This window comes from Alexandromys fortis, unplaced genomic scaffold, assembly GCF_014885135.2.
Source record: "Alexandromys fortis isolate MF-2015 unplaced genomic scaffold, M_Fortis_MF-2015_v1.1 scaffold_189, whole genome shotgun sequence".
NCBI lineage: Eukaryota > Metazoa > Chordata > Mammalia > Rodentia > Cricetidae > Alexandromys > Alexandromys fortis.
This window is the reverse complement of record NW_026068081.1, coordinates 2,160,199-2,232,287: the sequence shown is the minus strand read 5'-3', so window position 1 is coordinate 2,232,287 and position 72,089 is coordinate 2,160,199. Positions and strand designations below refer to the sequence as shown.

The 72,089-nt window shown below is 44.8% G+C and overlaps 1 protein-coding gene across 1 annotated transcript; it reads right to left on the bottom strand.

Moving 5' to 3' along the window:
- Window positions 1-22,814: 22,814 nt before the first annotated feature.
- On the bottom strand, window positions 22,815-61,355 carry Lonrf3 (LON peptidase N-terminal domain and ring finger 3). The gene is made up of 12 exons (XM_050121923.1): window positions 60,353-61,355; window positions 57,575-57,693; window positions 54,468-54,590; window positions 49,957-50,112; window positions 47,799-48,045; window positions 47,016-47,106; window positions 38,782-38,896; window positions 35,393-35,514; window positions 33,049-33,207; window positions 30,959-31,121; window positions 29,918-30,067; window positions 22,815-27,785 (listed from the first exon to the last, which is right to left on the bottom strand). Exons 1-12 carry the CDS (start codon window positions 61,161-61,163, stop codon window positions 27,630-27,632), a joined length of 2,412 nt encoding a protein of 803 aa, XP_049977880.1. The 5' UTR covers window positions 61,164-61,355; the 3' UTR covers window positions 22,815-27,629.
- Window positions 61,356-72,089: the final 10,734 nt, after the last annotated feature.

Sequence of the window (72,089 nt, the reverse complement as noted above, 5' to 3'; positions counted from 1 at the left end):
TGGAGTGTCTTCTTATAGTCTCACAACATTCTACTCTAAGCCACACTGAGATGGAAGCTGCTTCCTTCAAGCAAACATCGTCACAGGAATACCTATTTTCAGAAACGTGTTATATAAAGGGAACTATGCTCAAATAGCGTTGGGAGGGAAGATGGGCGTGCACAGATGCACTGCCTTATGCTGTGCCTCACACACGAACCTCTGAGTGGAGCAGAAGGGGAAGGCATAAAAGAAGTAGTACAAAGAACTAGAAGAAGGAGTTTGCCAGGGCCTCCATCAGTTTGCAGTGTTTGCGAACCAACCAGCTTGCTAATTCTTCAGAAACTCTTATTGCACTGGTGCCTCTCAGGTCCACACAGGACAAAGAACCAGGCGGGGAAAGAAGGGGAAAAAAGCAAGGCAGGACTATAGCTCAACCATCCCAGCTAGCAGAAATAAGAAAAAAAAAAATCAGGTCAGATAGACAGATAGGCAGACAGGTAGGCAGACACAGAGAGAGGGGGGGGGAGGGAGAGAGAGAGAGAGAGAGAGAGAGAGAGAGAGAGAGAGAGAGAGAGAGAGAGAGAGAGGAGAGAGAGAGAGAGCAATCAGATTTTCCTTCTCTCTCTCCAATGATTAGCAGAAGGGGCTGTCTTTATTTTATCTTAATAGTTTATTTTTATTTGAATACTTATTTTCATTTTGAGACCGGATCTCCCTAGCTTGCCTGACTCTATACAGACCAGGATGGCCTTAAACTCACAGAGAGCTGCATGCTTCTGCTTCCTGAGTGCCAGTATGCTAAGCTTGTGCCACCACACCTTAGCTTTTTTAGTGTTTAAAGGCTCATTATCTAACTCAGACTTCCCGCAAACTCACCATCTTTCTGCCTTAGTGTCCTCAGTACGGGGAGAGCAGGTATGCATCCCCATGCCTGACCAGGCGGGGGTCCTGATTCTCTTGAGTGGATCATTGAAAGAGTCATTGAAGAGACATTGCAAATGACTCTAGCTCAAGTAAATGACCGTGAGGTCTAGCTCAGGACCCTCTATGCTACCAATCAAACAACCCCCTTTGCAGTGCAGCCAACTGGCCCATGCACTGGGCTAATTCACCTTCAAAAGGTCATTTGGAACTACTTAGCAAAATACTGCCTCATGACACCACTGACCTGCAAAGCCTTCTGGGAGTCAAACGAGGGTGCATGCTGAACACGAATTTTGGAGCAAGTTAGTAAGCAGTGTTCCTCCATGGTCTCTGCTTCAGTTCCTGCCCCCGCGTTCCCACCTTCATCTTCCTCTCAAGCTTCCCTTGATGACCGGCTGTGATCTGCAAATGAACCCTTTCCCCAAGTGATTTTGGTCAGGGTGTCTGCCACAGAAACAGGAACATGAACTGGGATAGGGTGTTAGCTCAGAAATATTCCAGAGGCCGGGTAGATGGTGATACATCAGTTTGGTCAGGACAAGAAAATAAAGGGTTGGAGGTTGACATGTCTAGGTGGCGAGAGCAACAAGGAGTCCACTCAGATGGCACACTTGAGAAAGGCCCCTGCAAATGGTCTTCAGGGAAAATGCTGATCTGAGAAGGAGAGAAGCTTTTTTTTTTTTTCCATTCAGGAATGGAAGCAGAGCTATCAGCTAGGCCATGGTGTTGCTAGGAGCTGCTCTGGCAATGGCTGCAACACTAAAGTAGGTCTTGGTGTTCTGTTGAACATAATGCCACGGGATGCCAGCCCTAGACAAGGCAGCTCTGTGACTGTGATGGATCCAGACAAAGGCAGGACCACTCCATAATGTCTGGATTCAGACAGACCGTGAACACGGCCCAAACCACAGCAGTGACCGAAAGAATCCCACTCCCAGCTACCATGAGTTCCTGTTGCTTCTTGTCCACTCTAGTCTCCCCTCCTGCTGGATAGGGGTTTATCAAGATTCTCCATTGCAGAGTGGCTGTGCCTCCTGACACGCCCAACCTAGAGGAAACCACAGCCCCTTCCTCCAAACCACCCAACCAAAGTCCAAATCCCACAACATCCTGGGGCGGAGCTGCCTCATGGTTCATGTTGTTTGTTCTCCCTCCCTGCAGTAAGCAAGAAACTTATTTTGATGGAATACATGTGTGTGGTGCCAGTGTCACCAAGTGGCTGAGGGCTCCAGAGACAATCCTCTTACACAGGGTCATCTGAACCGTTCCCAGAAGCAACAGCTCCTAAAATGACAGAGGCAATCACAGGATAGTGTAGGAACACAAGAACTTCTTTGCACATGTTTTTTTTTTTTTTAAAAAAAAACAGTTATTGTCTGTTAGGAACTGGGGATGAAACAAAGACAGACAGGCACAGAGACAGAGTGCCTGCGCTCCTCCCGAGAGGTTGTCTAGCCTGGGAGTTGAGAGCACAGCTTGTAGAGCCAGCTGCCAGGGTTCTTAATCCAGCTCTGCCACTCACCAGCTGCCAACAGCTCACAGTCCCACCATCCACTGTGCATAGTAATTTCCTATTTTCCTGGTCACCCTCCAGTGAGGGGGATGACTCAGCCACTGCTGTTCCCACACCAACACTTGGGATGCGTCTTTCCGCCTCCCAGCAGACATTCATCCAAGGCTGGGTTTTCTCTGTGATGGTGGCAAAGAGCCCAGGGGAAAAGGTCCAGATTGGAGTCTAGTTAAATATGGAGCTCAGTGTAATTTACTTACGGTCTTAGCGCCTGCAGAAAAGCCACAGCTGACGTGCGTGGAAGGAACTCCCTTCTGGCTGCTTCGTTATTTCCTTTGTCTTCTTTTCTGCTTAACGCTTACTTATTTGTGTAAATGTATGTGGGCACATGCCACAGTGTCTGTGTGGAGGTCAGTGGACAATCTGCACCGTCGGTTCTCTCTTTCCACTGGTTGGGTGCCAGGGATCAAGCTCTGGTCCTCAGTCTTGGCAGCAATCACCCGTGCCCACTTAGCTGTTTTGCCACCCCTTACTTCTGGTCGTCTCTTAAATGCTTAATAAAGACATGGATTTGATGACATCTTCCCTCAGTTGTATTTTGGAACACTCATTTGAGCGCAGAAAACCTTATTGTCGAGAAGTGAATGGCCTGATGGAGAGACAGCAGAATGCTGACCAACCCAGAAGAACCCAAACCCAGAAGAACGCACTAAAGTCCAAGGTCCCCCGAAATGACACCTGCACTCCTAAACGCAGGGGGTGTTCTCACAGGAAGAGTTCCCCATTCATCAGGTGAGACCAGGAAAGCCTCGTGATTCAGAAAGAAGGGTAGAACTAAATAAAATTTAGGTCCAAGATGTTTCCTCTGTCCTAAGGGCACTTCGGAGTGGAGCTTTTCATTCCTTAGAAATGGATTAGGAGTGGTAGATAATTTTGAGACCACTAGAGCTCCACAAGGGTGATTTCCCCAGAACAGTGCTTGAAACTGTCACATTTGACTGCAGGCTCAGCGCCCCCGACAAGAACATTGTCAAGCAGCCAACTACAGTGACTTCAGATATGCATTTTCCTCTGCCGAGAAACGCATAGACTCAACCGCAAGTGTGTGAAGAGCGGCTGACTCATCTGAAGAGTACGTGGGGCATGATTCCTATGCCTCTCCCATCCTTAAACTCCCATTCTGCCCTGAACTTCTCTGAGACCAGAGGTTTTTAATCTATTACTAATTTAGTCTCCAGTCTCTACGAAGCCACTCTTTATTCTGACCTATACACATTCCTTACCGCGCCTAAACATAGGGGCGAATATCGATGAGAGCATTCAGAAACTGGAGGAGTCTCCCAGAAATAGATGTGTAAGTGCTAATGCAATTATCTTGTCGGGACAAAAATAAACAAATGTACATCCTGACATTCTGCTTTGTGCACTCCGCTGTATATAAATATCCCCCTTAGTCTAAACAGTCATCTTCTTGGATCGAATTAGTTAGATCAATTAAATCTGGATGAGTTCTGTGGCGCAGTGGACGACCTTGCTTCATTTACTTGACCTCTCCGAGCTTCCATCTCTTTGTGTCTAAGCAGAGAAAATAAAATCTACTCCCACTTTATCCTTGCCTTGTGGATCAGGGATGGTAATGTGTTTAGTTGCTCCAGTAGAGAGGACGTGATCACGAAGTATATTAGCTGTCATTATTTAAGATAACCCCTAAACAATTTTGTAAATCCCTTATTGCAGAAAAGTCCACTTTCAAGGTGAGAAAAGAAATGTGTTCATGGGATTTCACAATTTCAATAACTTAGGTGACAGAACACGCAGACTTCTTAACTGCCAGGCAGCCCAGTCTGGCCCACACCTGTCATCTTTGATTGGCATGCAGCCCAGCAGAAGTTCTGCAAAAAGCTGGGGGAAAAGGTAGCCCAGACCTGAGTATGTCACCAGTGAGCTCCATGAGACCCACTGAAGCCACACCCTATGCTAGATGACGTTTGCCTGCATCCACTGTGTCAGGAACAATTATGACATTTTTCACTAATCTTGCCTTTGGCTTCGTGAATACAAACCACTACCAAAGCTTTGATTCTAGCTGTGGGAGTTTGTGTGTGTGTGCACATGCATGTGTGTGCGTGTGTGCATGCACGTGGAGGCACATGCTCTGGAGCCTGGCAGCCTTCCCATTTCCTACAGCTACAATCTGGAAAGGAACGACTATGTGGCACAGTGGCCCTTATCAGCTCCCAGAGATACTGAAAACACACTCTGTGCTGAACGCAGTTCTCTGAATCTATTGTGGGAAACTTTGGAACACGACATAGAGGCCTACTGCAGACTTTGCATTCTTGGGAAGTAAAAGAAAAAAATTAAACATAAAGCAAAAGAGAAAATCTTGATGAATGTGCTGTTTCTAGAGAAAAAGAAGATAGCAAATTAGTCTTTATTTTGAAAGCTACAGGATCAAGTATGTCAGGCACCAGGGAGACACTCAGTGTCCAAAGGTCAGGTTCTACTGGTAGTGACAAGCAACTTCATCTTTTTACCTTGGTCAAACAAGTCATTCCATCAACTGTAATAGGGGAATCCCAAGATACTTCCAACCCCTCGAGGAAGGCCAACAGGCTAAAATGTTCATGCATTCGTCATCTAGGGTATACCCACTACCAGAAGGGATCTTGAGAAACCATATGCTGTCTCCTGCAGAGCCTGTATCATCCATGTGCTTCCACAGGGGCTGAGACCTTGGTCTTTACCTTGGAAAACTCAGAAGGTAGTTCAAGGCCTACCTCTTCCTGTAGGGTGATGAGATCCGGGAATAAACCTTCTCATTAACCAAATTCCTGGTAAATGAATTTTTTAAGACCTAAAGTCTAAGTTGGTAATTTATAATGGAGGATAATCTTCCACTGATTCCTATCCAGCAATTATGTCCAGATGTTGAGATTCCACCAAGCAATCAAAGCTCTGGAATACTTTATTAATGATTCATATTCTTTGAGCCTTTACTATATGATAACAAGTAAGATATTCTTTTCTTTGCGCTTGTGAGTGGGTGAACTACATAGGCGTGTTCATGTGTGTGGGCACACATGGGTATGTGTAAAAGTGTGTGTGTGTGTGTGTGTGTGCCAAAGGTTGATGTTACAGGTCTTTCTCAATTGTTTTCCACTTTATGTATTGAGATACGGCCTCTCACTTGGCCCCAGAGCCCACTGAATTGGATGGTCTGTCTAGGAATCTTGTCCCAGGGATGCCTAGTCTCTGCCTACCAAACATTTAATTTACAGGTGAGACATCACATCAACCTGGCATTGTCACAGGTGATGGAGATCTGAAGTCAGACCCTCAAGCTTACACAAGCAAGTGCTTGCCCACTGAACCATCTTGCAGTCTGTGGAAAATTCTCGTACGACTTATTCCATCCAAATGCCCCAGTATTCTTGTGATATGCTATGAAGTACTATTTTATCTCACTTGTAGATGAGGAAATTAAGCCTCAGACAGAAGCAATCTACATATGGTAAGTGGCAAACCCATGACTCTAAATCCATGAAAGGCAATAATAATAGCGATAATGATAATAATAATAATAATAATAGAAATCTCGTTCCTTCCTCAATCAACTAGGAAGAATATGGAAAGGAGTCCCCTGAGCAGAAAGCTGCCTCTTCTACTGCTTGTGACTCAGCTGAAGCTGTGACTCACGGAGCACTGAAGGTCACCCAGCAAGCTAGATTTACCCTGAACTTTAGTATTAGAGCCTGTGAGTGAGCACTGCAGCTTGGTGGCTGTCCCCAACTGACCCCTTTCCTCACCAGTCTCCTAAGGCTGTACATTCTTCAGTCCTTTGCTCCTACCGTCCTTTCTCACATGTGATCAAAGGGGGCAAATAAGGTCCTTCAGTGTGCTGCTTGGAGAATGTGGAGGAAAGAGATGGGTTCGAAGACACCAAGGATTTTACAGAATACGTCCTTTCCAGCATTCAAGAATTGAGCATCATCCTAGATGTGTCGCGTAGCATTTACATAATTTATGAGGGTAGGGACTCTGGTCCCTGTTATAGGGCTGATGTTAAGCAGAAGACAGATGTTCCTCCCATGAGATGCTGAGAAAATAGAACACATCTCTTTCTCTCCTCTACTGTCTGAGCCAGCCTAGAAACCAAGTCTCCTAAGTCAGAGCTTGTCTCCGCAGAAGGTACAAAATAAAATAGTTGCTTTATATCATGCTCTGAAATCCCCATAGTGGGGTTAACGGGGCTGATTAATCTATTTCCATTTGGTTTGGAGAGGTGTTGTTGAAGGAAAGTCGTCAATTCTCTTGTAGGAATAATGAGAATCTCTCGTTGCTCAGTGGGTTATGGGATGGGAAGAATGAAGACCCGAAGGAATGGAGTCCCTAAACTCTATTCTTCCCTTTCTCATCACTGAAGCAGAATAGGCAAGACAAACTTAAGCTTCGGAGGATTTCTTTTGGACTATAGAGTTTGGGGCATCAGTCCATCAAGGCCAGGAAACAGCTGGGGTGGCTCCATGGAAACGGGATTTGGTTTTGGTTTTGTTTCCGTTTTTTTTTTTTTTTGAGGTCTCACTATGTAGCCTTGTCTGATCTAGAACTCATTCTGAGGCCATACTGGCCTCAAACTCACAGAGATCTGCCTCCCAAGTGCTGGGATTGTTTTTAAGATGTGAGCCACCACGTCTAGCACAATGGGAGCTTTTGACCCATCTTGGTAGACCAAGAATCAGAGAACCCTGTACAGCAGTGGGGTGGGACCAGGCTATAACTGTTAAAGACCTATCTATGGTGATCCACCTCCACCCTCCATAACCTCTGCCTCGGGGGTCCCACAGCCTCCTAAACAGCACTACCAGCTAGAGCCCAGATGGTCAAATACATGAGCCCATGGGGACATTCTACATTGTAACACAAGCATGAGATGTTGGCTCAGGTGCCATGCCTCACATGGTTTACATGCATTTTTTTTAATGCTCATACATCACTTACTCCCAAAGTTTAGTTTGCTTTGAAGGCATAAGAATGGACTCCCCTGTTCCCCAACAAAGGGGCCTATGTCCTCTTGCCAAGGTAGCAGATCAGCAGAGGATCACTGAGAGAGGTCTGGGTAGCACCACAGTTTTCTAGCTTCAATATTCCTTTCTGTGTTCTCTTGTTTGGTTCTCTGACTTCTTGAGGCATCCACTGGCCCTCATCCTGGGAACACTGAGGTGAAGGTCCTCTTGACTGTAGGGCACCGTGATGCGGCCATGGACCTTTGTCAGTCCTACTTCTGTCTTCCTGGAGGGGTGGGCTGTGTGTCCTTCTTTTGCCTTGATTATGTAACCATTGGTCAGCCACTTCCCATCATGCTCTTCTCTGTCCTAGTTGTACCTCTCAACTTAATGATTTCATAGGTTACAAGAGGTGTGGCTGCTAGGTTGCTATGGAAACCTTTGCTCTATTGACTCTTTTCTCCCTCTAATGAAAAGTAAAATAAAAAAAAAAAAACTTAAAGCAGCTATTCAACTAAGACTTGAGTACATTTTAAGTGTAATGTTCTTTTTCACTCTGGGGAGTGTTTGAAAGCCTGTACTTCCAATTCAATTTGTTTTCTTGAGCTTTTTGCTGTGTTTTATACTTTTATACTTCCAGCCAAATATTTTTTATTGATTTTTATTGAGCTCTACATTTTTCTCTGCTCCCCTCCCTGCCTCTCCCCTCCCCCCTTCGTACATCACCCAAGGTCCCCATGCTCCCAATTTACTCAGGAGATCTTGTCTTTTTCTACTACCCATGTAGATTAGATCTATGTATGTTTTTCTTAGTGTCCGCATTGTTGTCTAGGTTCTCTGGGGTTGTGATTTGTAGGCTGGTTTTCCTTGCTTTGTGTCTAAAAGCCACTTATGAGTGAGTACAAATAATGATTGTTTTTCTGGATCTGGGTTACCTCACGCAAAATGATGTTTTCTAGCTCCATCCATTTGCCTGCAAATTCCAAGATGACATTTATTTTCTGCTGTGTAGTACTCCATTGTGTAAATGTACTACATCTTCTTTGTCTATTCTTCAGTCTAGGGGCATTTAGGGTTTTTTCCAGGTTCTGGCTATGACAAACAATGCTGTTATGAACATAATTGAGCACATGTCCTTGTGGCACAATTGAGCATCAATACCCAGAAGTGGTATTGCTGAATCTTGAGGTAGGTTGTTTGCTAATTTTCTGAGAATTTGTCAGACTGATATCCAAAGGGGCTGTACCAGTTTACACTCCTATCAGCAATGCAGGAATGTTCCCTTTTCTCTACATCCTCTCCAGCCTAAGCTGTCATCAGTGTTTTTGATCTTGGCCATTCTTACAGGTATAAGATGAAATCTCAGAGTTGTTTTAATTTGCATTTCTCTGATGACTAAGGATGTTGAGCATTTCCATAAGTGTCTTTCAGCCATTTTAGATTCCTCTGTTGGGGGTTCTCTGTTTAGGTCTGTACTCCATTTTTTTTTTTTTTTGGTTTTTCGAGACAGGGTTTCTCTTTGGCTTTGGAGCCTGTCCTGGAACTAGCTCTGTAGACCAGGCTGGTCTCGAACTCAGAGATCTGCCTGCCTCTGCCTCCAGAGTGCTGGGATTAAAGTGTACTCCATTTTTAATGGATTATTTGTTATTTTTATGGCCAGTTTCTTGAGTTTTTGTATATTTTGGAGATAAGACCTCTGTCTGATGTACAGCGAAATATTTTAATTGAGTTCTCCAAAAGGAAAAATAAAAACTTGGCATTCTCTTGTGTTAGTATGTGGCATTACCAAAGGACTTTCTTCATTGTTGTGCCTACATTTTCTAGCCGACAGAAGACACCAGAAACAATTGACAATGCATGCAGAGGAGAGTTGGAAGTTGGCAGGTCTGAAGTTGCATGCTAACAAGAATAGCCACTGGGAATGGTGCATGCCTGTAACCTCAGCCCTCTATAGCTTGAGAGGCCATGCCATCACAAGTCCAATGTCTGCCTGTGCTAAAAGGGAAGACCTTAGCTGAACAAAGACAAAGAAAGAAACAAAACCAAAATGCAAACACACACGCATACGTACATGCATGCAAACAAATCAGCTAAGAGCTAAAGTCCAGGCCCAGGAGAGAAGGACTCAAAAATCCTGCACAATAAGGTTGCTAGGCAACTGAATGTAAGACCCCAAGTAAGTAACCAAGGAACAGCATAAATCTCTTCTGAGATAAGATTGGGCAGCAACCCCAGGTGTGGTAATATTGAGGAGTTGTTTGGGGGGAATATATAGATATTATTATTTCCCTAAGTCTCTGAACATAATCTGTAATTGAAGATAATAAACCTGTCTTGCCAGGTTTAATGGCACAGAAGTATAATGTCAGCAGTTCTGGAAGTTAAGATAAGATCACAAGTTCAAGTCTTGCCTAAGCTACAAAGTCAGTTCAAAGCTCCTCTGGACTATATAATGAGTCCCTGTCTCATAGCAACAAAAAGAAGTCAAAAGAGGGCTAGGCACATAATTTGTGGTAGAAATGCTTCTTTAGCCTGCTGGAGGCCCTAGGTTCAGTCTCCAGCCCCCGCTGACACATATCACTGTGTGTAGCACAGACTTCTATTTCTGTTCCTTTATTAAATACCATCTAAATAGAAATCGTGTATTCTTTGTGTAAACTCAGCCTCAAGATAGTCCCCCGAGCATCCCAGTGCCTGTCTCCTCTTCAACACTCTCTCTACTTCTCACTGGTAACCATGCGCCCTTTTGCTCCTCTCAACATTCTCCCCTTATACTCTAGCGCTTCCACTGTGTCCAGAGCTTTCATTTCAAGTAATAGAGAATCATAGTTTACAAAGAAATAAAGGGGACTTCTTATTTTCTTCTAGTCTTTATGGCTAAACGTGAGACTAAGGTGACTAAGGTGGGTCAAGAGGGACCCATTTTAAGCAGCTTTCGTTCCCAACAGAGCTCACTCCGAGCGCAATCATAGCTTACTTAGTTCTAAGGGCCCCAGGTAAAGCCAAATATGTCACCTTTGCCTTAGATAAAATGTTAGCCAAGGAGGAAGAAAGAAGAGAACAAAAGGAATGTGGGAAGTAAACATTTTGAGAAGTATGAGCCTTCTTCACCGGTCTCCATTACCAGCATCTTTGGTGTGTGCAGCACTGCTCCAAGTAACCTAAGTCACGGGGACCCTGAGGTCATCACTCATCCTGCTCTGGATGCCTTCCCTTATATTTTTAATGTGCTCACTGCTAAGATGTGGATGTCGACCTGCAGCAAAGCAGTTGGGGCTGGACCCTAGCACTAAGGGATTTAGGGAGAAAACGAATCCATTTAATGTTTCTCAGTGGCTCAAGAGTCCCTAGGAGAGCTTGAAACAAATATCAAGTCCATGCAAGAAAAAGGACCAACCCACTACAAAAGCTGCCCGTGTTCACTGTTTCCACTGTCAGCTTGTCTCGATTTCGAACCACCTGGGAGGCAGAGGAACCGCTCTGCGTGTTAAGGTTTCCATCAAGGATTAAGTGAGGGGGTTTAGTGCACTGTGAATATTGGTGGTGGCACTATGCTATGGACTGAGGGGGGCTGGATGGCATAAAGGTCTAAAAGGGGAAAGACATTCCTATTTATTTGCCTTTGGACTCAGCATGATACAAATCGAAGTGCTTTGGCTATGCCTTCCCCAGTCTGATTGATTGAGACCTCTGAAACCGTGAGACAGAATAAGCCCTTCCTCCAGTAAGCTATTTCTGTAAGGCCTTTTGCTGGAAAGGTGAAATCCTAACTGAACCCTACTCCATTCGTGACTGCAGTATCCACCACTGGGCACTACCCACGAGAGCCCACCTCGTCATTACTCTCAGGGTTGAACCACAAGCTTCGTCTTGACACATCTGGGCAGGTGCTGCTGCTGCTGCTGCTGCTTGAGAGGCTCTGCCTTCCACACTTATGCATCTGTGGAAACTTCCCCAAATTTTGAAAGAGGCTTCAAATTCAGGGAAGAATATTATGCTAGCCTTGCCATAACAAAATGCAACAGACTGGGTGGGTTTAAAAACAAAAATTTATGTTCTCACAGTTCTGAAAGAAGTACAAGATCATGACGCCAGAAGATTTGGGTTCTCATTGGGGTCTCTCTCTCTCTCTCTCTCTCTCTCTCTCTCTCTCTCTCTCTCTCTTTCTCTCCTTTGCTGTGTACTTGCGCTGCCCCTTGTCTTCACGGAGGGACATTAGTTGGATTGAATTGAATTAAGACACACCCGAATAGTTTTATTTTAACTTAATATATTCTGAATTTATCTTCAAACTGTCACATTCTAATGTACTAGGGGTTAATGACTTCAACATTGAATCTGAAGATGGTGATGCAATTCAGCCTATAACATGGACGACTGTTTAGTTCCTTGAGATTGCTACCCTGCCTTGGGCACTGCTGGTTTGAAATGGCTTCACTACTTCATTCTCTCCCAGTCTGCACAAGGCAAACTAAGCTATCCACTCTCCTACATCTTAGCCACCCCCAGTCACATTTACCCAGAACATTTTGTGCCTGCATTTAACAAGATTAAAACATGTGGAATTCTTAAACATCTCGATATGATAGCTTTTTAGGTGATCTTCTGGACTTCAAATTGACCCATCAAATGCATCAAATGGTGGTTCTTTCCTGTGTAAGTGTCAACTCAAGACCCAAGGACCAAGTGACTATCTTGCTCCTTAAAACAAGTTTTGGATGCAATGATCCAGAATGTGCTCCCACACTCCACTGCCTTTGAAAAGTTCACTGTGTATATTCACCACTTTTGATCTAGGAAGGCCAAGCTGTATATAGGTGCCATGTTTTAAAGACCAGAAATGCATTTTTCAATATCCTTCTAGGTTACTAAGGAATGTTAACTCAACAGCCCCTATTTTGCAAAATTCTTAAATTTTTTTTGGTTAACTGATATTAATTTTTCCAAATGGATGGGCATTGGTAGAAGTGGCCCTTCTAACAATATATGAAGATGGTTTTGTTTATGTGCCCCCCACATATGTATATGTATATATTTACATATTCATTCTGTCCTTAGCCAACTAGAATATTCTCCCTTTAGCCCTGCAGCCAAGAGACTTGAGAGTAGGGAAGAGAGGTAGTGCTACCCCTGAAGAAAGGGAGCCACTGGAAGACAGAGGCATCAGCTGGATTTGTAACACATGTATTAACGTGAGTTCCTGAGTTGTGGGAGTGTTTTTTAGAGTATCTTATATTTGGAGTGGTTTTACAGAGCAGAAATCTTTGAGGATCATGTCGGTAATGCAAATGTACATTGTGACATCATAGGAAACTTTCAGATTAGAAGTCAAAGCCCGTTCAAGGGCGATGTGGGGAGCCCCAAGCAACAACAGTCAGAAAGTAAGTGGACATGTAACATTTAGAGATTGTCTGTGGGAGAAGGGGCAGAACAGAGGCAAAGTGTGATGCTGTAAACTTCAGGTAAGATATACACAGAGTCTGATGTGTGTGTATGTGTGTCTTTTAAGAGAAAAGGTACGGCCAGGCAGTGGTGGCGCACGCCTTTAATCCCAGCACTCAGGAGGCAGAGGCAGGCAGGTCTCTGTGAGTTCGAGGCCACCCTGGGCTATGAGAGCTAGTTCCGGGACAGGCTCCAAAGATACAGAGAAATTCTGTCTCAGGAAAAAAAAAGAGAGAGAGAGAACAGATACATGTGTTCCACAAATGTGTGGTGCTATCTGCTTAGGTACCAATAGGTCAGGATGATGGAGGAAAGTTTGATCATATACGGAGATGACAAAAAAGCACTTAAGCGGAGACTTCTATCTCCTGGAAGGATTTGGATTGGGGGGGGTCTTGTTTGTTATATTTTGTTTTGTTTTGCAGAGTAGAAATGGGACCCAGGATTTTGCACATGCTAGGTGAGTGCTCTACCTCTGAGATTCAACTTTAACTAGCCCAGGTGGTTTCACTCTTAGTCGGCTCCATTTAGACAAGGCTGGGACCATGACTTATGCAGCAGAAAAAAAGGTCAGGAGAGGTTAATATGAGCTAATATGAAGTTATTGTCCACTGAGTAATGGTGAGTTAGTACATACCCAGGCAAGCTTCTTAGGAAAGACAGATGGCCATGCCTAATTGGTTTAAATAATAGCTATATTGATTTTTGGTTTGGGCTTCAGAAGGTACATTGGTCAAAGGATGCAATTATAATCAGCCTAAAAGCTTAAAAATTAGGCAAAGTTTTGAAATTAAGTGAAATTTTTTAGTCCATTTATTTCTTCCATAAAAATGTCCTTTTGTAGATGAAATCCCGAGTTGGTTTATTAGGTGCAATTACATTATTAAGATTTATGGAGGCTAGAGAAGTGCTGTTCACCTCAAAACTCAAAGGTCACATGTGTTTTGCTTTGGCATGGCTTGCTCAGTGTTTTGATTCTCTTGCTTGTGATATGGCCCAGAAAAAGGAGTGTCATGTCTGCAAGCCATCTCTACAGCAGTGTTAATTCTGTCAGTTGTGTTGAAACACCTAAGAAACACAACTTAGATCCTACAGGGGAAGGACTTTGTCTTCTCAAGCCTCCTTATTTTTTTCTGTTTTCCATTTTCTTTTTTTTTAATTTTAATTTATTTATTTATTGAAGATTTCTGTCTCTTCCCCGCCACTGCCTCCCATTTCCCTCCCCCTCCCCAAGGAAAGTCCCCCTCCCTCGTCAGCCCAAAGAGCAATCAGGGTTCTCTGCCCTGTGGGAAGTCCAAGGACCATCCTCCTCCATCCAGGTCTAGTAAGGTGAGCATCCAAACTGCCTAGGCTCCCACAAAGCCAGTTCGTGCAGTAGGATCAAAAACCCATTGCCATTGTTCTTGAGTTCTCAGTAGTCCATTTTCAATTGACTTCTGTAGGTAACACTTTAATAGTGGACGTCATTAATATATCTTTGTATAGATACTGTTGTGCCTTGCTCATGTTGACTCACTACCATCTCTAGCCTTTCTGCCACATCTACCAGTCCCCTTTGCTCCAGCCACATAGTCTCCTTTTGTGTTAGAGATTGATTCCACATTTCAGGAAAATGTGATACTTATTTCTTCCTTCCTGTCTCAGTGAGACAGTTGCTGTGGGACCGCTGCTGTGATGAAACACCATGACCAAAAGCAACCTGGGGAGAACCAGGTTGCTTTCACTCCCAGTTTCATATGACTGTTCATCATCATATCCCTGAGGGCTGGAGCTCAAGCAGGGCAGGAACCTGGAGGCAAGAACTGATGCAGAGGCCAAGAAGGGCTGCGGCTTACTGACCTACTTTTTCTTATCTAACCCACAATAGGCTGGGGCCCTCTACATCAATCACTAACTAAGAAAATACCCTACAGGTCTGCCTACAGCCTGATCTTATGGAGGCGTTTTCTCAACTGAGGCTCCTTCCTCTGATGACTCTAGCTTGTGTCAAGTTGACATGAAACTAACTAGCCAGTACACCTACCAATACACTCTCTTGTTCACTGCCCCTTTTTATACCTCTTCTTCCCTCCTCATAGTTTTCTTATTCTAGTGTCATATAAGTATATCTCTATACATGCATAAATATTAAATATTAAATTTAGATCATTTTCTCTGTCTGTCCTGTCTTGCATGCTTCAATGTGTCCATAGACATCTCAGTGGCCCAAAAGGGCAGTGACCTTGCCTCTTCCTGTGATTATTACTTAGAACTATACTAAACCTCTAGCATCCAAAAGAAGCCAGGTATTTATAGAATCATTGGATTTAGAGCAAATGAGCTATTTTGAGGACTTAATTTTGCTGAACTTTAAGAATTTAGACATTGTTGATACTTCCAAGAAGCACTATTTGCAATGAGGTACAATTTGGGGGGAGCACCTCACTTCAATAGATGTAGGAATTTTTTTCCAGTGCTCTTCAATGCACCAGTGTCATGTGCTAGGACATATATGTGTATACGTGGAAGGGAAATGAAGGTGGTCAATTGGTGTGACTATAGGTTGGAATGGGACAATTGGTAAGCAAAACTCTGGAGAGTGGTAGAAAGAAGTGTGGAGATGGCAAGGCTTCTTGAGTACTATACACATTCACTTTGAGATGACCATGGTCAAGTCTCTCCTCCGAGCCTCCCTCAATCTTTCCTGGGTATGAAGAAATCAAAATGTAAGAAGGTGGTGTCATGGATTTGGGGAACCCATGAGTTTAAAAGGTACATTTCTCCACTTCCTAGACCTTCATTTTGTCACTGGGAGAACTTTTTAGGGAACCATACTTGGCCCTGGAACTCAAAGGAGCCAGAATGGATCCCAGAGGGGAGGAAGTAGAAACTCACAGCTGTGGGTTTACTCGAGGCTCTGGAGCAACTCCAGATAGGGACTAGCTTTCTTTAAAGATAGCCCAGTCCAGTTCTCTAGAGAGCAAGCTATGCAGCCAGGCTTGGGGCAAGAACTGACTTGGAAAGGGAGCTTGTGCCTTTGGCTTAAGTGTAGTGTGTCTCCTGTGAATAGAGACCGTCAGATTGGACACAGAATAGCAGCACAGTTCAACACAGACAACCATTCCTTCTGGGCCTTAACTGTCCAAGAATTCTGATTTTGCTCGATTTCTCCATGGCTTTGTTAGAACAAACAAGCTTGGACTGAAGTAGATAGTTTTCCCATCATTTTATTTTTATTTTATCATTTCTGAGAGTGGATCTATGTTGCCCTGGCTAGCCTTGAACCCAAGATTCTCATATTTCAGGCCTCCTGAGTAAGTGATATTATAGGTGTGTGCCAACATGCTTGTCTTTTTATTTTATGCCATTTGATGGAGGTGGATCTTGTATCTTATCTTTTGCTTTCATTGGTTAACTAATAAAGAAAACTGCTTGGCCTGATAGGACAGAAAATTAGGTAGGCGGAGTAGACAGAACAGAATGCTGGGAGAAAAAAGCCAAGTCAGGTAGTTGCCATGATTCTCCCACTCCAGACTGTAGGGGTAGCCCCAGCCAATCACCTTGCTTGTAGGGCAGGGTCTCCTCAGGATATTTTTTACTAATAAATAATGCTGATGTGCTCTCCCCCGCCCCTTCTGCTTTCCTGTTCTCTGCTGGAACCTCTGGTTCTGTAAATCTCTTTCCCAATTAAAGCTGTATATATTATTACAATTTCTGTCTGCCTTCATTTAAGCCGCTACACCAGACAGACGCAGGTTAAGATTTTTCCTGGTAAGCCACCTCGTGTGCTACACAGATTATTAGAAATGGGTTAGATCAATATGTAAGAGCTAACCAATAAGTGGCTGGAACTAATGGGCCAGGCAGTGTTGAAAAGAATACAGTTTCCATGTAATTATTTTCAGGGCTAAGCTAGCTGTGTGGGATCCAGGCAGGAACGTAGCCCGCCGCTCCTTCAACAGTGGTGCCCAACGTGGCCAATTAAATCCACTTAAAAACCTGAGAGAGCTTAATTTTAAACACACAAAAAACAGAGTTTAACGCAGCTTTTTGCTGTTTGTGGGTGGCGTGCCACAGAGAAAATTTCCTAACTCAGCAGCCACAACATAAAAAGGCTGTGGTTTTAAACCGCCGCTTCCTGGGCTGTGCCACCATTGCAATCTCTGTCTGGCTCCTGCGGGAGACAGAGTCTTTTTTTATTTTATTTTTTTTTATTATTTATTTATTAAAGATTTCTGTCTTTTCCCTGCCACTGCCTCCCATATTCCTCCCCCTCCCCCAATCAACTCCTCCTCCCTCGTCAGCCCAAAGAGCAATCAGGGTTCCCTGCCCTGCGGGGAGTCCAAGGACCACCTGCCTCCATCCAGGTCTAGTAAGGTGAGCATCCAAACAGCCTAGGCTCCCACAAAGCCAGTACGTGCAGTAGGATCAAAAACCCATTGCCATTGTTCTTGAGTTCTCTACTCTTAAATGGAGCATTTGGAGTAAAGTGCTATGATTTGTTTGATGACAACTAGAATCGCTGCATGCCTAAAAGGAAGTCATTGCGTGCTGTGGCTCAGAGGCACAAGCAGCTCCACCACGCTACTGGTGCAATGTGCAAGGATCAGAGGCACAAGCAGCTCCGCCATGTTGGACCAGGAGGGGCAAGCAGGCAGTACCTGTTTTTGACCTAGGAATGTCACAACTTAGATTCTTAAGTGCTTAACGATTTAAAAGTGCAAAACAAAGTGCTCCTAGATAGTAAAAAAAATTACAGATTCACAATAAAATATATTTCAGACATAAAAGACCTATAAATGAATCACAATGTTGGATAAATATACGTAGGCTTGAGAAAGAGAAGAAAAAATATAGAGAGAATAAAGTTAATGGTTTAAAAAAAGGGTAAAGTCTTTAAAGAGACAGAGTACAGATGGTTATAGATTAAGAGAAATAAAGAAAAATAAGCCACAAAAAATGAAAAATTCACAGAGAGTCTGGATTCTTTGTATTATTGTGTTTTCTTTAAAATTTTTGACTGTAAAGGAGCTAAGTACAGAGAGACATTTCATTATATGGGCTGCCAAGTGAAACCAGAACGGATATCATGAGGGTATGACTTCAGAATTTGGGTCTAAAGATATGATGCTTTGGAAAGGGTCTTCTTTTGTTTTCACAGAGGATGAGACCCTGTGGATTGCGTCTATCCTAATATGGTATGATAGACCACGCCCTCCTGAAAGGTTGCTGTGAACACCCTCAAAAAATTACTTTGCTCAACTGCCAACTAAAATGAACCTAACAGACAGGTTGTCCCATAAAAGACCTAAATAACAGCATCCCCATTAAGCAGGAAGCAGTTTGGAGAAAAAAAAACTGTGCCCATGTTCCCAAATATTGTTTATAAATGTTCTTTTACATTTAAAGGGAGATATGATATAGATATAAATAACTTGCATTGGTGTGGATTTTAAGGTCAATTTTGTTATATGTATATGTATTTCTGATCTTGATTAAGGTATTGTGATTGTATAGTTCATTTTTAAAATGTAACGTATAATTAGGAAATAAAGGTTGTTGATGGATAATCATTGATAATAGTCAAGCTTGTAGTCATGTTAGATTTTCTAGATATATAGAGATATATTTCAGTTAGATAGGCATTCTTCATATCTTTCAAAGACTACAGAATATGACCTTTAATGTTTTAATAACTTAGGGCTTTTCATGACAATGAGACACATCTGCTCCTGGCAGCACCAATCTACTTCAAGAGAAAGATGGGCATCAAAGAGGCTCCTTATGGAGTTTGATAGCCATTTGGGCAAGAAACTGCTCTTGCCTGGACTGGTGCATAAACTGGACACAAAGAACCCGCAGAAAGAGGACTGCTGAACTTGCCTTAAGGATGGATGAGGTCTTTCGGGGTTCCTGATTCATGAAAGTCTGTGAGACATTCTACAGGACACAGCAGAAAGTGACTAAATTGTCTTTAAAATTTCCTGCTTCATAAAAAATGTCTGCTGGATACTATGGGCCTGAAGGCCAAAGATGAATGCCCCAACAGTACAGAGGAACTTTGGGTGACTGCCCAGGCAGTGAGATGCCTCTGTCATTTCTAGAGTTTTGGATTTCTTGCTTGCTTAGGTAATATTATATCCTTCTGGAATCTTTGATGGAGTTGGAAAATAGATAGTTATAGTTTTCCTTAGATATAATAAAAGATAAAGTAGATATAAATATTGTAACTGTAATTCTTACTTGATAACTGTTTTTTATATGTAATTTTACTATGTTAAAGTTAAAGCCTTTCTTTTTTGTTTAAACAGAAAAAGGGAAAATGATGGAAGTGGGTCTTGTATCTTATCTGTTGCTTTCATTGGTTAACTAATAAAGAAAACTGCTTGGCCTGATAGGACAGAAAATTAGGTAGGCGGAATAGACAGAACAGAATGCTGGGAGAAAAAAGCTGAGTCAGGCAGTCTCCATGATTCTCCCACTCCAGACAGACGCAGGTTAAGATCTTTCCTGGTAAGCCACCTTGTATGCTACACAGAATATTAGAAATGGGTTAGATCAATATGTAAGAGCTAGCCAATAAGAGGCTGGAACTAATGGGCCAGGCAGTGTTTAAAAGAATAGTTTCCATGTAATTACTTTGGGTAAAGCTAGACGTCTAGGTGGCCGGGTGCCAGGAACGTAGCCCGCAGCTCCTACAACAGCCATTCTCTACTTCATATTTATTGTTTTAAGAGAAGGGTTCTCATATTTTTCAAAGTGGCCTTGAACTCAAAATCATCCTTTTTGGGCCTTAGTAGTGGGCATTACAGGGGTGTGACAGTGAACCTGGATTATTAATAATTTTTTTCTTTACTGGTAACTGTAATTGAACCCATGGCCCTGTACATACTAAACAAACAACCTGTCACTAAACTATATCCCAGTCTTTCAGTTCAGTTTTTCAGTCTTTCCTTCCTTCCTTCCTTCCTTCCTTCCTTCCTTCCTTCCTTCCTTCCTTTCTTCCCTCCCTCCCTCCCTCTCTTTCTCCCATTCTCTCTCTCTCTTTGTTTATTTGTTTTTAAAGTCTTGAGAATCCCAGGCTTGTCTTGAAATAGTTACATAAGGGAAATGTCCTTAAACTTCTAATCCTCCTGCTACCAGCTCCCAGGCACGCCATGCTGAAGTTATGTAGTTCTGCTGAGCTAGCCTAGGCTTTCTACAAGTTAGGCAAGCACTCTACCAACTGAGCCACATCCCTGGCTTCTGTCCGTTTTTAAACTGTTTCACTCTTGTGTCCCTTTTCCAATGGTAAAATAGAAGTTTCATAAATTCTGTTCTTGCACAACACACCATTCAGCACCGCAGAGAAGATGGGACGCATTGCTGGAGCTCTCTTGCTGGGGCCAGTTTGGTTAATATCACACAATGGCCCAGAGAGTTTTATCAGTTTTCCTATCATTCAGTTGGTGCTGAGCTGAGGCTGGAGCTCAGTGGCACAGCACTCGTTTGGGGCTTGTGGGACTCAGGTTCTATCCTCGGTGCTATAAAACTGCTTCATGATTTGGCTTCACCTTTAAGCTATTCTCCCCCCCCCTCCCTGAGACAGGATTTCTCTGTGTAACAACCCTGGCTGTCCTGAAACTTGCTCTGTAGACCAGATTGGCCTCAAACTCACAGAGATCTGCCTGACTCTGCCTCGTGAGTGCTGGGATTAAAGGTGGACGCTACTACCGCCAGGTTTAAGCTATCTTTTTTTACATTATTGTTTTATTACTTCAAAAAATATCAATCTAAATTCCCACTCCCCTCCTCCAATTCCCTCCACACACCCTCCCATCCTTCCCTAAGCTATTATTTTTTTTAAAAAAAAAATCATTTTTATCCCAGGCTTTTTCAGACCCAGGCCAGCTGGCCTTGGTGAGTTCCCTATAGAACATCCCCATTGTCTCAGTGTGTGGGTGCACCCCTCGCGGTCCTGAGTTCCTTGCTCGTGCTCTCTCTCCTTCTGCTCCTGATTTGGACCTTGAGATTTCTGTCCGGTGCTCCAATGTGGGTCTCTGTCTCTGTCTCCTTTCATCACCTGATGAAGGTTAATATTTAGGAGGATGCCTATATGTTTTTCTTTGGGTTCACCTTCTTATTTAGCTTCTCTAGAATCACGAATTATAGGCTCAATGTCCTTTTAGCTAGTGCATGCGTGTGTGTGTGTGTGTGTGTGCATGCATGTGTACTTGTGTGAGTGCCTGTGTGTGTTTTCCATGTACATTCCAGGGACTGAACTCAGTTCATCAGACTCGGCAGCAAAGTGCCTTTACCCCCTCAGCCATCTCCTCAGCTCCCTTTAAGCTCTTCTTGGTAAACCACTCAATGAAAATTTAAAAAGCTTAAACGTAAAAAAATTTAAAAAGATAAAAAAAAGTTCATCAAACATAATAGCCATTGGATGATAAAGTAACAAAAAGTCTTGCCTTCTTCCATGGCAGCGTTAGTGATGAAACAGCAGGTAGATGATCTGCTTGACTCAACCACGATACAGGAATGTTTTATTTACAAGGAAGCTGGACAGATAATTGGAAAATGCTTAAACCCTTAGCTGAGGGGCTACTGACTATAGAGGAAAAAGATGCCTTTTTCTTTGGACGTGTGGTCCCTGGTATGTTCCGCATGCCCCAGGGGATGGTCCCACACCTCTATACATCCAGGCAGCACTCATTCCACTCAGTGGGTTCGAGAAAACAAGGGGGCCAGGTTTGCAGGTTGAAGGGAAACATGGCAGGGGAGGTCCAGGAGAAGTTAGAAAAGGGGCGGGGTGTATGGGATGGATAGGGTCAAACTACACTGGATTCATCTACGGACTTATTAAAGAGTAAAAGTGATGTTCAAAAGATTCCCTTTGGTAAATGCAAAAGCAGGTATGGCTGGAAAGGGAGAAAGAAAAATGCTTAAAAAATAAGTGGTTAAATATAAGCCAACCTTTCCAGTGCTTTTGTTTTGTATTTAAGACACTCAATTTATAGCCAGTGTTTCAGAACATATTAGTCATGACAATCTGTTCACACCTGCCTCGTTGCCATATATGCAAGTGTTTGCTGCTGGGGCACAGACTTGGTGCCATGAAGAAATGTTTTCATTTGTATTGCTGTGGATTGAACTAAGGACCTGGCTCACGCTAGGCAAGTGAACTACCACGGAGCCACACACCCAGTTCTTTAAAGGGTCTTGTCATCAAAATATGTTACCGCCAATAGGAGGACAGGGTACATGCCTCTTTTCCGGGGCTACGGAAAGCAACCGCTCACTGCTCTCTCTTTTTGATATTTCTGTGGGAATGGGAATGGAAACCAGGGCCTTCTGTATGCTAGGCAAATGTTCTGCCTGAGCTGTATCTCCAATCCTTTCTTATGGTATTCATTTATACATTATTTACTTATTTAGGAAACAAGATTTCATGGAATTGTTCAGGTTGGCCTCAAACTCACTCTGTAACCCACACAGACCTTGGCCTTGCAACCATTCTGCCCCGCCCTCCAATGCAGCTGGGATTACAGGCCTGCACAACTAAGGCCAGTTTTTAGTTTTATTAAAAAAAAATTTTATTGAAAAAAAGAAAAAAAAAGTTTCTGCCTCCTCCCAGCCTCCCATTTCCCTCTCCCTCCTCCCACCCTTCTCCCCCTCCCTCCACTCCTCTCCCCCTCCCTCTCCAGTCCAAAGAGCAGTCAGGGTTCCCTGCCCTGTGGAAAGTCCAAGGACCTCCCCCCTCCGTCCATGTCTAGGAAGGTGATCATCCAAACTGGTTAGGCTCCCACCAAGCCAGAACATGAAGTAGTTGCGACAGGGTCTACATTCCCTAGGTCGGCGATGAACTTGCAATCCCCTTGCCTCAGCTTCCCATGTAACTGGGACTTCGCTCCTGTACCACCAGGCCCATTCGGGCCCATTAATTATTTTTCTAGGAAAGAATACACTTTGACACAGAGACAACAGGAAACTTTTGTTTATTGAACAATTTTCACACAACTGGCTACATCACATTGCGATTACAACATCGATGAGCTGAAACTATGTGCGGGTTTAGAGGAAGGGAACACCTAAAAGGAAACCAGGCATATAGAGGTAGTTGAATAGCGCGTTGGTGGGGAGAAAGCGTTATCTTAATTTCCCTTCAACTCTGTGCAAAAGTCAACTGGTTGCTTAACAAACAAGTGGAAACCAAACACACCCACACACACACACACACTTGCCACTGTTTAAACGGCCTGATGTTTTAATCCCGGCATCACAGAGAACTGCATACAATAATGAGACTCGTTTATCTTACATCGGCCGATGGTGGCACGCTGAGCTATTGGCTCTTCTTTGTATCTCCCGGGTTGTCTTCGTCACTTGAACAACGGACGAATGTCAGCGGACTTTTCAGATAATGCACAAGGTACAGTGTTGCAGTGTAAACTTCTGTTAATCACATTTGTGGCTGCAAACAGTTTTTAAATGCTACAAGGTCGTGAAGCCAAAGCTTGAAAGAGACACCAGGAACAGCGGTTCCAGGCACTTCTCTCCGGAGGTTAACTTAACATGCTTGGGCACAACCACTTCTAAGTGAAAAGTTCTTTGTTTCACCTGTGGATGGGTAAAGTTCAGAGCATCGAGTAGCTAAGCAGTGGAGTGGGTGGCATCTACCATTCTAAAAGGAACTGGATGTGTACACTGTGCATGGCTCCTTTCCCTTCCTGCTCTCTGTACACGAGAAATGCCAGAAAGCAAAGCCTGGCTGCTTTTCAGAGCTGTCTTCCATCCAGAATCAAAATCTCACTCCTTAGGCCCTAGAGTGGGCTTCCCGCCTGCTCACGTCTACTTGGATGAGTAGAAATGGACACACAGTCAACAAGCTTGCAACCCAAGGAATGAATCGACGGTTAAAATTCACAAGGCGGAAATGGAGTTGGCACAGGAAATGCAGGCCCCGGAGGGTTGCAGTCCATCAACAGGACATGACCTGTTGGCTGTAAGAGAACTCTGGGTGCACTGACCCAGGCATGGGAGTTCTGAGGCTTTTGTGGCTAGTCACAGGGGAATCTCTGAACCCGGGTCAGCTCCACAGGCAGAGACGGCAGTGCCACAAGTGCCATAACTCAACTCTGCTATTGAGGCAGCATTGTACTTGAAGCAGCTGACCTTCAGGAAGGCAAGCTTTTGGAATAGTGCTATGTCCCCAAAAGTGAGGAGCAAACACCATGTTCTTCAAATTATCTACGGAAAAGTAGTTTGTTCATTTTTCACTTTCTACATTTTGCTGGTTTATAGCTAGCAGCAGTGGTACGGTACAAAGCAGAAAGGCATAAGGTCTGCTTGCTACCTAGTGTATGTGTGTGTATACGCACACACAAACACACACACACAGATATACACATATACATACACACAAAGTAGATAGTCTATAGGGAAAAAACTGGGTCAGCCATGCTAGAAAGGAGGACTAACCCAAGAAAGTGGCACTGTCTACAAGGGGGGGAATCTTGTCCTTCCAGCCGAGACTTAGAAGCAGAACCAGTCTGCAAGCGCTAAAGATGGTCAAGTTCAACTGATTGTCCCTCTCGTGCACATCGCCAAGAAAGTTAAAGCCTTACTCTGCTGCTTCCCGCCATCACTGAAACAAAAGCTGACTGGAGAACAAACCCAACATGGATTCAGGCTGCTCAGAGGAACATGCTATGCAGCCCAGCCAAGATTTCCATGTGCTCAAATTAGGTATCCTCTTACCAATGAGTACCTCAACTTAACTTCCATTAAGGAGCCAAACTTCCTCTTTCCCTTAGACTAACAAGAGATGTGTTGGGCACTTCTCACTTCGAGCTCGTAAGGTGGTTTATGATTTGGCTGCCATGTCTACTGAATAAAACGTGTAACAAACTGTTCAAAACATTGAAAGATCTGCCATGTGATAGGCAAAGAATCAAGCTTGGCCACTCATTGAATGAACATGCTACATAGGCATATTCTTTAAAATTGCTGAGCCTGTTTCCTTCTCCATATATGTTGCTTAACAACGCTGTCTAAAGGTTATTCCATGTATTCAGGTGAATGAGATCACTCACTTTCGTACCTGGTACATGGTAGGTTCTCAACATACTATTGTAGAGCCTGTTATTTGGGAGAGCATAATGAAATACCATTAGCTATGTGCAAAACCTATAGATGGTGAAATCTAATTATTTATAGCTGAAATTCTCAACACATTTTGAAGAATGGGGAAGGTGTGGTCATGCTCATAGAGCTAAAACTTAAGTCTTCCATTCTATCAGAAATTTTAGATTCCCCAAATACAGGATTGCTTTTTCGGCCTTATTAAGATGGGAGCTATTTTCTTGACATCGAAATTAGTCCCTACCGCTAATACTCGTTTGTTCTCCAGTCCTTTCGTTTTATCTACGTTTCTTCTATTTCTACAGTACTGGAGCTAGAACCCAGTGACCCATGCCGGTAAGGCAAACACAAGCAACTGAGCCACATCCCCAGCCTGGCTTTCCTAGTTTCACCCCCAGTAGGAGTTACTTGCAAACCATCAAGCTGTGGTCCAAGAATCAGTGGTTTGAACTTTCCCCACCGAGGTTAACGTGGCTGTAAATGAGTACAGCCAGTAAAGGCGGGGCTTCACATAACTGTAGACTACTGATGACAGCGTCCGACATGGCTGGTGACAGTTTGTCTCTCTCATCATCAAGGCACTGTGCTAAGTAATTTCTGACATGTCTAATTTAATGTTCCTAAGAAACCTAATTGCTATTAACATCACCACCGTTCCATCGTTTAATACAAAATACAGAATACTATCCAAATCTGCATGCTATCCTTACAATGGGGCTGTGATCATCTTCTCTTTGCCGTTCCAATTTTAGTATCTGTGCGGCTGAAGTGAGCGCCAGTACCATTTCATGTGAGGAAACTGGGGCTCAGTGCCAGTTAAATCAATGCCAAAGTACCACGTGTAGTACGTGGAGAGGCTTTTCATCTTTTTCTCTGCTGTGTTTGCACTGCAGGATAGGAAACAATCATACTAGGACCTCGCCATGGCCATATAGTTGGGTGTCAGGCGGGAGGGGAAAGCGTCTTCATTTCCCGCTTTCGAAACCCTCTAGACTTAACTCAGATGGTGTCCGCTCCTACATTTCCATTCCACACACTTGAATTCTCCGCTCGCCCAGATCATTCCAAACATCAAAGCTGAGCTGATGACGCTCTGACAGTACAGCCTAGGTAAGCAAGTGCAGATAATGACTCATGTGCCTTCTGCTTACAGGAGTCTCTTTGACAGCATCTGGAGACCACCTCTGTCTCACACTCAAACCCCACCGGTGGTTACAGAGGAACCCAGACTGATTCTTGAATCTCTCTCTCTCTGTGAGTCCTGCTAACAGAATGGAGGGGCTACACGTGAATAACACACCATAGCTGTCCAAAAATCACCTGGGAGTAGTTTGCCCAAGAAAGAAATGTGACAATTTCCTTTGCCTGGCTCTAATTTTCTTCTCTGCTTTTAAAACACGTACACACTGTTTTTCAGCTTTCTCTAACACTAAAGGACTCAAACTAGCAGTAAGCAAACTAAACAATGCTATCCCACCCTTTCCCCCTTTTCTCCCCATGAAAATCTTTTTTCCCACTGAAATCTTTGGTCCATTGTTTCCAAGAGGGAAGGCAGTGTTTACATAAAATCGTAGATTCATTCTCTGGTTCTTTTATAGAGATTTAAAAGTGGGCTCAAACCTATCTGATATCTTTACAATTTGAAGATGGAATAGCCCCTCGAGTATTCCAGCAGGTGCGGGTACGGGTCTTGAGGCCATTCGCTCTGAAACACCCGGTAAATATCAATCTTATCCTTAACCGAACTGGGGAGAAATTAACACACTTGTCATCAGATTGCCTGAAACAAATACCTCTAAAAGGTTGTAATAAAAGACACTCCTAATTTATCTCTCTGTTTTGAATAATCCTTTCAGCCTTGTTCTGCATGACACCCACAAAATGTCCACGTTTACTTCACTCTTACACACGCCACAACTTATGCCAAATCAAGTATTTTCTATCACTTAACTCAAACTGAAAGAGTGGAATCTGTGAAGATAAACCACCTCAGAATCCTTCTGAAATTCTTTGAAACTTAGTCCACTAGAATAGACAAGAACTATATAAAAATCCTCTAAGAACTACGATTACTTCAGCAAAACGTAAAGAAAGAACCTCACACATGTTTAGTACTGTTAATCCCCTACATACAGTCAACCACTTCAATAAATAAAGCAATGGACTTCTCAGTAACGTAAACTTAAATAGTTACAAACGTACATGTAGAAAAAGGATACAGTAGTGCAAAAAATAAATTATTAAAACAGAAAGAAGTATGAACATTATTTTACACAATGCTCTATAAAACCTGAACCATTTGAAATGAGACCTCAAGTCAGTGAAAGAATACAGTGACGCCTGCATCCGCTTCCCATTCCAAACACACAGTCACTCAGCTACGACAGACAAACTTTTAGAAAAACTGACACTAAACAGCGACTTTTACTGGCCTCTTCCACACCTCTGGCTGTTAGTGTCAAAAAGCATCTGAAGACAGAAAGTCAAACAGGTCACATCCTTTCTGTCTTCCTACTCAACTTCTGTGTGGTCAAAACACAGAGCAACATCTCTCAAAAATACTTTCTTCTGTTAGCGTGTTATTACAACTAGATATCTGACACAAGAACATCACCCCAGGGCAGTGGAGAGGGTGGAAATGCCTCCTTTCCAGTCTGCTCCCCCTAATTTTGGTTTCTGGCTATAAAGGCCAGGATTCGCCGAATACCATTCAGTCTATCCTTTAGGGACTTCATTGCTAGGAAGGGGAGCTGAGCTCTGGTTTCCAGGGGAAGAACCGCCAGTGTCCACCAGCACCAGGCTGGACCGTTCGGATTAACCTGCAACAGAGAAACACAGTTCATTGTGTATGTGCCGTCCACATACACAAGTCCTCACGCATAAAGTAAACACCCCACATGGGCCCACTTAGGTGTGTGGCCGAGGCTGCTGAGAGCTTCCATCACTTCATTTGCTCCTCGTTCATTTCAGCTGAGCCCACAGCAACATGGTGGCAGCTGCTACGGGACACTATTGTTTCCCTGTCTCCCTTGTGGCTAGGTGAGGCCATAGACAAACCTGTGGCTAAGGAGAAGTGGTAAGTTCTGGGTCGTGCTCTGGGAAAAGAGCATGCGGCCTCTGACTATCTTTGTTTCCATATTTCTTTCCTTTTACATTTTTTTTAAACTTTTGTTATTTTATGTGTATGGGGTTTTGTCTACATGTCTGTCTGTGCACCACAGAGGCTGGAAGAAGGCACCTGATTCCCTTGGGCTGGTGGCTGTGAGCCCCTGTGTGGGTACTAGGAATTAAACCTGGGTCATCAAGAAGAACAGCCCGTGCTCTTAACCTCTGAGGCATCTCTCCAACCTCTCCCCCTTTCTCTAGCAAGACTGAAGACATGGCGATGACCAGTCTTCTTCAGTCAAGAAAAAAGAACTCTCTAGAGATGGTACAGGCCTGTGATAAAAGAGCCTGGGTCCTGGATGCTCTCTTGAAATAGAACTGCCTTAGTCCCCCGGGACTGGGGCCTTCTCTCTCATTGGAGCTGCAGTCTCTTTTAGTACTTGTTAAACCAATCAAACCAGCATCTTACCACATACTCTGTGCTTCCTAAGCAGCGTGGTTTTACAAGCTCTGGAGTACCAACTATTTTCTCTCTTTCACTCCGAAGACCCTTTGGACTTATCCATTTAAAATTCAGGCCTTTAATCCTAGGGCTCTTTGGGCTTGGCATGATGGCTTCCCACCCATTATTTTCTTACTTGGGTGGACGGCTGTAGTCTAAATATACCATGTCCCAAACAGAACCGTAGCTACCTTCTCCCCTGAAACCAAGAGCTATGATTTCCAGTTTCAAAGAATAGCAAGCAAACATTTCAATTAGGAAATACATTCCTGTTAACCTTCGGGGTTTTCTCCAATAAAGACATGTCTCATCCCTTACCAATCCTTCACCGACATGCTCTTTGTCATCAGCTTCCTGAGCGCACATCTTAGACATTTATTACTAAGCCTCAGATGAGTTTTCTTCCCACAACTTTCAGAACGAGTCAGCTTTCGGCTCCTAGAGAAGCGCTTGCTGGTCTTGCTCCCTCCATATGAGGTTATTTGCTGTGTGGGTTTCTCCCTGAATGTCCCTGAACGCTTGTTTTTTCTGTACCTCTAGCTTCATCGGGACACCCCCATCTCCTCTGTCTCTGTCTTTGTGTGTGTGTGTGTGTGTGTGTACCTCACTGTAGTGTGCAATCTATTTTCTCTTACAATCACTTTTGGATACCAGATTGCTATTCTGAGCTTTCTTTCCCAGGATCACCAGGCGGGAGACTTGAGTTGATGTTAATACCATTGCTGTTTCTAAGAAACCTCCCACCGAGGCGCGAAATTCTTATTCGTGGAATTGCTTGGGGTTGCAGAATTAGATACAGCAAACTGGATGAGTTTTTGCTGCCGCCGCCACCACCAAGGCAACATGATAACACAACTAATAAGAAAGGAAATGATTCGGACTTGCCATGTCATTATGGCCTTATGAATCACACAGAGGCACCTGTGCTTTCTCCTGTGGAAGATGTGCTTAGCACTGTTATTCTGTATCTTTTGCCTGACTGGCAGAGAATGTTCCCCAGCAGGTGAAGAGGAACATTAAGCTCCCTGGCTGTCACATGTGTCCGTCACCTAACATTACCATGGCTGTGGGTCTGGACTCCCATCGAAGGCTCTCCTGTAGGTAGTGTCGCTGCTCCCTTCCTCTCACCTCACCTATGTCTCAATATTTGTCTTAGTTCCAAGTTCCTACTACTTACCTTTATAAAGCCAATTCTGACTCGGGATCCTTTTGGTCCTACCTGTGATGCTCACTACCTAGCCACACAAGACTATATTGGATGCCAACCCCACACCCATCTAGTTACAAAACCTGGAATGTCCCACCTGGTGGGGCAACCTTTTCTGAACAGATATACTTGTATACCTGGGGGTCTTCATCTTTCTCTGGCATCGGACCAAAGTGATTTAGTATCCGATTCTTGAGCGATGTTTTGAGTGAATGAAACCAGGAGGAGGCTTGCTCATACACACAGTTATGCAGCCCCATGAGTTCGGCACGGTCTTCTCCCTCAACCTGCAAATATCAAAATGCAAGTGAGGCAGTCTCTGCCTTCTCCACCCACCTCACAGTTGCTTTCGGAACCCGACCCTCTTTTGAGACTCTGACCTGCCTTTCCTTTCCCCTTCTGGCTCTCTCCTCGGTCAAAGGTGGAACACCCAGCAGCCAGGTGCTGCACGGGGTACGAATATGGTAGAAGAGCAGGAAGACGGAAGGTTTAACTGAGAAAAATGCCCGAAACAGCAGGCAGAGAGACAGCAGTGGGAAGCTTGAGCTAGCCCAGGTGACGGCATATGAGTGATGTGCACTGGGCTGCTTTATGCCTCTGCCCCTTCCAACTTTATGTCCTTTTCTTCCCTACTCACTGGGAAGGGGGGATACGGCTGTATCTGTGCCTCAGCACATCCTCAAGGCCAAATGAATTTATCCATTCATCATGCATCAATCTACGACCTAAGTTATACAAATGAGCATGGGATTACTGACCTCTTCCTCTACCCCTTAGCTCAGGGTATATGACATTTTGCTTTTACTTTTGGGGACGCTGAATGACTCTGAGGTAGGAACACAGTTCTTAGGCAGGTTGGACGTTTTAAAAAGGAATTTCTATTGGAATCTACAATCATCTTAAAAAAAATGCACTGGAAAAATATAAATCAAGCCGTAGTTAAAATGCTTATGTGTACACCCCATTCTACACCGAGCCCCCAGGGGGAGGGAAAGGGGGAGGGAGGGCTTTGGGTGCCGGTGGGCAGCTGCCCAGTAGCATTCATTCATCTAGGACCACTTTGGTGAGAAATCCCAAGGCGCCAATCCAAGTCTGAGAAACCCCTTCGCAATCATCGTTGTATACCAAGCGACAATCCTAATTTGGCTTTTAGGTTTCTTGACCCTGGCTGCCCTTACCTTCTGATCTTCAATGTATTCGATATCCGCGGTGCTGTAGCCGTCCCGCTGGCCCTGACTGAGCACCCTGAAGCGCCTCTTGCCGATGCTGTCAACCACCGATCGGCCGTCAGCGAAGAATTGGACGTTTCTGATTTCTAGCATGCAGCCGTATTCGGCAAAGCTGGTTATTGGGAATCAAGTCAAGAGAGTGGGTTGCTGATGAGTTCTGCTGTCCTTGGCCTAGACCACCACGCCTAGCACCCTGGGCTGTCTGCTAGAGGACTTCTCTGCCCTGATCTACAACTGTACCGATACGTCAGACAGCACCTGTGAGGAGAAAAGATCTGCACAGAACGGTAAACTGACTCTCATTTGTCGATTGCACACTATGTGCATGCAGTGCTTCGGTTTCAGTGTTTGTCCCTCTCAAAAGCTTGTGTTGAAATTGAATGGCCATTTTAACACTATTTAAGCGGCAGGACCTTTAAGAAGTGATCAGGCCTTGAAGGCATTGCCCACATGAGTGGATTAATTACTGCAAGAGTGTGTTCATTAGCAAGAGGAGGGTTGGACTTCCCTTCTCTCCCTTCCTCCTTGCCTTTCTACCAAGATCTTATCACATCCTGGGCATGAGAGCATATAATGATAGTCCTAGCCACAAAAGAGGCTGTTGGCAAGTGAACCACAAATTTGAGGTTGGCTTAGGCAACTTAGTCCTACCTGGTCTTAAATGAAATAAAATAGGCTTAGGATATAGTTCAATGGTAGAATACCTTCTGTGGTAGTCTGAACGCAAGGATGGCCCTTTTAAGCTCATATGGAATGGCACTATTGGGAAGTGTGGCTTTGTTGGAGTAGGTATGGCCTTGGTGAAGGAAGTGTGGCAAGGTGGAGGTGGGCTTTGAGCTCTCCTATGTTGAGGATATTACCCAGTGTCTGAGTCTACTTCCTGTTGCCTTCTGACCAAGATGTCTGCCTGTTTGCTCTCGTGTTCTTTCATGACCATAACGGACTGAACCTCTGAACTGTAAGTGAGCCACCCCAGTTAAATGTTTTCCTTTATAAGGGTTGCCATGGTCATGGTGTCTCTGCACAGCAACAGAAACCCTAACTAAGACACCTACCTAGATTCTGGGTTCAGAAAAAGAAAAATTACTGTTATTAGATGCTGGCACATTGGCTGTAGGCATCACAGACTTGATAACTGTAGGCATAAATGTCGATTGCCTGTGGTGGCTCACACCTGGAATCCTAATGCGGGGGAGCCTGAAGCAGAATTGCCATGAGTTTGAGGCAAGTCTGGGCTATACAGTGAGTTCCAGGTCACCTTAGGTTATAGTATGAAACCCTGGCTCAAAAAACCCTATTGCTTATAAATTACTTACTATACAACATTATATTACAGTATCCCCAATGGACATACTTGGATAGGAACCTTGTGTAATGTTTGGAGCCCATCAGCTCTCCCAATAAGCAAGACCAGCTAGGTAGGCATACCATCATGCCCACTTAACACACAAAGAAACTGGAGACAGAAAGGCTAAATGATTTGCCCAACATCAAAGGTAACTCCAAGGCCAGCACTCAAATATTAAAGTGGGTAACTTAGCTCTAGGGCTAACACTCTTTACAAGACAATTTTGTTTGTGTGTTTCTGGGTTTCGCTTGTTTTTGAGACAGGCTCTCGTGTATCGTGGGCTGTCCCTGGACTGCGCATGTAGTCATGGGTGACCTTAAACTTGGTTTTATCTTGTCTCCAACTCACTACTATTGGGATTGTGGGTGTGCAGCACTCCAGGTTTATGTAATGCAGAGGATCGATTCCCAGGCTTTGTGACTGACAGGCAAGCTGAGCTACAGCCCTAACCCACAAGAAAAGTTTTGCAATGTATGGAACCTGCTTAATGAAAGATTACCTCTAGGGTTACTTAAAATAGAACTCATACTATAAAGTAGGTATTAGAGGGAACGTGATCCTCACAGATGTTTGGGTGCTCTGAGCTGGCTAACCTCACGAACTTGGTTGATCCCACCACAAGAAGCCCTCCGAAGTAAAAGGGAAATCCCCTTCTACCTAACTTCCCTGTTTCCTAAGTCTCCTCACTTACCCTCTGACAGGATCTCCAAGGCACATGCCAAACTGCTTCGTGCCTGTCTCAATACATCTCCGAATCATCAGGCGATAACAAGGCTCAAAGATATGCAGGGGACAAGGGACCGTGGGATAGGCCATGGTGCAAATGAAAATAGGCACATTCTTAGTTAAGCTGTCGGGAAGAGAAGATGAGATGGATCTTAAACCAATGGAGCAGAGAACCGACAGGTTGGTCAATGTCACAGCATGTTTCCTTGGAGTAAGACAAGGAGTCATCAAAGTTTAATGGCGGATAGAGAAACACTGAAGTGCACTTGATTCTGTAAGGCAAGTTCCATGATCCAAGTCTGAAAGCCTAAGCTGGCATTGCAGACATTCTAAGTTTGTTGATTAGATCTCTATTACCATAATAGTGTATTATAATACTAATACAGTAATACAGTATACTAATACATAATATAATACTAATATAATACATAATAATGTATTATAATACTAATACCATAATACTATGCTGCTCCTACCTTTCTTCCCTCCCTCTCCCCCTCCCTCTCTCTCATTTGGACCACTTCAGGCATTTTGTTTGAGGCATGAAGAAGAGCACTGACGTTATAAATGCACCCAGCTTTGCAGATGGGCAGTACTGCAAAGTCCTTACATGCGTCTCAAGTTTGCCAAGTCTCTCAGAGACCATTGAGAGCAGACCCAGCTAGGAGGAGTAGCCAGCAAGAGACCGCCAAGACAAATGTAGCCCAGTGATGCTCAAATGCTCATGGACATAAGAATAATGGGGGACCCTTAAGTCTAGATGGCTGTACCAATACACCTTCAGAGATACTGATGCATTCCTTCTGGAATTGCGATGCAGGAATCTGCCTTTCAATAAATACCCTTGAAAATTCACATGGCTCTATGGGGAATCCCCAACTGGGCCAGCTCTTCATAGATCCTGGTCCCCTGAAGCATCCAGTAAAACCGGTGCAGGGACACTACATCTAAAGGGGCCAAGAGATGTAAGACCATCTGTATAAATCCTAAAAGGGGTCCAGTCTGAGATGCCTTTAAACAGAAAGCCCCTCAGTATGTACCCCTATTTATTAGGACAACTTTGCGTGATAGTTGAGAAAAGGACTCAGAGAGGTTAAAACAACCATTCTCAACCTGTGGGTCATGACCCTTTTGGGGGTCAAATAACCCTTTCACAGTGGTTGCATATCAGATACTCTGCATAGCAGGTATTTGCATTATGATTTATAACAGCAGCAAAATTGCAGTTATGAAGTAGCAATGAAAATATTTTTATGGTTGGGACTCCCATGTCATGAGGAACTGTATTAGAAGGTCACAGCGTTAGGAAGGTTGAGAACCACTGGGTTAAAGACTAAGTGAAGGATCAGGAACAAGATAAAACTGTACAGAGCGGTTTCAATATAAAGAAAAAAAATTTTAGTCTCTGAGAAAAACATGTGAAGTGAAGGCACATCCAGACAAATGGGACGCCCAGTTCGAAAGTGATTCTCTTCCCAGGGGGCATAAAAACAGCCGTGATTTTTCCCTCAGGAAGCTGTTTTCCAGCAGAACGCTGTCAGAACTCTTAGGGAGGGCCGGGAGGAGGGCAGCAGCCAGAGGTGCAGGACTTAGCTGTTATTTCCGTTATTTCCTGCTTTTTTGCTAAGTGCATGGCACTCAGAGCCCCGGAAGATCCAATTATGTCTCCATTCCGAGCCTTCCCCTCTCATACTGTGCGGCAGAGAAAATACACAGCGAGTATAGACACTATTGCCTTTTATTAAGTGCTTGCTGTGCAGCAACTCATTTGGGTCTTCAGAATAAGCCCACAATACAAGAGCTATCAGCTTCAAGTCACTGGCAAGGGAACTGAATCCTAGAAAGGTTGAATGGTATGTCCACGACCACGAAACACACTCCCTGATAGAACTGGGCCTTAACCCCAGGTGTGGCTTCACACCGCTGTTTACCCAGCCATCAACCGCTTAAGGACTTGAAGGCATCTCCCAGTTGTCTCATGAGGTCTGCTGATTAAGCTGCCCGTTAACTCAGTCCAGCCCCTATCACGCACTTCCTAGTGCTGAGATGCATCAGGTACCTCTGTGCTTTGCCGCTGAGCTTCTTAGGAGACATACTGGTAAATGTTTAACAACTGCTTCTGAGAGGGATGTGGGGAGGGGCGGGACAATTTGTAGCATTTGTTGACTTCCATGATGCAAATATTCTCCCCATGGCCATGTCAAGCTAGTAACGACATGGCATCATTGAACCATCAGTTGCTAGGCAATGTGTCAGTTTTTGTGAGCGGACACACATAAAACGGAAGCCAGAAACATGCATGAACATACTTAGAAAGTTCTTCCATTTCCTCCTCATGAAGGCGTTTCCGTTCCCTGAGTTCTTCTGGCAGGAATTTAGCAATTAGTTCTTCCATTATTATGTTCTTGCTATACTTTCTTGATTGAAAGCCCTAGAAATGGATCAAAGTAATGAGATATTATACAGTCCACACACACACACACACACACACACACACACACACAAAAACCCACAGACAATCATGTGTAGCCCAGATATAGTTTGATGGAGCCCAGACAGTAGTCAAATCATGCATGTGTTGTAATTTGGACACATAATTTGGAAGCTAATCCAGCCACAATGTATGTATCTTTTGGATGTTAGAGTTTTGATTTTCCTAAAAAAAATTATTCAATTTAACATTAATAATTAAAAATGTTTTAACAAAAAAATGTTGCATTAAGCTTTTGAAAAATCTCACAGATGCCATAAAGCTTTGGATTTGAGAGGTTCATGTCTGAACTAAAGAGGGTGGACCATACTTCCTTTTCACTGTATTTTTGTGTTTACAAACTCTGTCTTGGAAGTGCTGAAACACAAAGGGTCCAGAGAATCAGACAGCTGTGTTCATGTACCCTTTGTTGCCCTGCCCACCTCCATTCCAATCGAATGCCTGGCTCCTAGATATTGCCAAGTCTCCATGTCTTAACTTTAATTAAAATAGAAACCACACATAAACTAATGGCCAAATACAGGTGGTTGTCTTGTTGCCAGTTTATGTCACCATCTTAGTTATCACTGAAACTCAGAATCAGACTTGGGTTAGAATGTCCCTACCATATGCATACCCAGAGATCTAAGGGCAGTATGTCTTTAATAATATGGCCCAAACATTGAATGGTAAAATATCTTCTAATAAAACAGTAAAACCTTAGAGGAGAACTTACTACTTCCACTTTCCTAAAGCAATACAATCTATTTGTAATTGTATTCTAAATACTTATCCTTACACTCACCCCTCACCGAAGAAGCTTCTTTTTGGAGCAGACAAAGACTAGTATAGAAAGTCACAACTGGTCAAAATGTAGATAACAATCCACTGTGGGCTGCTCATCCCCAATTGAACAACCACAACACAATCCCTACATGTAAGGCTCAGGACATCACAGAAGATGGGAACAGAAAAACGGTAAGAGCCAGAGGACCAGGATGTGTGCTTCCTTCTCTATATGCCTGGAAAGTTGTACCCATAAAATCTGAACAATAATACAATTCTCTAAACAAGGCTTGAGCAAATGGCATCCCCAGAAAACCTATTATTTGTGTAATGAGGAAATCCCATGAAGCTACTCCTAGATGAGGAGCTCCAGACAACTAAAGGCTGCTGGGAGGGGAAGGATCCATCTTCCCCAGGGAGAAAGCCGCTAATTGGTCATTTAATATCAGTGATCAGCCCCAAGAGCACATGTGTATGAGCAACACTAACTGGACTCGGAAAGTCGTAGTTATATATTTATATGCACACATATATGAAACACTAGTTAAAAAGAATATGAGGTCACAAAATTGAGAGGGAGTGGGGGGGGACATAGGCAGGATTGGATGGAAGGAGAGAGGGAAAAAGGAAGTAAATACAGCACTCGTGAACTTCTCAAATAATAATAAATAAAAACTTAATATCTGCAGAGAATTGATTGCGGTGGGACTCAGCAGAGGGAGCTCCTAAGTACCGAATTGCTGGCTTCAGACAATTCATTTTCTTTCTTCCCCAGGAGTCTCTATTCAACAACTAACATGGTGGGAATATGTATCATTCTGTTAAGTGGTGTAAGTATAACCCTGGATGAATACAGAGCTAGATGAGAATATCTTCTAGCCTCTGGGTCTGAGATCCCACGGCTTCTGCCTTCTGGATGCCTTATCAAGTACGGCCATTGCATGGCAACAGGAAAAAACCCATAATGTCCAGTCCCAGGTTTTAGGGGAAAGCAGTGCCTCAAGAGGTAGGCAGTCTACGTGGGAAAGGGATCCCTCTGCTGATGCTAAAACAAAACTCCAGGAAGCGGACACCCTAAAATGGTAACAGCGCTTTTCTCTAGAGCCTGAGCATATGGTAGATGTTTCTCCTTCTGTTGGTGTGAACTTTGTGGTGTTAACTAACACAGCATGGATATCTCATTTAAATAGAAGAACCATGAGAATCTTATCTACAATCAGGTTGTGAATCCCATGTCTTTATCTAAGTGAAGCTATTCCGTTAGCGGCTTCCCATTCTCCTTCTCAAGGCTACCCTGGACGATGGCTTTGCTCTAGCTCCTTTTTGTCAATGTCAGAGGTAAGAGAGGCTCAGCATGCACTTCTGTGGGCCTATAAGAACCTATAAATGGAGGGGGGGGCTGGAGAGATGGCTCAGAGGTTAAGAGCATTGCCTGCTCTTCCAAAGGTCCTGAGTTCAATTCCCAGCATCCACATGGTGGCTCACAACCATCTGTAATAGGGTCTGGTGCCCTCTTCTGGCCTGCAGACATACACACAGGCAGAATATTATATACATAATAAATAAATAAATATTTATAAAAAAAGAACCTATAAATAGTCACTTTTCTTCATGAGACAAGGTCTATCCTGGGTGACTCAGGTAGACATTGAACTCACAATGCCACTGTCTCAGCTTCCCAAATCCTGGAACTACCAGCCTGCATTGCCATTCTCTAGAGACAACCCACCCCCTGCGGCCTCTTTTCAGGGATGATAAGGGGAAAGCAACAGTAATACTGTTTGTAAGCTGAGATCCTCGAGTCTCCGAAGGAAGGAAAGCAACATATATCTCTTTCTTTTGCTATAGGAAAGCCCATAAGACCCACATGAAGATATACGCTTGCATCATTAATTTTGATGACTCTCAAGTCCTCAAAGCTTGACAAGTATCTGCTGATAAGAGCGGTGGCTCCCGAGGAGTGGCTCCCGAGGAGCTGTCGAAAGACCACATTGACATCTGAGATGGTTCTCTGAGCAGGTGGTGGCTGGGGCCTACAGCAGCTGACCTCTTTAAGCATAAGTAAACATCACTGTATGCCGAAGTCAGAGCTATCTAGTTCAAGGATAGTGGAAGCAAAATTCACTCAAGATTATTGTTTATGCCATGCCACAAAGGGACCAGAACCAAGATTTGTGTTTATCGTCTAGTTCATGTTTTTGCTTCTAACACAAATGAACTTCATTACTGAGAGTTATTGAAAAGCTAGATGTTGCCTCATTTTCCTGAAGGACTTTGTGGAGAGAGGAAGGATGTTTAGGAGACAGCAGAAATAAACAGATGGTGAGGGGGGAGATGGGGGGAGGTATTTTGGCCAAGCACAGTACAGTGGCTTAGGACCCAGTTGAGCACTGAGTTAGTACAAAATAAGCTAACACAACCGAGGAAGAAAGAGCGGTTTACCTGGAAAAGAGAATCTTTGCACAGTGGACACTTCGCGTTATGATCCAGGCATCTCTCAAGACACTTCATGCAAAAGGTATGCCCACAAGATGTTGTGACTGGCTCATAGAATAATCTGAAATTTAGCGAATGAAATAGAAGAAATTTTAATGAGATTTCAAAATAAAAGATAGGGGCATTCATGGTTAAGTGTTCACAGAACTCTTTATCCAAACCTGAGGGAGGGCACTCTGTGTGTCTTATCACCAGCATTTTCCTTTTCATTCCTGAACTAGATGTAGAAAGATGCAGAGCTTCATATTTAGGGCATAACCAAATCATTTTGTAACATTAGTTCTAGCCTTTTCCTGTCTGGTCTAAGAAAAATTCAGATTAGTGCTCAGAGTGTCTGAACAGATTCCATTATTAAGAAAGTATTTGGCCAACCTGTTTACCTGAGTATACTGTAAGCACACAGATACGCACGGAGAGATAGCCACATGCATACACACACATAGACCCTGTATACCATATTACTATGGGGAAAAACTCAATTTGTTTGCTAACCTTTAATTTTTTCTTCATTTAAGTGACATTTGGTGCCTGAAGGCTCTTACAACTGTAACAAACATGCGCCTCTCTCTTGTGTGGATAGACAATTTTCCTAGCAGTAGTAAGTAATATGCTAACGCATTTACTCCTATTAATAGACATGTAAAATATGTGCCTATATCTACTTACATTCTTACAAATAAAAGTATGTTTATATGTACCATATTCCTAATAGATCTTATTGCTTTCAGAAGGGAGAATTTTTTGTTTTGTTTTGTTTTTTGTTTTTTGAGACAGGGTTTCTCTGTGGCTTTGGAGCCTGTCCTGGAACTAGCTCTTATAGACCAGGCTGGTCTCGAACTCACAGAGATCTGCCTGCCTCTGTTTCCCGAGTGCTGGGATTAAAGACGTGCACCACCAATACCCAGCAGGAGGATATTTTTAAATCAATCTGGGGAAACTGGGGACCCTTAATAAAAAGTATTCTACACATTCAGAGGTGCACAGATTTACTTTGTGTAAAGAGAGGTTCACCTGAAGCAGGACCAAGAGTTAGGGGACAGCTGGTGGTGACTATTAAGTGTGGCTCAGCCGGACGATGGTGGTACACACCTTTAATCCCAGCACTCAGAAGGCAGAGGAAGGCGGATCTCTGTGAGTTCGAGGCCAGCCTGGTCTATAGAACAAGTTCCAGGACAGCTAGAGCTGTTACACAGAGAAACCATGTCTCAAAAATAAATAAATAAATAAATAAATAAGAGGAGGAGGAGGAGGAGGAGGAGGAGCAAGTGGCTTTTACATTGAGAAAGATGAGACAAATCTTGGCCAGCTTCTTTTGACTTCCCAAGAGTGTTCAATTTAGAGCAAGAGGTTGTGAGCCTCGTGGTATATGGTATCACACATATTTAATTAGAGGTCAATAGAAGATGTCAATGATTTGAGAAGGAGGAAGGAGACACAGGAGGAGTTGGAGGGGGAAAGGGAGAGCTGAAAATAATGTAAATACAGGACTCAGATATGATAGTCTCAAAAAATCAATTAGAAAAGAACTGTAAACATTTGGTGCACCTCAATACATCCCAATGAGTTATTTTATTGGTTGATTTGTTTGAGGAAAAACTTGGCAAGCAACTTTCTAAATGCAATAAGGAAATGCAAAGGGCTGAGAGCCAAGACACATCTGAAGAACAAGGATGTGGGAGGACTTGCTTTACTAAGCATCAGAACTTATTATAAAGCTACGATGGTTAAAACAGTATGTACCAGCACAAGGAAAAATAGAACCATAGAACAGAATAGAAAGCTCAGGAATAGAACCAGGCATGGATTCTTGACTTATGACAAATGTGACATTTTCAAACAGGGCCACGGGAGGGTTTGAAAGCACAAACAATCTGTATAAAGGTTAGAGCGGCTATCTGGACAGAGACATGAAAGTGGGCCATCTTTTATACAACACACAAAAATCAATTCCAGGTGATGTGAAAAAAAAAATAAATCTGAAAAGAAAAACAACTTCCAGAACATAAAATCGGAGAACAATGTTGATGAAACAGAGATTGAAAGTAGAGAAAACTCGAAGAAACACTAACTATAAGTGAGAAGATCACTAATTTCAACTGCACTAAGATTAAGAATTTTTAAGTGCTGGGCGATGGTGGCGCACGCCTTTAATCCCATTACTTGGGAGGCAGAGGCAGGCGGATCTCTGTGAGTTCGAGACCAGCCTGGTCTATAGAGTTAGTTCCAGGACAGGCTCCAAAGCTACAGAGAAACCCTGTCTCAAACCCCCCCCCAAAAAAAAAGAATTTTTAAGTTCATCTAAACGCATAACTAAAAGGGCAAAGGGAAAGTGCTTGCCATGCTCAGGTAAGAAAAAGCTTGTATCTAAAATATACCTAGAACTTGTAAGAAAAACACACCCAAAGCAGTAGGGAAAACCAATAACATAGTAGAAAACCAGGCAAACACTGGCACACGCAAAAACAGTGGCCATCCGTGATATTTCTAAACTAGAGCCAGCCCAGCTAAGTACCCATCTAGAATAGAACGAGGAGACTGTGGTACACTCACACAATGAGACGCTGTGCGCTAATGAAAATGAACAAACCACTTACATGTTGATACGGACTTTAAAAGAAGCAACCAGACTGAAGAAATATATTAAAATTCAATCTAAGTTTTACAATTTAGGCCAAATCAGAGTATACCATTTACAGCTGCAAATACACATGGCGAACTTATAAGAAGGAACAAACTAGAACTCAAGAGTGTAGCTTGGAGGTTACAGTAGTCACTTTTATATTGCTGCGAGAGAACGCCCTGACCAAGGCAACCTTTATAGAAGAGACAGTTTCTATGAGGCTTATGGTTCCAGGAGGTTACAGACAAAGTGGCTGGAGCTGGAAGCTGGAACCGGATAGCTCATCCTTCAGACCTCCAACAGGTAACACAGAGGGTGATCTGGGGGTGTTAGGTTGGAAAACTCAATGCCTGCCGCCAGGGATGCACCTCCTCCAGCAAGGCTACCCGAAGTAAGCCTCTCCAAACAGGACCAGCAACTGTAGACCATACAAATGCCTGAAACCACCGTAGGAGTTGTTAAGTATGGTCCTTTGCGAAAAGGCATATGGACAGTTTCTGCGGTCCTGCTGAGGTCTTACTCCTCTTGCACCAAGTGGTTACATGAGTCTTTACAATCTTTTCTTCAGAGCATATATATTTTGCAATACAACATGGCTTTCTGAAGTATGATTTCAGGGCTGATTCAAGAACCATCGAGTTGATCAAACCACAACTGCCAAAATAGAATAATTATTTCTTGAATACTCGAATTCTGTGAATTTGACTGTTATAGGGTGTGTGTGTGTGTGTGTGTGTGTGTGTGTGTGTGTGTGTGTGTATGTATGTATGTAAATAAAACCCAAGGCCTTATACAAGTAAGGGGAGTGTTCTATCACTAACCCACATCTCCAAATCTTTGTTTGTTTGGGCTTTTTTGTTTCTTTGTTTGTTTGCATTTTTTAATTTTCGAGACAGGATTTATCTACGTAGCCCTGGCTGTCTTGAACCCACTTTGTAGATCAGGCTGGCCTTGAACTCACAGAGGTCTGCCTGCCTCTGCCTCCCCAGTGCTGGGATTAAAGGAGCGCCCCACAACTACCCATTCTTTGTTGTTTGTTTGTTTTTTTAAGATAAGGTCTTTTTCTATAGCACCATTAGCCTAAGAGCACTGGCAAGCCTCTTGCCTCAGTTTCTTGCTCACTGGGATTAGAACTATGTGCTGCCTCCCCTAGATTCCTCACCCCTGCTGTTTCTCGGGGGCGGGTTCTCACTCTGTAGCTCAGGCTGGCCTGTAACTCCTAATTCACCTGCTTCAAACTTCTGAGTATTGGTATTATAGGCATATACCTCCAGACTCACGATATCTGAATACTTTTACATATTATTGATTATACATATGAGGATGATTGATAAATTCTATCTACTGCTAATATACAAAACCATTTTTTCTTGAGAGCTTGATGATTGAGACTACTCCTCTTTTAAGACCATAATTATATTTATCCTGCTGTATTTATGGTTGTGCGCAACACTATTTTTCATTAAAATTTACTTTATATATTAATAAGTGGCAATTATGATAAACTATTTTTCTGCTGAGGAAATTAAACTGCAAGCAGACGAAATAACATGCCCAAGATTACAGAGCTAGCTGGTAGACAGAAAGCTTGGGATGTATAATCAAATCTGACTCCACAATTAATCTTCCTCTTTCGGTCTACAAGACAGCTAGGACTACATGTGCCCTTATATTCAACTGCATTCCAGCCATTCAGCCGACATCTGCCCGCACAAGTGCACTTCCACAAACACTTTGCTCCTTCCCTTTCTGCCACTCACCCTCCTCCCTCTGCTCTGCAGAGAGAGACACACAAAGCGTCTTACCTACGAAGAGAGAGAGGCATATACTGGGACGTCTGTCCTTTTTGCACTTTAGATAAGGGTTTTGAAAACACTTCAGGGAGACAGCTTTAAATCAGAGCAGGGCTGGCTTGTCTCACAAGAAAGCATTTCACATTATCAGAGCGATGTGGTAAACAATAGTAAGAAAAAAATGCCTTCCCTTAGATGTCAGTCCAGATAAAACGTCTGGCTTATCTGCAAAGAGCTATCTTTCCCAACCAGTGACAGCCTTGCACTGTGTTCTTTTGCTATCAGCTTACAGCAAAGAGAGAAAAAGAAGCGGGAGGGAAAGAGAGAAGGAAAGGAAAGCAAACTACCTTAATACCCAGTGACTTAGGGAGCTATAACAAGATTATATTTAAAACGGATCCTTTTGCTCATCGCCTGTGTCACTATGCCACCAGAGAACTAGTTCAGATAGCAAACAGTCTCATTTCATATCTCAAAATACAGAATTATACAGAAGCCCAGAGATGAGCCCCAATGGCTCCAGCGATGCGTGCCAGATAAACCTCAAGGAGAATTTCATGCCCCTAATGATTGCAGGGCAGGATTCTGAGATGTGGGGGTCATTGGGGCAGACTTCCCTTAATGGAGTCCTTCCAATTCAGCAGTGTTGACTTGAAGACAGAGAAAGGGTTTCGTTTAGGTACTCTCCAATTACTCTTCCACTTTTTAGAATAATAGGGCCTCCTGTAGCCCAGAATGGCCTTGAACTCACTATGTAGCCAAAAAATTCACCCTCCCCACATGGACGTCCCAAGTGCTGGGATTGCAGTGTGTGCTGGCTGCTCCCCCTGGCCTCCACTCACACTTGCCACCCTTTCCGAACTGTGAAACTTACCACCCAATCTATTTCCTCTCTCGAATCAAAACGTATAAATTCATGCTTTGTCTCCCCTTTCTCCACCAGGGCTTAGATTTCAGTCTAGAATCTTGGACAGGTAGTACAAGTGTCAAATTCACACCCAAGCAGCTTGAAACTACCTGTGATTTTAGACCCGTGACGGTTAATACCCATTGCCAACCTGATGGATCTAGATTCACAAAGAGAGAACCCTCCAGGACACTTGTGAGAGATTGTCTACGTTAGTCGGAGGTGGAAAGACCCATTTGAACTGTGGGAAGTGCCATGCATGGCCTGGGCTGGGATCTTGACTGAAAAGGAGCCAGTGAGCTAAGCAATGACATTCCTCAGGGCTTGTTTCCTGTGTATTAGGAACTCAATGTGAGCTAGAGGCAGGGCTCCTGATCTTACAGCCACACTTTGCCCACCTGCTGTTAGGCCTGCCTCACCATGAGAGAACCAACCCGCCAAAGGCAAGCCAGAATAAACACTTCCTCCCTGAAATTGCTTCTTGTCAAATATTTAGTCAGAGCAACAAGAAAAGTAGCCAAATACAAAGCCGCTCCTCCAAAGACACACCAGGGCCAAAACAAAACCCACCAACAATCGTGACAAAAATACCAATGGCTACAAGTGGGAAAAGGAACTTTTGAAGCTTAGAAAACACAGGCGAGGGCATCCACACTAAAGAAATTCCGTCGGCATCTGATGTGGAACTTCCAGACCGAGCCTGTTGGAAGGGAAGCTGCATGTCTCTTCCCAACCGCTGAAGTGTTAAGAGCTTCTAATCAAAAAGTCCTCTAGGCTAGCCAGGTTCCTTACACCATAAGACAGCGAGAGTCTAGCTATAATTTAGTAGCCTACATAACAGCTAGCTACTCTGGGCAAAGAAGGAACAAGGGGTCAGAAAGAGGGACACAGTGGCTTTTAAGCTTAGGGGGTGTGAACTAGATGGGGTGCTTATCCTCCATGTGTTTATTTCTTGAACCAGATTCCTAACTCTTCTACAAAGTCCCTTGTGGTTAGGGACAAAGAAGATGAAAGAGGAAAAGAAAAGGAAGACGAACAAAAGAATTTCAACCTCAGGATTTTGATTCCACAGGGAAAACACAAACAGGATGAGTCTGTATGTTTGATTGTGGCTCACCCGGGTTTTGGCAGGAGTGTTAAGGAGGGTTAAGCAGAACAAAGACCTGCTCTTTCTGAGGAAGCCAAATTAAATCTACTTCACAGTGCCTATCATGGGCTTTAAAGCCACTGATTCAGGGGGTACTGAAGCCCTTCTCGGCTTGAAAGCAGGTTTTTGCTGTCTCCTACCTTGGTTTAGCATGATGCACTTGCCTCTCTGCTGTGAGGGGTGGGATCCGCTTCTACCGTTCATCACACTCTTGTCTACACCACCTAAGCGGACTCCTGACTGTGTTTGCAGCTTAGTTTGATGACTGGCTAAGACCTGTCTATGCTTAAGAACAAATCTTGCTACGACAGATTTTTTTGTGTATTATTATTTTACTATTATTGTTGTGATACTGATTATTAAATCCAGAACCTCATGAATGGTAGCCAAGTCCTCTCCCACTGAGCTACTCCCCTAGACCCAAGTATATTTTCTCAAAGAAAAGTCTATGTTTTAGGTAATAGTTAATTCTTAATCAGATGATTAAGAAAAGTCATTCAGAATATAAACTCACATGACCAATAGGAGAGGAATAAGCTCGCAAAGGACAGGCAAACATTTGTTCAAGTGTCTCAGTTCTTTCTTAATACTTTTGGAGAAAGTCACCTCATTTGAGAATCTAATGAATGCTATGTGCTTTCCTCTTAGAAATATGCACAGCCACACACACACACACACACACACACACACACACACACACACACTTTTGCTTATTACTTTAGTGAATTCATGGATCTATTTGAATATACACAAAGAGCTTCCTCGGAGGTCTATGGATCTAACATGAAAGACCTCTGGGTAAGAAGAAAAAACTGTTAATTTTTTGAGTACTCTCTGTATTCCAGACACTACTCTAGGCATTGAATAGTTTTTCTTAATCAGTCATCACAGCTCTGGAATTCACTGCCCTGTTTTCTACTTTACTAAAGAAAAAAGAGTGGCAGAGAATGTCACTTGCTCTAGGACAGAGTCTGTAGGTGGGAAGAGCTAGGGTCCCAACAGTGGCTTCAGAGCCCTTTCTCTCAGCTACTACGCCACAGCTAGGAAATGAAATAAACTATTACATTTCAAAGTGGTGACCAGACCACATCAGAGAATCTTTCTATATGGATAATCTGCTCTTTAGAGCCCCGAGGAAGTATAGATAACATACTAGTTGGAAGGAAAATGCTTGACCAAGAATCATACTTACTGTTCTTTAGACAGCATAAAATACACACCAGTGTAGGCTTCTCTTTGGTTTCCAAAGAAAATGTTTATGGCATTGATATTAACCCTTGAGTCCTTAATGTAGCAGCTTAGATTCAGGGTCACAAGTTCAAATACCTCGAAGGCTCGAGCAATAATGTGAGACAGGCTGGGATAAGTTCATGGGATCATGACCAGCGGGCAAGTGTATGCCCTGTTTCTGTACAGTCAGTCATAACAACATCAGATCTAATGAGGACCAAATAGACATGTTCTGCTTATGGCCTATCAGTTTTTGACCTTTTTTGCTTTGCCACTCCCCAGATCTTTTGACATCACGATTTAAGGATGTAAAGAACACCATTTGTAAGCTGGGGACACCAGCGTTCTCGTGACCATGTGATTCCCATCTCATCTGGGCCATGATTTTACATACTAACTAACTCAAGAGTTACTAGTGGGAAAGGCCCAACCACCAAAGAGAAGGAACTAGCAGACAGTTAAGTGATGACCCAAGTCACATACCTCATACACAGTGCGCATTCAAGGTCAGTCACATCAAGGGATGTAAGCCGAATACTGAGATCAGGTTTGGCCCCCTCATCAGCAGGGTGATCTGTGATTTAGAACACAGCAAGTCAGAGCAGCATCAACTTGGTTTTACAGATAAGTACTTCTGAGTGAAAAAAAAAAGTTTTCAAACTTCCCCCAGAGTTTAATTTGGTGGCTGCCTGAGCAATTGCCAGGCATTCCCTAAAGTGGACTTCCAGGGGGTGTTTGAGCAGTCTCCATAGACAGAAGGCCAAGGCTAGAGCTCCTGATGAGCATTCAAATTCATTAGCAGCAGTGGCAACTCCATGGAGTGAACCAGGTCTTCAAAGCTCACACTTAATCTTGGAAAGATAAGGGAGCCTGCTTCTCAGAACACAACTAAGTGAGACAAAACCACACCTTTCCCATCCTACATTACCAGACCAGGGATGAGGGCAGGAAATGGTCGGCCTGGAAGAAAGTGACATGACGGAAAGCATGGGATGGTGTTACTTGATGGGGTACCTACCCCCGATTGTCTTGACTACGGATGCTAATTATCACCTGGCACATTCCCGTGTGGCGGCTACCCAGCACATTCAGAGAAACCTCACAGCAACCCCTGGGATTTAACAGCTGGTGAGTGCCAGAGCTAGGTCACAAACTCAGAGCCAGAGGTTCCCCCCTCCCCCCCCTAAAAAAAACGAGGGAAACTACATATGTCAGTGAGCCCAGTCATCTGCATTAAGTTCCTTTCTCCATGGGTGGAATTAGTACCTTGTTTGGGGACTTTATTAGGCACATCCGGGTCTTCTTGGTCTTCATCAACTTGGCAATGGTTCCTTTTCTTTTCCTGGCATTTGCCGGTCCTGATGGAGGCAGCATTGCGCTTCTCTTCTTCCTGATCTTTTCCTTTGTCCTCTTGACTCCCCACCTTTACTTGAGCTGAGTTCTTCAGGCTGCTGCTTTCTCCCTGAGCTGTTGCTTCCTCCTGACTTGAACAGTGTGGAAGCTCTGGGCTTTCCTAGATGAAGCAAAAGCCAGATATCAGAATCGACTAGAGACCAATATCGTCCTCCAATATTGTCCCCTGAGGGGACAAAAAAGGAAACAACATAATTCTGCTCTTCACTCCTGAGCTCTCAGTGGATACATAACTCAATGGAGGGCCAGTCATGGGGCTTACTGCTCACACCCAATCTATGTCAAAGACTTGCCTTGCTTAAATAGAGTTAGGGGACTTCCCTAGGCACGGCCAAAAGGCACATGGGAGGAAAAGCTTCCTGGGCAGGGGAGAAAGGGGACTGTAAGGGAAGGCACCACTCTTCCCTCTTATCCAAATCACTCCCCAGTGGTCTTCGAGGAAAGGAAAGCATTCTGTGAGGGGTATCCTGTTACCGGATACTTCCTCTCACCCTTGCCGTCATTCATAGCCATTCTTCAAAGGACTTTAGGAAAGGCTTTGGGGCCAGCTCTGTACAGGCCTTCCAAAGCAGCCCATGCTCCAGGGCTGTATGCTAGTTTCATCAAAGGAGCAGGGGACAATCCATTCCTTTTCCTCAATTTTGGGTGAAAAGTCTGAAAAAGAGACATAATAGTTTGGCATACTAGCTGGTCTCTAGCCTTTTAGAGAATTTGGTCCACTAGGAAGGTACTGGGAAGAGGAACTAGAAGTAATTGCAAAGATGTGCTTATGCACAGTGCTCCGGAGAAGCTCTCTTCTGCAATCGGAATCAATATTTGACAGCAAAAGGCTCACTTTCCGTGTTTCTCCTCTACCCTTGCCAGCAATCCTAGTGGACACAGGCGGGAAGAAACAGAAGTGGAGAGGAAAGGAGAGGATGTGGCTTTTCTCATCCTACATCCCAGGGGTTCTCAAGTGCTAAATTAAATAACAATACAGTCTTGACTTTCCATTAGCCCAGAGCACTGTCCACATAAGACCCCAAGGCCTTGCAAAACAATGCTTGGGTGAAAATACACTTGCTGCTCCCCAGTCTGCTCACGTTGGAAAGCCAGAAGCTCTGTTTCCTTCATTTCAGACTGAGTGGCAAGTAGAATTCCCCACTGCAGACCCTGGGTCCTCGTGTTAGCTGCCTTAGTCATCACTAATGACCACTGGGGACTCTCTGATTTCAGGAGATATTCCAAGTTCTGCCTTTACCAAGAAAAACCAGCCGCCATGCGTTTTATTCCTTCTCTAGAGCAGACACAAAAACTGGGAAGAAGTGAGCATCCAGGGCTTATATACAAGTGAGGAACTTCAGGCACAAATGGAAACTGCTCCCCAAAGGTGCCCAGCAATTCAATGTTAAATCTTGCTTAAAGTCTGGTTTTTTTTTGAGCCCCAACTTCTGCCCACTTACCCTGTGCTAGAAAGGCCAGCTCCTAATGCCCCAACCCTCTGCATTCGGTTCCCTTGTTTTCAAAGAAAACTACAAATACTTGTCTTCACTCTCAAGTCAACTCTCGCACCTCTACTTTGCTAGAAATGTGCATGAGAAGCCTACTTATATGGAAGGCATGGTGCAAGAACAAGAAATTCCCTCCATTTGCTCCCCAAATGGAGTCACCCTTGCACAAAACTCTCACTGGTGCTCAAAGGCCATCAGCTTGAATGTGCCCCAAAGCTGAAACCAATAAGCACACCCCAATTACGGGGTTCCAAGGGAAGTGGGCCAATCTCTTTATACTTCTATCAAATCTTTCTATTTCCAGATCTGACCAAGACTACAAATAAAGTAACCAATAAATCAACTTTTGGAGCATGCCTGAAATTCCCAGTTGTAGCTTTAAGCAAAGGACACAGCCATTATCGACTACATGTTTCTTTTTCACTCAGGAACCAAAGTAGAAGAGGTAGGGCTCACTTCTCGTGTGCCCACAAAAGAGCCAAACGAAGTATCATGAGCGAGCTGGGTGAGTTGAGTTTTACCTGTGACAACTTTGGTAGATTATGGCTGGTGCCTTCAGTAGCCATTGACTCTACGTGTTCCTTTAATCTAGGGTGAGGTGCCAACAGCTTCAGGATATCGGGAGAATGTTCCTGAGACTCCCCCGGGACTGATGGTGAAAAGAGACTAAAGAGAAGCTGTGACATAAAACAGAAGGACTTCACTACTCAAGTTTCTACAGGTGCTAGACTAAGGTGAAGGGGGAGGGATGGGGGACGAGAGAGCACAGCTTGCAAGGCAAAACTCCATTGAGGAAGCCTTGGAGCGGTGTCCCTAGACACACTAAGGAGAGGTTGTTGCATCAACACACATCAATATCATCTAGGAGCGGGGGACAGGGATACAAGAAATCACTTAGTTATTAAGAGCACATACTGGTTTTGTATGAAGATCCAAGTCCGATTCCCAACACACATGTAAGGTGGCTCACGATCACCTGTAAGTCCAGCTCCAGCGATGGCGGACACCTCTGACACCCAGAGGTGTCAGTACTCATGTGCAAATACCCACACACAGATTCAAACACATACACATATTAAAAAGTAAAATACATGTATTTTTTATCAAATAAGTCACCTAGGAACTCATGAAAATGTTGGTTCCTGGGTCCAGCTCCAGTCCCCCAAGGTCTGAAATATGACCCAGAGAAGGCAAGGCAAATGCCTTTGTTATAATGCCTTTGTTATTTAACCAAGGTTAAGAGCCACCTCTATGGTGCCACCATTTTGCAGAAATACCTGCAATGGAGCTTGTAAATCTGTCTGAACCAAAGGAAACATAGGAGTTAAGTCAGAAGAGATGCCTGTACTGGTTAGTGGGGTTATTTTGTTTTGTTTTGTTTTTCATTTTTCGTTGTTTGTTTTTGTCAAGTTGATAAAAACTAGGTCATCCTGGGAAGAGGGTGATTAAATTGAGAAAATGCCTACATCAGATTGGCCTGTAGGCAAGTTTGTGTAGGTATTTCCTTGTTTAATGGTTAATGCAGGAAGATAAGCACCCTCTGGGGAGTGCCACCCCTGGGCAGGTGCTCCCAGTATGTCTGAGAAATGTAGCTGAACGTGACCCTGAGACACAAGCCAGTAAGCAGATTCCTCCAGGGCTTCTGCAGGAGTTCCTACCTCCGAGTTCCTGCCGTGAGTTCCTGCCCTGACTTTCCTCAGTGACAGACTGCAACCCAGAATGTGTAAAGAAAGAAAACCCTCTCTTTCCTAGGCTCCTTTGGATCATGGAGTTTACCATAGCAATAGCAAAGCAAACAAGACAGCTTAGCTGAAGAATACAGAGTCAAGCCCGCAGCAGCTTCGTGGGCAGAGAGGTCCACAAATCTACACTGGGTTCCTTATTGCTGTTTTTCTCCGTCTGTCTGTTTCGAGTCCCCCATCATCACACCTGGATTTTTTTTAAATCCCTTCAGAGCTGGGGACCTGAGTGATTAAATGTTAGGACAGCAGAGCTCAGACTTCCTCTCTCCTTTCAGCCTCTTCCTCTCCCTGGTCATCTCTGTATAAAGTGTCAGGTTCGCCTCCAATCGGATATACCGATGAGGGAGAAGTTGAGTAGAAGGAAAGGGTCTAGGAGACAAAGGAACGCAGTTGAGTGCAAGCTGCAGCGTTAGTTGTTCACATTCTTGCTTCAGTTCTCACCTGTGCCAATCAGGGGTCAGGGACTGTATGTAAGTATCTATCTATCTATCTATCTATCTATCTATCTATCTATCTATCTATCTATCTATCTACCTGTGCATGTGTGTGTGTGTGTGTGTGTGTGTGTGTGTGTGTGTGTGAGAGAGAGAGAGAGAGAGAGAGAGAGAGAGAGAGAGAGAGAGAGAGGAAGAAAGCAAAAGAGAGGGCATGTCAACGGGCTTCTCAAAGGCACTCAAATGTTTCTCACCTAGTCGACCCTGCCATGTTTGGAGGCTCACTAGAGAATGCCTGACACTGTAGTTCAGTCTACATAATCGGGAGCCTTACTTAATCAAGAGAACTTGAAAAAAAAAAAAAACACTAAACACAAAGTTTGGTTTGTTCTCTTGTCTGTCCTTCGCAGTTTCTTCGTGACGCTCCTTTCTGCCTCAGCGCTTTCTCCGCACAGAAGCCCTCCTCAGCCTTTAAAGTTGAGCTTGAGAGCTGCCTCGCCTCAGTACTCACATCTCTCTGATCGCACCTGCCCTTTCACGTTCTCTGCAGACCACGGGACTGAACTTTAAACTATTTCCTCTCACTCAGCACTGGAAGTCTGTCACGAAATAAGTCTTTCTTCCAGCCAGAGATAACTGCCTACTAAATGCACATCACCCTCATGGAAATGAGAAAGGTGTTTCTACATCCAAGGATGTATTCTAGCACTCAGGTGCCTCAACTCCTCAGAGACATGTTTCTGCTTCCCTCCACTGTTAAAACCCCTACTTTCGAGGCATAAGCTGACAAAGGTGGAAAGGCACACAATACCCAGGGTCATAAATGTAATCTCTCAGAGCTAACTCATCCCTAGGAATCAATGTTGGCTCACAGAAACCCTACTAAGGGACCCAAAAGGGTCTATCCACTTCGGAGACAGTCTCCCTGAAGGGGGCCATCTAGGCCCCGGGTACAAAATTGAAAAGACAGAAGGTAGTGTGAGGAAAAGGAGGCCAGGAGTCAGAATCTAAAGAAAGAAGGCAGGAATAATACAACCGTGCCCTTCTTAGCATTACTACCTAAGATCTCCGAACAGAGCTTCTCAATGGTTCTGGAAAACACAAGTTAGGGTCAGCTTTCAGTGAGAATAATCGTTCCACATGAATGAAAGTCCATTCTGATATAATTTCAACCAGAGAAAGACCCAACTGGGTTAAGAATCTGTAGTTTAAAATAAAGCATAGGGCTGTGGGTTCTAAGGAGGCTTATCGATGTCTAGCGCATCTGGACCGTTTGCAAATGTTTAGCCCTATAACTGGGATAATCCCGTGAACGCACAGTTGATGCCGCTCACTGTATTTACATGGCTGTTAGAGCTCCATGACACTCAGCAGAAAATTGCCTCCAAATTCTTACATTAATTTCAGAATTTTATAACCATTAATTTAAGCACACATTCATTTTTACTGCCTGGCAGTCATCTTCACCAACAAAATATTACAAGTTCCACGAGGAACTTAGGCCTTCTTGTGTCTCTAGAGTTTCCCACAGTGCCTTGTCTTTCATCAGGCAGGTATCGAAATGACAACAGGCCATCCTTGAAAGCAAACTGAAGAGAGAAGTTAGTTCAGCTTATAATACCAGAACCTCTTGGGCCACCCGAGGAATGAACGAAAGAAAGTCACTGAGCCTTAGAGTCTGCACCTATTTGTCTCATCTATAACATGATGAGAAATAACAGCGAGGCTATGGGGATGATGTGGACCCTTCTACAGAGAGGACTAACCAAGTGGCTTACATGCTCAGGTCCTGTTAGACTATGAACAGACCACACCGAAGTTTTAGGAACGGCCCATAGATTGCTAAATAAGTCTACCTGAGCCATGCCCCTTTCAATGAAACCTTATCCACATACACAAACCAGGCCATTTTTTTTCTAGACAGGGAATTAATTCTATGCCAGAGTCAGAAAATCCAGAGTCTGGCCTCTGCCAACTTTATCAGTTTTGCTAAAAATTCTGTTCTAGAGTCTTCAGAAAACAGTTCTGTCTCTTGCTCACTTTCTTCCCCCTTTCCCTGTCAAACTATTATAAATGGATAGGAGGGCTTAGGTCTGGTGTTGAATGGTGTATGGGGACAGGAAACCAAATACAACCACCGAACGTCAGCATCTCACTTCCAGACACCAGAAGAATATATTAGGATAAATGACAAAGTCATTTGAGGATCAAATGAGGATGCTTGACCCTTCAGCCAAGTCCTTGGTATTTCTCATGGTATTTGTTTTATGGCCACAATCTCCGGGGCCCAAGAATTGGAGGGACTAATCGGATTGTTTCACAATGGATTCTGACTTGAATTTCTGAGACACTGCGTTGAGTTTTCTAGCAGAGGAGGTGAAGTTTTGAGTTCTGTATGTGGCAAGCAATGTGGAGATCATCAGTGTCCTTTCCTGGGAGCTGTCCTCCATGTGTGGCTGGTGAGACGTGTGACTGAGGCAAAGCAAAGTCATACAGCTGCAAGCAGTCCCCACCCCCTGGCTCCTGATCTCTCATCGACAAGCAGACTATCCTCAGTGACCCTTCACCCCCAGGTTAGCTTACTTGGTGCAGTGTGGTTTCTATCCCACTGACTCTAAGGCAAAACATTCTTCACTGGCTCCTACAAAAACAGTAGGAGCTGCCAATTTGATAGTACATACCAGAGCGGCAGTGCTTCTGGGCAATCAGTTGGCATCTCTCTCATGACCCTTAAACCCAGAGAACCACCCACTCAGGATCACAGATACTGAGGAGGGTCGCATCTTCATCATTCTCCCTAGGAAGACAAAGTGGTGGGGGTCCACTAGGCAGCTGACACTGGGTTATTCAACTCACCCTCTGAGCTTCAATTCTGGCTTTCTTGTTCTTTCCATCAAGGGATACACAGTAGAGAAATTCTCTGAGTGCTTCCTCCACCTTGCCTAGGGTGGCTAAAGCTTGTGCTTTTCTGAGGTGTGCCTGGAAGAAAACGTTAGCGGTCAATCCCATCTTAATAACCATCTTAATGTAGCTACTATCAACAGCGATTGCTGAGTGCTTACCGAGTAGTCCCTATCGGGTGGAGTGTTGTTAAGACTTTGATTTTTGTACCAGTAACAATGGCAAGCTATTATGAACCCCATTTTAAAGGCAATGAAAGGGGGATCCCGAGAAATAACCAAAGTACAACAGTCAGAAAGCTGTAAAGTTCAAGTTTAAACCTGAGACTGACTATATACAAAGCCAAGATTCTTAGCTCCTAGGCTTACTACCTCCTCTCACCCCACAACTGAGCATCACAAACATGTCAGAGCCTCCATTTAACCACAGACTCTAATAGCTCAGTTTTCTATGTTCATCCAGAGATGCTGTGCCTCTCTTTGAACTGGTCTGTAAGACAGTGGTGGCTCACGTGAGCCCATCACTTTTACAGAGACCTGAGAGAAAGACCATGGCCTCTCTAGCAGCAATCTCAAACTGAAACTGTGGCCTGAGAACTTCCAGAGTGCTCTTCCCTCTCAAAGGCAGACCGCCTTCCAGAAGACCAGTCACTGAGCCAATGCTTTTGTTTCTAGAAACGTATCTGTCTTTTCCTCTGTTGCTGCACACTTTATAGATATAAGGATGTTTCACGGCCTCCGGATTTAAACCTAAGTGCTCCGGACTAATTTCTGTATAAGGACCTAAGCAGCAATCCTGAGAAGGTCAAGAATGAAAAAAAAAAAAAAGGAAAAAAAAAAACAGAGTAAAGGGGCTGCCACCTCTTAGTGCCTAGTATGAATATACCTTGTCAGGCATCCCTCTGCCTTCTAATGTGTGGCTGTATGGTGTCAGAACCTGGCTAGGATTCTTGAGCAGTGGCCACAGCTACAAACCTCGTGGGGACCTCTATCCATGCCCTCAATTCTTTCTGGATCCAAATCTTGGCTGCCACACCTCCTTCTTGCTCCTGCCAAAAGTGACCTTTTGGAGAAAGGCTAGCCGGTCATTGCAGAGCAGCTTCAGTGCTGGGAACCTGCAGAGACCTCTGGGTGACTAGTAACCAATCCAGTAGCAACTCACACAGCCTACTTTCTCAGGGTGGCCAGCTTATCCTGACAGCTGTACTGCCGGCAAGATGCACTGAATGACACAGAGCCCTGGATGGATGGATGGATGAAATTGGGCTGTGTACTGGCCTTATGGCATTTCACCCAGAAATAGTGGGAAATACAGAAATCAGAGCATTCGACCCTTTCAATCCCCTGCCAAGTACTTATACCAGTTCTTTCTTCACTGTAGAAACCCCTTTTCTCATTATGTCTACAACATGTTTCTCAGGCCTCTTCCCATCGTGGTATCTGGATTTAGTTTTCCAGTAGAAAAGGCTGCAGGGAAGCCCCCCTTACCCCAAGGCTTTCATGTTAGATAGCCTGTCCCCATGGCAACTTAAGGCACTGGTGACTTGTATTAAGCTGTAAATGCCTTCCTTGGGAAAGAGAACACAGTGATCCATTACCATCCACGAAAACGCTCTCGTGAAAGACCAGTGAGCTTCACTCTAATATTACAGACTCGCTGTCATACTCCAGGCTGGCCTCAAACTCCGGATCCTCCCTGCATGCCACCACACCCAACTCCATCATGCCTTCTCTGAAGTTCCTAGGTCTGTAAAACTTTCAATGATCCGATGTTTCCATAGGTTCAACAACAAAATTTATTAGGCAGCAACATCTGAACTAAACTGATGTAAACGGTTTTGTGGTATTTACCTGTTCAGTGTGATTTTGCATGTAAAGTGCTGCAGAGAAGTATGTTTAATTAGACCCGCTGGGAGGCTATCTGGAGACTACTGAAGGTGGCGCCTAATCCAAGGTCAGAGAAACATTCTGCATTCAGAGGATACCTGTTCCTGTGACTGTCAGATAGGCACAGTGGCCCTGGTCTTGGAGACACTGCTTTTCCCACCCTCAGGCTGTAGACAGAGGTTCTTAAACCAATATCCTGTAAAGTTTGGAGCTTGCAGAATTTGCTCTTCTCACCTTTGGTCCTTACACATCCCTGCAAAACGATCATGGCCGATAGCACTAGCATCATATAGCAAATAAGAACACGTGAGTGTTGGCGAGTTGTAGCCATTTCCCCCATGGTCACACTTTGCAAGCATTGAGCCATAGACCCAGTTCTAATCTTCTAAACAAAATACAGACATGTGGAAGAGGGTTGTCCTGAGGCCAGGCAAAGATGCAGAAAGTAGTACTTTGTATTCAGGTATCCCCTGTCTTGAAGTCTACCTCGTCTTTCTTCTCACCTTTCCTTTTTGACTGAGATTTTTGAGGGGTATACATGGTGACATATCAAATGAATGTATTAATGATTCAAAATGGCACAACTATTGTGTGAATTTGACAATCGCTTTAAGGAAAACTGTTTAAGCTCCCAAGAAGCCTGGCTATCAATAGACATTCTTAAGGACCAGGGCAGCAATATCTTTCTCAGATTCCTCTCCTTATTTTCCCTAGAAAATTGTAAGAGTGATGATAATGGCGGCGGTGATAGCAAACACTTATACAATGTTACATGCATCGTTCCGAGCATCTTTTCTACATGATCTTGTATAATCCCCACGACAACCCCATTTAGTAGTTGCCTTGAATATAAGCATGTTATAAATGAGGACATTAGACACAGAAATTAAGTGATTTTCCCAAGACCATACAGTTAAGAAAAGTTGCGAGCTGTGACACGAAGTCAGGCTGTGTGGCTACTGATTCCATACTTTGAAAAAAACGAAGACAAGGCTATCCTTAAGGTCACCAATTGAAGGTGGACTTACTAAGATTCCTTACAGACTTATACTTTCCTATATTAATGGATGCCCTGCACTGCCCAGGCTCTAATATCTCCTGGCCCGGAGGGCCAGCCTTCTTGCACATCCCTGGCTGCAGACAGCCCCTTTCCCATCCCTCCTGTCCCACACTCACCTTAAAACCCATTGGCCGAAGTTTACATGCTATTTCTGCATCATGCAGTGCATCCTCGTGAGACTCCAAGGTGAAATAAATTTGAGACCGATTGCTATAAAGCAAATGATCATTTGGAGCTGCCGAAATGAGAAAAAAAAAAGCCCTCATTAATGGCCCCCAGCACAAGCATATGATAAGTCCTGTGTGAGGATGGATCCTAAGCTCTTTCCACTGGACCCAAAGGCTTAAATGTTATTTCCAGTCCTAATATCGGCCTGACTTTTACACCCTAGCTTCTCCATGCAAAGGAGTAATGTCGCCCTCCTGCAAGCTGGCGCTAGGTGGTGTAGTGTCTACGATACATTAGAAACGTTTCCCTAAAGAAAAGCCTGGTGCTCTTCTGCCAGATGAACGATGCAGGCTGCTAGTGCCCAGCAACCTGGCTTCCGAATGAGCCAGTATCAAATGAGAACGAAGCCAGGGAAGAGAGGCAGCCAGACCTCTAACAAGACAAGTCCATGTTATTATTCCAGACGGGGATTACCTGTGGTATTAACCACCATATGGTCAGGGCATATGAAGCTTTCCTGGGGGAAACAGATACGCATTTACCAGGTCCATCCTCCCGTCGATGGCCGAATGAAAAAGCACCTTGACAAGGCTTTTAGGAGTCTCACCCTCACCATCACCGAATCACTAGAGCTCAGGCCTGGACAGGTCTTCAACCCACCCATTCTTTAGATAGGAAAAGGCCAAGGAGATGACGTGAAAGGGCTAGAAGCCACACGGCTGGTTAATCTTTTGAGGCCTGTGTGAAGGGAAGTTCCTTTTTCTGAGTGTGGGCCCAGCATTTTGAATAATAAGACACTAGCCATTTCCAGGATACATTTCATACCGTCGGTTGAAGAGGTCCCTTTTCCTCTTAGCAGGGTGACGGTGCTATTGCCATTTTTTTTTGTTTGCCCTGACTGCTCTTAAGAGATTAACAAAAGTGTAGGAAAGATGCTCCCAGAAAAGTGGTGGTGGTGATAGAAAAGGACCCTGAGAAAGGGCTTTCCTGGCTAGCCTTTGGGGAATGGATGAAAGAAACAAAGCCACCCTTGGAATTCCATTCAGAAGTGGCCAGAGCCTATTCCATTCACATTGCTGCCTTCTCCCTCAAGTGCTGGGCTCTGACGTCTACCTCTACCCCGACCCGTCCCTCAGGAGTACTCTCAGAGATGGCCTGGGTGCCAATTATTTGCTTTTCACTTTAGCATAGAGTCTGCAGTCTTTTCTGCCACTTTTCTGAACTGCACATCGTCAGCTCAGAGCCTGTTTTGTACAGGCACACACAGGATGTGTTTTGTGATTAAGGTCTGTGTCCCTCAGTCATGGGGTCCAGTCAGGCCTGGTTTTGCTCCCGAAAACACTACCTGTTGCTAGCTTGAGCGGGATTCAACATGTGGAGACTCCGTCCCATCCCTCCTCCACCTATCAGAGATGGTCTAGGGGGGGGCCTAGGATCCCACAGCCCTGTCTGCTTAGCCCCACTGCCTCCTCCCCAGCATGCTTCTCTGGACACCGCGTCCAGCCTGCCTGCAGAGGTGCTGGCAGCAGCTTGGGGTTCCAAGGCCACTTCCTAGATCTGAGTAGGAGGAGGCTGGTGGAGGTCCCCAGGAGAACTCCCGTGCTCCATCCACTCCAGGAGAGATGTGGGGCTTCCCGCATTGCCCTTAAAAGTTACAAAGCCCACCCTTCCTCTACTGGAAACTTTTGGAGAAGATAGACAGAGGCATGCCCCTTGTTTCCTTGGGAATTCCAAGAAGTTGCCTGGTCCTGCCGCCGGTGGGGTTAGAGGGGTCAAAGGGTTCAATATCAGGGCGCAGGCTGTCTGACTGCGGCGCGTAGAGGGGGTGGGGCAAGTGCATCTATTTCAGCCAAGGATCGTGTGATAGGAAGCGGTGACAATGAGTCACAGGGCAGCGGGGAGCGAGGCCCCCCTTCTGCCCCCCGCACACGCTCGCGGGATGGTTTCCGAGGCGAATGTGGCCCACTTCGGTTACCTCAGCGTTACACAATCCCCGCCTGCCCGCCTGCCCGTCCGCCCGCCCGTCCACGCGGAGGAGGGGCCGCCGGCCCGGGCGGCTCGAGGTCCTTATGCAACCAGTGCTCTCCTGACCTAATTCCAGGCCGGACCCACCCCACGGGGAGCCGCGGCCCCGGAAGGGACAACTCCCAGAGACGGGAGCCGCGGACTCGGGTGCCGGCGGGCCACTTCTGGCTGGCAAAAGCCGGGAGGACCGCGCGGGAGTTTGAGAAACAGTGCCAAGTTCCTCTCCTGGCAGGGAAGGTAGCGGCAGGTGTAAGAGGGAGCGCTGAAGTGTCCAGGAAAAATAGAGAAATAGGGACGGTGACACCGCGCGAGGCAGAAAATAGTGACAAAGATGAGAAGAAACGCGAACAAAGAGGAATGGGACGAAACAGAGAGAAACCGGGGCCGGGTGGCATAAAAGCACAAAAGCAAACCGGAGATACGGAAATGAACAACAACTAAAAAAGCAATACCACCAGAGAGACCAAGTAACAGCCAAAGAAAGCTAAAGTAGAAAAAACAAACTCCTAGAAAGGTCCCTCCGCCGCCGCCTCCTCCTCCTCGTGGGCCACGGGCCATTCCCTCCCTTCCCCCACCTCGCCCGCGCGCGCCCAACTCTGCCCCGTCCATCCCCCACCTTGCAGCTGGGTTCATTCTCCCGCCCCCCTCCCCCCGTGTCGTGACCAAGCCCTCGTGGCCCGGTGGCGGCGCGGAGGACTCACCCAGCCGAACTGCTTCGTTGTATTTGAGCAGAGCCGCCTCCACCTGGTGCTCGCGGTACAGCCGGTTTCCCTCGTGCCGGAGTTGCGACGCTCGTGCCGGGCCGGGGAACAACTTGCCCAGAACGCCGCTGAGTACCACGTTGACTCGCAGTTGCAGGGGGGCCTGCGGCCCAGCCCACCGCAACCCGAGAGCTCTCCCACCTCCCATAATAGCCGAGAGCTTGACCCCGCAGAGCGCGCACCGCCGATCCGCGGCCCGCCCACGTTCCAAGCACAGTTTACAAAAGGTGTGGCCGCACCACAAGGACACGGGATCCGAGAGAAATCCGTGACACTTTTGGCACTTAAAGCCATCCCATACCTCGGGGACCATGGCTGCAGCCTCCCTTGCCTTTTTCACGGCCGCCACGCAGCAGCTCGAGCTGCCGCTCTGGTACGAGGGAGCCGGCACCATGAGCTCCTTTTGCGGGACGCTCTTAGCCAGGCAGCGCACAAACTTCTCCAGCTGCTCGGCCACTAGCTGCTGCCTCCCCGAGAGCTGCCTGTATACCTCGAGGGCTTCCCGAAGGCGCCCTCCGGATGCCAAGGCGTCCGCCTGTGCGAGCAGGACTTTGCACTCTGCCGGCATCGAGGTCCCCGGTTGCGGTGTTTGCTCCATCTCTTGCTTCGAGGGAGGTTCGGAGCCCTCGGGAGATGACTCTGGGTGGGCTACGGAGTCTCCTCGGGCCACTGATGCCGCCCGCTCTTCCGGCTCCGCCAGCTCCGCCAATTCTAAGTTGTTGCTGCCGAGCTCGGCGGGCAAGCTCAACATCTGTACAGTCTGAAAAAAATCCAAAGAGAGAGGGACCTGCGGTGGTTGCCGGTGGGTAGGTGGAGTAGAGGCGTCTAGGAACAGGAAACTCGCAGGAAGGAGCGGCGGACGGAAACGAGCTGCGCTGCCGTGAACGCGGGATCGCAGTGCGCCTGGCTCTGCCTCGCCTCCCCGAGCTCCATGCCGACTGCCCCGCGCCGCGTAATAACAGTCTTGTCTCAGCAAAGTGTTATATAAAACGTCACCACGTGACTCCACCCCCACGCAGCTCATTGGCCGGCTGCGGGGAAATTGTTACAAAACCAGACAGTTTTGTAACAGCGTTGTGCTTGCTTCTTTTGGCTTCGTGTTTCTTGGCTTATTTTTTGAGGTTGTTTGTGTTTACGCTTTATTTCCCACTCGCGACCTGGATCTTTTCTGGACCAGGGAGAGGAATGCAACCTCTTCTTTCATGCTTTTCCACCTCACCTCCAAAGTAGTCAGCAAACAGGTCCTCTGCGAGCCGCTTGCTAGAGTCCCCTGCCCTGAGAGTCAGGCTCCCCTCCAGGGGGCAATGGCTGCCGTATGCAAATGCAATGGGTAGCCGAGGGGCACCCAAGAAGCCCTCACCCTTTGTTCTCTAGAACAGCCCTAAGTGCTTCGACGGAAGCTCCTGAATTTCCTGGGGGAATCTCCCCAAAGAGACTTAGAGCAATTTCAGGAGAGCGCTCTCTGTTTCCACATAGGCTGCGAATTCCAAACAACGGATCCAGCGGTTGAAAAAAGTTCGGCAGCCCGTGCTGGGCAGCAATGGGAGCACGAAGACCAGGATTGCTGACTCGGACCCTGGGAAGGTGTCCCTCGGGCCCTCCTCATCTCCCCTAACTCCAGAACCAGTGCAGGAGTGAGCAGTGGGCATCCAGCTGGTGCTTCGCGGACCCCAGGACCCAGACACCAGATAGGCACAAGTTGAGTTTGTTGAGTTTGGGTGGGCTAGGTTGGACATTAGTAGTAGTGCCTGACTTGGGTGGATGGGGGTGGAATCTCGACCAGGCAAACTTTAAAAAAAAAAAAAAGCCAGATTGGTTCTACAGCACCCAGAGACTTACTGCCAGCCCCTGCATTTCAGACAAGAGCCGTGCACACAATGGACAGACAGGTTTCCATACAGAGAGGAATATCACACTTCAGGGACAGTTGTGCAGCTCCAAACAGGGAGGCAGAGTCCAGCCTTCTCCTCAAATGGCCTCCCCTCCACCAGTGCCTAGAGGTCCTTGGATAGTGATCAAAGAGTCCCAGCAGAGTGCCACCAAGTCGGCTCCTGCTGTGACCATTTAGCTGGGGGACTTTGGGCAATATCATCTAAACCAGTTATTTTCACTTCTAAACAAACAACTGTCTGGGATGGTTTTTAGCTGGGATGAAATCTTGTGTCAGAACTGCGATGTCAGACCTTCTGCGGACACTGAGGTCCTTAATCCAGACATAAGCTACCAAATACCAAGGTCCCGGAGAATAAGTCCAGATACTGGCCAGCACTCTCCAGATCCCCTCTCTCTGGTCAGAGAGGACAGTAGGCTCAGGGCAGAGAAGAAAGGCAGTTTATAGACTAAAAAAAAAAAAAAAAAAAAAAAAAAAAAAAAAAAAAAAAAAAAAAAAAGCAAGAAATGAAAGTGGGCTCGGCATCCAACAAGGAAGGCAGGATCAGCATAGGAAAACTTGGTCTAGTCTTAGCTTTGTCAACATTGGCTGTCAAGCAGACCCTGTACTACAGTTTTCCCCCGCCCCAACCTTGAGTGTTCTTGACCCTAAAACCAAATTTCAAGTGTTAACTACTGAATCCAAAATAACTATTCCATATGCCATGGCAGGGGGCAGAGGGGATGCTTGGAACTGGAGATGATCCAGTGGCAGCAAATGCTGTCGTCTATGAGAGTCCAGCCTGAGCTAGATTGCAAAGACAGGAAGCCCAGCAGGAGACTGACCAGGAGATGGAGGAGGTGGAGCCAAGTCAGTAGGGAATAAGCTGCTATTTCTAGTGGCTTGTTGTCTGAACTGTGGCACTCCTGAACGGAGTGAAACCCAGTAGTTTACTGTCAAATGGAACTCCCAGAACTAGTTTTATGCCTACCGCTTCTGGCATATAACGAAGTTATATGTATAAGTGTCCTCCTATAATGAAGGACAATCTGTAGGGCACAAAGAGATTCATATGAAAGGGCCATGACGCGAGTAACAATGAAACCTCTTAATTGAAAAGCATTATCCTTCCGACCTTTCTAAAACATTACCGCAGATTGTTTTCCAAAGATAGAGATGGGGGTGTGCCTTGATTCTCAGACCACTCTGACAAGTAAGCTCCTTGACTTTATCTCTCCTTGACCTATTGGCGATGGGGAAAGAAGGATGTCAGACATGCCGGCAGAGGGTCACAGCCCTCCAAATGGAAAAGGATGTGCTCTCCACGAAGGTCTTCTGGACACCTGCATGTACACGACGCTGACCATGAATTGCGTTTGGAATATTTCTGATTGTCAGGGCAATACAGGGTGCCCCCAGGGCAATGCAGGGTGCACTGGAGCAAAGGGCAGCTGCACCTAGTTGGTCACTGCCATACCAGACTCCACAGAAGAGCTTTACACTGTAATCCACTATAGTAGACTATGTCCAACAAGCATTCTACTGAGCGCTGGGAAAACTAGCACAGCAGTTTTCTTTCCTTCTTTTATTTAAGTTAAACAAACACTAGTCTCATATACATTGGTGGATCAAGTTTCCTAGTGAAAGGAGCCTCTTCCATGCTCTTAGTAATAACTGGGGGACCCCTGGAGTGAGGGTGGGAGGAGGGAATTTGCAGTATTTTCTTTTCAGATACCCATGTCCCCACTGAAAAATAATATTCTATGTATTTTGTTAAGATGAACTGGGGGAGGGAACAAGAATTGAACCACTTCTCATTTCTACTGGAGGAACCTTCTGGATCCCAGAGGAGAGAGTACACAGAACTGGACCCTAGCTTTCCTCAGTCAAGACAGTAGCATATCTACCTCATTTATTTCGTGAGCTTAAGGTACAATGCCATTAAAGGTGTGTCTTTAAAACAAAAAGTTGGAGAGTTATGGACATTTTCATTCACTTTCAGATATTTATATTTCATATCACCTTTGTAACACACTCCATTCTAGGTACTGGAGATTTCTGTAAGCAACCCTTAGCTCCCATGTGTTTCCTTATGGACAGTAGCACAACTTTCCCCCATGTCTGTGTGCCGACTTTCTGAGTAAACGAGATGCTCCAGGAAGGAAAGAAAAAGAAGAAAGTCTGGCGCCTTGCGTTGCTCTTGTCCTCCTCGGAGCACGTCACTTGAACAGCTTTATCAAACACAATAACGAATGTTTTAGCCCAGACTAGAAACATCCCGAGGAGTAAGCAGAAATCCAGCTGGAATGCAACAGCTCATTCATAAAAAGAACGGAACAGGCATGTAGATAGTGAATGTTTGACATTCCTGGGATGGAAGAGTCCAGTCAAAGCCAAGGACATGAATGAGAAGTGAGCAACATTCTCCTCTCCACACACACAAGGCATAGACCCTTTGCTGTCTACCCGAGCTTCTCATGTCAGAACCTGGAACTGGCTCGCACTTCTTAAAGACACTCACACCTTCACAGGAGACAAAGACTTCCCATTGCTCTGCAGAATATCCCAAGTCCAGCACTAAGATGAAGCCTACATATCAATCCTGGCTTCATATATGAGGAAATTCAATGCCAGAGAAAGCTAGTGACTTACTACAAATCACAATGGGAGTTTATGACACAGTCAGGATCGGAAGCCAGGGTTTCTGTCTCCATGAGTATTTTCCCATGTGATCATTTTGCTTCCAAAGGACACAGAGCATCTGTTCAAATAAGTAATAAATTATGGCAGATTTTCCATCTACAAGACTTCCATCAGTTCAATTAATGTGCACTGAACATGCGCTGTTGTGTTAACAAAGCTGACATTTGGGTACAATAATAATAGGCTATGATAAACACACTACCTACTCTCTGGGAGCTCCCTGAGGGTATGAGAAGCAAAGATTTACAGCAATGACGTGAAGACAACAGGTAGCATGTGCAAAATGCCCAGACAGCAGAGACAGTGTGCTTATGGTAACGCTCAAAGATGACATACAGACAGCGGTACTTCCTATGTCACGAAGAAGGTGCCTGTCAGCTAGGTGACAGCTGCTTTGAATCGCTGCTTCTCAACTCAAGGGGTCTCCCTTGGTATTGGGGCTATGTTCCCTGGGGGGAAGGGGAAATTCCACGTTGAGCTGGCCAAGCCCCAGGGTATCGTTTTGTGGCACTGAGGATCGAACCCAGGGCCCTACACAGGTTCGACAGGTGGTATACCACTGCGCTGCACTCCTAGCCCAAGCATTTGTGGTTTTAGAAGGTCTCCAGGAGACTGTGATGCTCCAAGTGGTCTAATGTTCACCTGTGGAAAAGATGAGTGGTATGGGATTCCCCTCTGTTTGCTGGGAATATGTTTTATTACCATTGGTTAATAAAGAGGCTGCTTTGGCCTATGGCAGGGCAGAATAGAGCTAAACAGGAAAACTAAACTGAATGCAGGGATAAAGAAGGCAGAGTCAGGCAGACACCATGTAGCTGACCAAAGAGAAAGACACTGGAACCTTGCCGGTAGGCCACAGCCTCATGGCGATTCACAGATTAATAGAAATGGGTTAATTCAAGATGTAAGAGCTAGCTAGGAATACACCTAAGCCATTGGCCAAACAGTGTTGTAATTAATATAGTTTCTGTGTGATTTTGGGTCTGGGTGGCCAGGAACAAAAGAGCACTCTCTGTTTACAGATGAGACAGGTCCTTCTTTCCCTACTTCATCCTCAGTATCCCCAAAGGACCTCTGGGATATCAAGAGTTCTTTGCTATATTTGAGTGGAGGGCAAATTGAACATTTAGAGATTGTCAATGATGAGGCCTCCTGCCAAGCAGGAAACAAAGCAAGACCATAAAATAGCAAACTGAGGAAAGTTTGCTCCATTTATCAACAACACAACTCAGACCGGCTTCCAAAACCAGTCAATCTGGTGTCCAAAGTACAAAAAAGGAGCAAGGTTGTGGAGCTGGCAGCCACGTAGGAAAGCCAGGGTGATGCTTGTTGCTGGGAGCATGCTGTTTTAACTTCACGATGTGACTCAGGCCAAGCCACTTTCCCCTTCTCCTTATGTCTGTTCTTCACCTATTAATCATCATGTCCAATGTCACTGTCGGGATTATCTCCCAGTGATGGAAAGGGCACACTGTAACTAGTCCTGATACCATTCCTGGGAACAGAAGGGATCCAAGCCATCTGCCCATGCTTGTGAGTAAAATGTGTGTATGCTGCCTTCAGAGAAAGCATCTTCTTCCCAGGAAGAGAATGAACCAGACGTGTATGTCTGGGTCCTACCTTAGCACCCAGGGGAGCAATGTCCAGTGTGAAAGCTCTAGAAGCCCTGACAGGGAGCATTCCAGCCTTCGGACGGAGGAAATAAAATGCAAATTAAAAGATTAATCAATCAGGAGTGTATTTCGGACTGCCTTTGTGATTATGTTCTCAGCTGGAACAATATTAAATAACCAAGTTGAACATGGTAGTATTATGCAATACTTAATACTAGTATAGCAGGTTGCAGTGTCAAAAAAAACAGTTAAATATGTATCATTCATTCAACAGGCCCTGCTGAGAACATAATCATGAGTAAGATGCAGTCCCGGAGAGCTGAGTGGGAGAAATAATCCAGGGAAAGGGCAGTTTCAATCAGGCTGATGAGCGCTAAGAAGACAGAAGCACAAAGGGGAGGAAACGGGGAAGAAAGCAATTCAGACTGGGGGAGGACCTCCTGGGAAGATAATAAGGGCACAGAATTCTTCACAATTCAAGAGCGAAGAGAAAGAAAAGGGCAAGCTGGAAGGACTGAGTGTTCTAGGTACGGCAAAAACTAGCACAAAGGCTAGAGGTGAAAGAGACTGCCTTGGGAACGAACTTTCAGTGCGCTATGACTGCAGTCTTAGGGAAAGAGTGCTGTGGGAGAACCTGGAAAGTGCAGTACTCATCAGTCATGGGAAGTTTGTTAGACCAGAGAAGGGGCTTGGAATATTTTCTTTTTCTTTCAAACATAACAGTAGCTCAGGCTGACCCTCCAACTCTTGGCAATCCCCCAAGAGCCTACATAAGCACTCAACTATAAGGGTTGGAATCTTTATCTTGGAAATAACAGACAGCTGGCCAAAGGATTAGAGAATATATATATATATATATATATATATATATATATATCCTCTAGAAAGATGGCTTTGGCCACAGAGGAGAGGCTAGAATATAGCTGAGAAAAGAAAGAAGCACAGTATTTGAGAGCAGAGATGGGGAATGAATGGACAACCTCGGACCTCAGTCAACACTTTGCCAGTTGGAGACTTAGGTGTTAATACAGTTTCCTTCGAGCTAGGCAGTGGGATTTGAGAACAGCTAAGTAGCTTGTGCAAGGTCCTTCTGTCATATGGACTCTGGCATTCCACACTGACATCTCACTCATTCACGAGATAGATGAAGCTGGGAGACAAGTTTCTACATCTGCATGAATAAATCCCTTTATGGTCCCCAAACCCTGCTTCCCTAGTGGCTATTGTGCAATAGTAAGTCATTTTGGAAGTCGTTTATCAGTTCTCAATTGGTCATCAATGCACTATGGCTTCGAATCCATAACCTTCAGATCTTTCCCCTTCCATCTGCCTGAGTGTTAAGTGAGTAAGAAGCCTACAAGGGAACCTTTCCATCCCGGGGAGGCTCAGATAAAAAGCTGGGAAAGGCCAGAAAGAGAAGAATTATGTCATCTGCAGGAAGATGGATGCAACCAGAAATAATTGTAGTGCGTGCAATTGGATGCAGACAAACACATTTTCAGCAATTTGTATAGCCTGGATTTTAGCATCACTCATGTATATAGAACCCGCAACGAGAAATGAGAGTGCCTAGGGGAAATGACTAGGAATAATAGGAGGGAGGGAGAAAGGAGAGACGGGGAGGAGAATATCGTCAAAGTACTTGATGTACGAAAAGGTCTTTATGAAATCCATCATCATGTAGAATAAATAGACGCCGACACAAAAGATCACTTGATTGTAGCCAAAAGGTCAAGAAGTGATAATGAGAATTTTATATTAAAGAACTCAGTGTCACTTGCAAATAGCTGTGAGACATAGCTAGTCACATTTGTCTTATAAATTCCTCTCTGAAAATCAAGGGAGAACAGACAAAAAATGCACTCAAATTTAATAACTTTATGAATACCTCTTAAAAATAAATGTACTTTCAAACTAAGTAAATATTCACCTATCAGTACGCCCAGCAAATGAGTTTTCTGATTCAATGCCCTTGGAGGTAAGAGGAATTTTCTCCAAAACTCTACTATCTGTTCACTTGGGAATATGTCCCTGTCCTGGAACTGCTGAGCATGGTGTTATCAAACCCAAACTGTCAACCCAAGATACATAGGTATGTTTCTATCTGGGACACTTGTATTAAGAAGATTTTATTTTGGCAAGGATGGAGAATTCACTGAGAGAAGAAAAATGAACAAGGAGGCGAAGTTACAGCTTCCAGAACATCCACCTAATGTACCTACCCTGAGGCATCAAGATGATGGAGCATTGCCTGAGTGAATGGCAAGGCAACTGCCCATACAGAGGGAGATGATGGTAGCATTATTGTTTCCAGCTAGGAAAGGCTGTGAGGGCAAAGGAGATTGGGGTGATACAAGGCACAGTGGGCTACAAGCTGCTGGGGGAGCAGTCCCACTCAACAGAAAGAACAGAGCAGCCAAATGCAACTACATTCCCAGCACTGGAGCTGTATCGGTCACAGAGCCTATGACGGTGAAGGTCCTTGGAATATGAGAGTCAAGGTTGGGTTTTGTTGTAAGAGGCCAGCATTTCTTAGGCCCTGCTTCCCTTCCAAAGTTTGCATGAGCATCAGGAGAGGCTGACTTTGAGAACCCTGGGCACCTTACTCTCGTTCTATGGAGGAGGCGCCCTGTGTGGGTGTTTCTTTTTGAGGAGCACCTACAGTACCCTCTCTCTGCAGCATGGTAACTAGGAAGTCAGTGAAAGGCCAAGGGGCTTCCTCCCACATGTGCAAAGTGGAGGCAGGGTCACATATCAAGTATAACATCCTCATTTTTTCAGCATCCCAGGGCAATCATAACTAGCCACAAGGGCGGTGAACTCGTTTGATGCCCCTGAAGGCATCTAAAGAAATGAAAGAAGCGGCATGGGAAGGCCTGTGTGCACAGTTAGACCCAGTGCAGGTGGAATAGAAACACCGCTAAGGGTGATAGGGTTTCCAAAGCCCCAGATTTATTTGAGGAACATTTTTTCCAATACTCATCCCATGCAGAATCTCATGGCAGGTGCCACGGGTGATAAAACCTTGAGGAAATGTTGGCATGACCTCTCAAAAGGCTGTGCTTTTCCAGAAAAGCTAAACACTGACCTAAGCACGTCTTTCTGAATTCAACATAGCGTGGAGGACTGAGCACAAGCAGAGAAGAAGTCTCCCAAACATGGTTCCTTTTCAGGCAGAATATAAAGGGGAGGCTTTAATTGATTTTTCCCCCAGGAATACATCCTGTCTTTCTTGGATGTATATGAAAAAAATCCTTCAGGTGGTATACTCTGGAGTCTCCCTCTGCCGCCCCCCTCCCCATCTGAAGATCTGCATTTGGCTATTTCTGTGAGTGGTAGAGGGAGAGGGATGGGAAAGAATGCCCTTCCCTAAGGAGATCTGGTATCATATCCATTAGTTCACATCATGGAGATTGTAAAGTACAGCAAGCCATAAGTCTTAGGCACCAGTGCGTTCTTGGCATATAGTTCCAGGCATATAGTAAGTGCTCAAAACATGCTCACTGCACGACTGAATTGCTAGTGTCTGAAATGTCTGCCCCATGGCTTCAAGTGAACAATCAAGCTTTTGCTGACCTGGAAAGAAGCTTGCTTTCTTAGAAAAAGCAAGGTCCCCAGGAGGTTTCAGTTGGGTGGCAGGTGAAGAAGGTTCCCCATTCTTCATTCTTTTTTTTTAATCGCTACATAACTCCCACCAAATTCTCTGCATTTTATCAAGGACAACACCTCCATCCCTCTCCTACAACCAAAGTCCCTTTGAGGACCTGTGCGTGCCTTACTGTGGGCATGCGAAGATGGTGGCCTGCCTTACTTCCTCCTTCACAGAACACTGCTTTTCTTTCAAAGCCCCACATGCTTCCCCCCTGAGGAGCCCTTCCTGAGAGAAGCCTACATGCCATGATCCCTTCTGATTCCCTTAGCTGCACTGCCGAGTGACTCATGATCTTGTAGATAAATATGCTTGAGTCATTCCAGTCAGATACGGTCTCATGTGCAGTTTTCTCCCAAACAGACTCCGAGGACCTGTTTGGTTGTCATAGATGGTGCCACTTGCTTCTTTACCCTCAGGAATAAGGCCCTTCCACATCGGTGAGCAGATTGAGATGAGAACAGAACAAAACCATTCAGGGACTCTCAAATCAAAGATATTTACTTAGTGGAATCCAGAATACTAACCTTTCTGAAGTCCGTTTGCCCCAGAAGATGCTAGACAGGTAAGCAATAACTTGTGGTTCAGAGTGATGGCTTAGCCAGTGAAGGTACTTGCCACCAAGCCTGATGACCTGAGCTTCAGTCCCTAGAACCCCACGCAGTGAGAGGAAAGAACTGACTTCTCTAAGCTGTCGTCTGTCTTCCACATCTGCGCTGTGACATGTAAGTACCCACACATACATATGTGTGCTTGCGCAAGCACACTTGCAAAGAAATGTAATAAATTACATCCCTTTTAAAAGAAGGCACTTGTTTCAATTTCAAACTACAAATGGGCAATTTTTCCACTACTTTCCTGGGTTTGCCAACAACTTGTGTAAGTTTTCTATAAGCAGTTGGCTGCCTTTGATCTCAACTTCTTCAATTTAAAAATTAGAGAAACTTCTACTAAGAAGTAAGTAAGGGAGAGTAAAAGGGGTTTGGTCTACCTTCCTACATGAAAACAATCAAGTAGAGCAAAAAAAAAAAAAAAAAAAGAAAGAAAAATTATACAAATCAAGAATTCTCCAGACACTAGTGAAGCAGAAGGAATGTGACTCTCAGTCTGGCCTGAGCTATATGACATGTCTCAAAATAAGTAAGAAATAAATAGATACAAAATAATCAACTGTTTTCAACTCTAGCCACCGTATGTGTTGTGGACTCAAGTAGATCACCTGAACCCTGTCCTTACTCTCCTTCATTCAGGTTTCCAAAGTCCTTTAGATGCTTGCTAGGAATACTCACATCCTCCCCACCCATCTCTCTTTCTTTGGGACTCATCTGATCCCCACACTTGTTGCTGGGGGCCTTGTAGCCACCACTCATAATGAGGACCTAAGTAGGTTACCCACACTCTTCCTCTTGGTTCCCCACCATTTGGGTCACCCAAGCTCCTTATCATCTTGCCAGGGATAGCTTCCCCTTCTCAGCCTGTCTACCCACCTCTAGGACTCCATATACTCCACCCCCAGTGTTCACCAGGAACCTTTCGGCCATCACATATTACCAAGACTCACAGAACCGTGCCTCTTCCTGGCTGAGAAATGCCAGTTGCCCTATCCTACAGGGCCTTGAGTACACACCACATAGGGAAGCTGGCTTCAGGCTCCTTAATCAAACTGCTGAAGGCACTCAACTGTGGCAGAGAAACAGAAGACCTGAATAGAGGCTATATTCCCAAATACTAGACAAACAGAGGAAATTGAGGTCACAACCCTGCTATGATTTTATGAATTAGCCCCATCCTGAACACTGTAAATATCTCTGATAAAGGGAGCAAAACTCACCCAACGAACTA

Excerpts from the sequence above, each read along its gene's own strand:
- Lonrf3 (XM_050121923.1), bottom strand. The coding sequence starts at position 61,163 with ATGTTGAGCTTGCCCGCCGAGCTCGGCAGCAACAACTTAGAATTGGCG. Across the intron at positions 57,694-60,352 it reads CAACGAAGCAGTTCGGCTGG|CTCCAAATGATCATTTGCTT; the intron begins GTGAGTCCTCCG and ends TCATTTCGGCAG. Across the intron at positions 50,113-54,467 it reads CCAGAATTGAAGCTCAGAGG|CTTCTCTTTAGTCTCTTTTC; the intron begins GTGAGTTGAATA and ends TTTATGTCACAG.